Source organism: Vicia villosa, linkage group LG6 (assembly GCF_029867415.1).
Source record: "Vicia villosa cultivar HV-30 ecotype Madison, WI linkage group LG6, Vvil1.0, whole genome shotgun sequence".
Lineage (NCBI taxonomy): Eukaryota > Viridiplantae > Streptophyta > Magnoliopsida > Fabales > Fabaceae > Vicia > Vicia villosa.
The window spans coordinates 83,742,734-83,814,822 of record NC_081185.1 but is presented as its reverse complement, the minus strand read 5'-3'; the positions used below and the strand labels follow the sequence as shown (position 1 = coordinate 83,814,822).

The 72,089-nt window shown below is 33.0% G+C and overlaps 3 protein-coding genes, 1 long non-coding RNA gene and 1 other non-coding gene across 5 annotated transcripts; all 5 read left to right on the top strand.

Annotated features, from left to right (window-relative positions):
* Positions 1-15,865: 15,865 nt before the first annotated feature.
* On the top strand, positions 15,866-16,796 carry LOC131614014 (uncharacterized). Its single transcript, XM_058885644.1, has 3 exons — positions 15,866-15,883; positions 16,097-16,678; positions 16,749-16,796. The coding sequence occupies exons 1-3, from the start codon at positions 15,866-15,868 to the stop codon at positions 16,794-16,796; spliced, it is 648 nt and encodes a 215-aa protein (XP_058741627.1).
* A 15,316-nt stretch (positions 16,797-32,112) lies between these two features.
* Positions 32,113-33,245, top strand: LOC131611783 (uncharacterized). The gene is made up of 3 exons (XR_009287132.1): positions 32,113-32,578; positions 32,790-32,870; positions 33,016-33,245. It is a non-coding gene; the product is annotated as an uncharacterized LOC131611783 (long non-coding RNA).
* Positions 33,246-41,466: 8,221 nt separating this feature from the next.
* On the top strand, positions 41,467-44,495 carry LOC131611782 (uncharacterized protein At3g17950-like). The gene is made up of 4 exons (XM_058883664.1): positions 41,467-41,607; positions 41,844-41,987; positions 42,179-42,331; positions 43,732-44,495. Exons 2-4 carry the CDS (start codon positions 41,976-41,978, stop codon positions 44,092-44,094), a joined length of 528 nt encoding a protein of 175 aa, XP_058739647.1. The 5' UTR covers positions 41,467-41,607; positions 41,844-41,975; the 3' UTR covers positions 44,095-44,495.
* A 7,591-nt stretch (positions 44,496-52,086) lies between these two features.
* LOC131615454 (small nucleolar RNA SNOR75) lies at positions 52,087-52,177 on the top strand. The gene has a single exon (XR_009287863.1). It is a non-coding gene; the product is annotated as a small nucleolar RNA SNOR75 (small nucleolar RNA).
* A 14,025-nt stretch (positions 52,178-66,202) lies between these two features.
* Positions 66,203-67,201, top strand: LOC131614013 (uncharacterized). Its single transcript, XM_058885643.1, has 2 exons — positions 66,203-66,339; positions 66,616-67,201. The coding sequence occupies exons 1-2, from the start codon at positions 66,203-66,205 to the stop codon at positions 67,199-67,201; spliced, it is 723 nt and encodes a 240-aa protein (XP_058741626.1).
* Positions 67,202-72,089: the final 4,888 nt, after the last annotated feature.

The window sequence follows — 72,089 nt, the reverse complement described above, 5'->3', positions numbered from 1 at the left end:
TTAGTTATAAAAAAATTAGTTACAATCATTTAAATTGATTATCATCAATATTACTCTAATTTTTAATTTATATTTTTTAATATTTATTTATATTATATTATTTAAACTATATACATATGATGTTAAAAAATTTAATGCGACGATTTTAAAATATAGGAATTTGCTACACATAAATTTAATACGGGTTAGAGTTTACAATTGTTTTTAATGTTAGCATATAGAATATTCATTCTCACATAAAATATATGATACTTGTGTTTGTGAATGAAATGTATGAGAGTAAGAGTTGTATTTAGTTTATGAGAATGTGAGTAAATCAATTGTGTGTTTTTTTTATAAAATAATTGTGTTTTATCTATTACTTAAAATTGTTTTTTTAATTTGACTCAACAAAAATGGTTTTTTTAATTAAAATTAATTAAAAAAATTTAGTACAAAATTAATAATTTATTAAGTGCATGTTTTTATCTTTTATTTAATTAATTAATAAAACACAAATGTGTGTAATGGTGGAGTGTTTACGGAAAAAGTTTTGATTGAAATGAATTTAAGATGAAATCTTTTATATTTTGTATCTTGAATTATTTTAAAGGTTGGAGACTTTGATATATATATATATATATATATATATATATATATATATATATATATATATAAATCAAGTAGAAGAGAACAAAGGGAAGAAAAAGAATATAGAAAGACATCAATATCTACATTACCTGCGTTCTATTTTTTTAATACATATCAATTTAATGCTCCTTTATTTTCTTTTATGGAGGGTTAATTAAATAGTCAATACATAACATATAAAAGTAATTTATATTCTTGGAGAATTGATTTTAATAGAGAATTGATTTCTATTAAAAGCAATCTTTATAATCTCTTAAAAAATTAGGCATGTTGAAAGGGAGGGAAAGAGAGATATCGTGGAGTCAAAATATTGTTTTAATTATTTATAAATCAATAAAAACTTATTTCTCAACCTATTAAAGGTTTGTATTATTTTCAAGATTGAACTTTATTTTTTTTTAAATATTTTCTAATTTAAAGTATTCTCATATTATATTATTCATATCACCTTTTTTTTCACTTAAATAATTTAATTAAAATCAAAATTATTTATATTTTTACCCTTGACCTATTTATAACAATGGTGTATATCACAAATTTTATAGAAACGCCGATCATGATCTTATTTATATTTACACACGGGTACTTATATGGTACGCGTATATGGTACTGATATTAACACATTTAATTCAAAATTATTCGATTGAATATTAAATATTAACAGAAAAATAATGTTTATTGATCAAAATATTTAATATTAAAACAAAGGAGCCTACCACACTGGTCCCAGTGTGAATGCACATGTATCCCGTTAATATTCAAAATATTGAATATTAACTGGAGCACGGAGTTATTGATTAAAATATTGAATATTAACGGGAGCACGAAGTTACTGATCAAAATTTTGAATATTATTGGAAACATTAAGTTACTGAACCAAATTTTGAATATTAACGGGAACAAATTTTGAACATTAACGGGAACATAGAGTTACTAATCAAAATAATAAATATTAACGGGAATACGGGGTTATTGACAAAATATTGAATATTAATGAGAACACGAAGTTACTGATAATTTTTTTGAATATCAACATAAACATTAACTTACTGATACATTTTTTCAATATTAACGCGAACACGGAGTTACTGATCAAAATAATGAATATTAACGGGAACATGACGTTACTGATAAAAATATTGAATATTAACGGGAACAAATTTGGAATACGTTGAAAGTAAATGTGACTAAGTTTATTGCATTAGACAATCGACATTGTGTATTCTTTATTGATCTTCTTAATTTTTATTGCATATTAATAAAATAACTCTTTATTATTCTATTCTTTATCAATTTTATTTTTAATTTTATTATGTATCTTTCATGAACGAAATGTATCATAATAATAATTACATCAATTTCTTTTTTTTATAAAAAAAAATATAATATTGAACAAAATAAGCAAGAACATGAAGTTAATAATCAAAATATTGAATATTAACGGGAACATGAAGTTACTGAATAAAATATTGAATATTAACGAGAACATGAATTACTGATCAAAATATTGAATATTAACGGGAACATGAAGTTACTGATCGAAATATTGAACATTAACGGGAACATGAAGTTAGTGATTGAAATATTGAATATTGTAACAAATGAGCGTACCAAACTGGTCCCCGTGCGAATGCACGGATATCCCGTTAACATTTAAAATATTGAATATTAACGGGAGCACGGAGTTATTGATTAAAATACTGAATATTAACGGAAGATAAAGTTACTTATCAAAATTTTTAATATAATCGGAAACATTAAGTTACTGATCCAAAATTTGAATATTAACGGGAACACAAAGTTACTGATCAAAATAATAAATATTGACGGGAACACGAAGTTATTGACTAAATATTGAATATTAACGAGAACACGAAGTTAGTGATATTTTTTTTAATATAAACGGAACATGAAGTTACTGATAATTTTTTTCAATATTAACGGGAACAAATTTGGAATATTAACGGGAACACAAAGTAATTGATCAAAATAATGAATATTAAGAGAACACGGAGTTACTGATAAAAATAAAGAATATTAACGGGAACATGAAGTTACTGATAAAAATATTGAATATTAACGGGAACAAGTTTGGAATATTAACGGGAATACGAAGTTACTGATCAAAATAATGAATATTAGCGGGAACATGAAGATACTGATCAAAATATTGAATATTAACAGGAACCTGAAGTTACTGAATAAAATATTAAATATTAACGAGAACATGAATTACTGATAAACATATTAAATATTTACGGGAATATTAAGTTACTGATTGAAATATTGAATATTAACGGGAAAATAATTTTTCTTGATGAAAATATCTCAAACTTTGCCCAAACCTTTAAAAAGAAATTTATATATTTCACATATCTGGTTTTCTGACATTTACCTCTAGAATAATATATATATTGAACAAAATAACACGGCCACAACGGGTACCTGTGCGGACGCACGGGTATCACGCTAGTTATTGTCAACGTGTCTAGCAATATTATTATATTATTGTGTGCTTCATTTTTGTAGATTTACTATTTTTATATGCTCTTTGTTCAATAATTTTGTCTAGTGATAACTGATTGAAATTATTTTATGTGAAAAAAATAACAACCAAACAATCCATGCGTGTTTGTATGCGAGGAGGAAAGAAAAACAACAACCAAGCAAAATATGAATGAGAGAGTGTAAAAAAAATTACATTCAAAATTTATTTTAGAACAATTTTAAGAAATTGAATTGGAAGGACATTATTCTTAATAAATAAATTGGATAGAATTTTTAAAAATAATTATTAATACTTTTTGAGAACTCGTAAACAATTCAAACCAAATTCATGAGAATAAAGAAGTGAACTTAATATAATATTAAGTTTGGGAATACTTAGACAAATATTTAAAAAAATTGTAAAAAGGCTCAATAAAATTTGATTCCATGATATTTAAAGAAATAGTAAAAAAATTCAAGTTTAGATCTCAACAAGCAAGTTTTGATCCCATAATGTTGAGATTGTAGTTGTACAGCATATCCACTCGACCTCTGTGCATTTTTGGTAACATGGTGCTTCATAAATTTATAAATATTAAATTTTATAGGAAATGTTATTTAGTATACCTATTTTAAAAAAATATCATCAAAATTTTGGGGTGGCCATGACCACCCTCTGTCCTAAGGAAGATCCGCCCCTGCATATAACAAACGGAACCTTTTAAAAAAATACTTCTCATATCTTGATGAATTCTTTTAAAATTGCTTTTGTCATGTATTTGTCTAGGGATCTCAATATTTATATTCATAATTAGGGTTGGTCCTGACCTTTTAAAGGCTCTGGGTAAATAACAAAAGTTGACCCTTATATAAAAGTAAATAATTAATTAAAAGATTTAGTTATAAATAATATTAATATTGTTAATTTTTTAATATAGGGTTAAGTATGTTTTTGGTCCCTATAAATATCTCAAATTTCATTTTCAGTCTCTATTAAAAAAATGACATATTCTGGTCTCCATAAAATTATTATGCACGTAGTTTTAGTCTTTACTGTTAAACCGATGTGTATTTTGAATGATTATTTTACAGACATGTTTAGAACGTTGTAAAAAGTTCCTCAAAAAAAAGAAACTCAAAATTTGATTTCTAAGTCGAGATTTGCATTACTTTTATCATGATTTTTTGAAATTTAAAAAATTCATATTTAATTCTTCTCATTATAAAAAAATTTGATAAAGAAATATTTTATAATATTCTAAACACATATGAAAAAAATTATTCAAAAATTTATAAATTTAAGGGTAATTAAACAGTTTTCAAAATTTTAAAAAATAGCAGGGACTAAAACTACATGTATAAAAAAATTTTAAGGACTAAAATATGTCATTTTTTTAATAGGGACTAAAAATAAAATTTGAGATATTTATAAGGACCAAAAACATACTTAACCCAACCCGAGAGGGTTGGTCTAGCGGTGGAGTTTGGGCCTCAAGCGCGTGCTTCCCTTGAGGTTCTGAGTTCAATACTTAACCCTTTAAGTTTGTCTGCCGCTTTCTTCTTTTCTCGGTATTAGGAGAGTGAAAGTTGTTAGTTGTTTTTTGATACTTTGGTAAACCGTCAAAATTTACCACCAATAATATGAAAAAAGTTGAATTGATTAAAGATTTATAAAACCTTATAAATGTTGTGTTAGGTTAGACTAACTTAAATCAAGTTGTTTAAAAATATTTTAAAATTATTAATTTAATTTATTATCTATATATTCATAAGAACTAATTAAAAATAACACTAATATCCAATTTTTTAAATATATTATTATAAAATAAATTTTAACGATATATTTTTTTATAAATCAAAATCAAACCACTAATAATTATATAATTATATTATAATATTTTTTATGATTTAATCATATGATAAAATTTTGAATATTTAATTTGAAAAATTACCATCATCCAAAATTTATATTAAAGAAATAAAATAAGAAAGGTTAATAAAATAAATATAATATGGTTTTTATTTTATTTTGTCGGCCTCCCAATTTTTATAGTTCAGTTGGTTAATATTAGAGTGCAATTCTGGTTCCAAATAGTTTTAACTACTTATCAAAATAACTAAACGATGAGGTCCTGGTTAATAGTAGAGTGCATATGCTCAACTTAGAATATATCCCTCTTTACCGCTGTGCCACAAATACCAGATGTTGTAGTATTTCAAAATAAATTGTATATGTTATTTTTTCTTGTAATTCATAAAGCCCACACTTAACTACTTGATGCCCCTCTTTTTATGAGGTTCTGGGTTGGGTCTGCTTTCCCAGGCCCAGGCCTGCCCTGTTCATAATGTAGTAGGCTTAGGTAAATTGTATGGCTCAAGAACTTGGATAGGGGGTTTTTCTTCTGTGGATCACTCTTCTGTTGCTTCTGTCTCATTTTTATCTTAATGAAATTGCTTTCTCATAAAAAAAAAACAAATGGAACCTTTTATACAATAGGGTTGGACTATTAAAAATGCATTTTTTAAAGATTAAAGAAAAAAATTACATCATGAATTGTAAGCATGTTGCTGAGTTTAAAAGGAGGCGAGGTGTCCACGGTTGGACTATTAAAAATGCATCTTTTAAAGATTAAAGAAAAAATACAATTTAAAAAAAATTACATCATGAATTGTAAGGATGTTGCTGAGTTTAAAAGGAGGCGAGGTGTCCAGTGAAAGTAGAGGGGTGAAAATAGATGAGTTACGTCCGGCCTAGCCTACATAAGCGCGGAGTATGTAAGACTTAATTTTTTTTATAAATTCATTTAGTTAAAAAGGTTGGGTCACATGTCATAACAAAAAAATTTTAAATCTAACAGGTCGGCCTATTTAAATAAATATAAATTTTATTATTATTATATGATCGTTCACCATTTGTACTATGTTTTGATCAATCATTTGGCAAAAAGCGTATCATTTCGGTAACACAATGTTCCATCTTTTATCGTTTTAATTTGTTATTTTAAGTGTTTTGTTAAGTTGTGTGTTTTGCTTTGATTTTGAAGATTCATATAATTTAGGGTGTTTAATTCTTGGTTTGGTACTGTTAACGTTTCAGGCTCATGTGATCAAGTCCATGAGAATAATGCGGGGTCGAGGGAAAGTTCTTCGAAGTCAGAAGTGAAGAAAAATCACTCACAGTAGGCTGACACGGGTGCCAGTGTCACGGGACACGGCCCGTGTCAGGAGAAAAGGAAGAAAAGAAGCCAAGGGAGCAAGTCAGTGGGCTGACACGGGTGCCCCTGTTCCCTAACACGGCCCGTGTCAGCAAGCCTGGGTGAAAAGGCAATCCAGGATGTTGGGAGAAGGCTAACACGGGTGCTAGTGTCACGGGGCACGACCCGTGTTGGCAAGTGCGAGACGAGATTCAAATTTTTATATTTTGAAAGGCTTGAGCTCATTAAGGATATTTCGGACCTTTCGCATGTTTGGGTTGTGAGCTGATACTACTAAAACCTAATTCTGATAAGGATTGAGCATCTTGGATCATTGAGAATAGAAAATTACACAAGGAAGGGGAGTCAACAAGGGTTTTGGGAAGAAGATCTTCAAGAGCAATCGCAATTGGAGATCACACAAATCCAGAATTTTCCTGTAATGTTTACATCTATCTTTGTAGTTTTCTTAAACATTATGAGTAGCTAAACCTTTTTATGTTAGGGGGATGTCCCTGAATCGCTTTTATGTAATGAATCGAATTACCGTTGATTTATGAAATTGAAGTTTTTATGAGTTAAGTTTATATTCAAAGTATCTAATGCTTCGTTTTATTGGAAAATATTATGTTGATCTATGGTTAAGGTTAGGTCAGACAAACCACCTTAACGCTTTTTGAATAATAACGCTACCGGTAAATCACTTAGGAATAAGGATTCGATAATAGTGATCGTTTATTCTTGATTTTATTCATAGAGTTCTTGATACAAAATTGAGTTGTTAAGGAATTAAAACCTAATTTTAGTATCAAAAGGTTTTCCGTTAAGAAATTAGGGAAAATAACTTGCGAGAATCGATACTTAACCATATTAACGAATTTCTCATAAAATAGCGGTTACGTGAATTACAAGGCGATTCATACATCTACCCTAGCATATTTTCTCATACTTTTTACAAAGTCTAGTTTTAAATATTGCTTATTTTAATTATTGTCATCTTAAATCACCCAACCAAACTAATCCCTTGTGCTTTTTGTTCAATTGAATTCTTGTCATACTTATATTGCTACAGCAGTCCTCGAGATCGATACTTGGGGAATCTCCTATTGTATTACTACATCGGTAAAAAATTAGTACACTTGCTAATTTTCCGATCAATATTGTATTTGTATTTTGAATTAAAATACAAAAATAAAGCTTTATTATCTTGAAGAATTTATGAAAATGAGCTGAAAACTAATGAACAATGTCATAAGTTGAATAGGTAAACTTGAATAAGTCAATGCAGATAAGCATTTAGTCTCTTTCATTTTCTAAATTGTTAGTCTATTTAAACATTAGTAGAATTGCTTAATTAAAAATGTTCAAATAAAATAGGTTTTTATGTAGGCTAATAGGCCTTCAAAAAGGCTAGGCTCAGACCCAAAAACAAGTTTAAGATAGGCCACAGGACAAACCTAGGCTTTCAAAGTTTTAGAAGGCAAGGCTCAAGTTTGGCAAAGCCTACCTCGGCCCAACCTATGGTCCAACCTATTCCCAACCCTAATAGAAATTTTGAGATAGTTTTGATCTTGACCATTAAACCAACACCTATATTTCATTCGAGGAGAATGTGGACAATCCTAATCAACCTATTAGCAATTAACATATCCTTGACATCTTTAATTAGCACAAATATTTTTATTGTACTTGTTCGAGGGGGTCTCAATGAGAGAGATACTAAGGAATGAATACATGTAGCAAAGTGGGTCATAAAGATCCATATCTTTGGAGAGATGGAGAGAGAGGCCTTGGAAAATTGGATAAAGTTCCACATGGAGGATATTAAAATAGTTTAGAATGAAGCTAGAAATTCCATGTTGTCCAGCCTCCAAATAATTTTGAATGGATCCATCAAAGCCACTACAGGTTCGCCTACCATTGCAATTTTCATCGACATTAATAATGGTGTAGGAGTAGTTAAGTGAGTTTCATTTTAGGAGACGTTCTTCTTTGTTCTCTAGAAGGGGTTTATTGAAGCAACATTAAGTCAAAGATTTCTATAAACATTGTGGTCTCGAACACAATGGAGAAAAGACTCATCTTAAGGTTGCATGTGGAGCATGAAGAAGAGTTTATCATGTTTATGAAGCAATGGACTATAATGTGTTCCAACAGACAGAGCTTCCAAACATAAAACTAAGATTTTGTTTTGTGAATTATTAAACCTATTTAGTAACTATAATAAAGTTGAAGCCCATATTCGGAAAAAAACACGTCTTATGGTAACTATATTAAAGTTGAAGGAAAAAGCAGGGCATCTCATTTCTAAGCTTGATGTCATGAACAAGTCTATTCGCATGTTGAATTTTGGAACTGAGAGCCTTCATGAAATTATAGGTATGGGAAAATCATCAATAGACATGTGGTGAATTGGATATACAGGCGAATCATCTCATTCAAACAATATGATTCTGACACCTATTCAAAAAAATCACAATGTATGGTTATATGTTGCAATAACCTACCAAACATATTGATCAGCGCTCTAAGTTTCATACAAGACCACTCATATATGTCACTATTGTGGTCTATGTGGTCACATACGACCTTACTGCTATAAATTGTATGGTATATAACCACATATCAATCTGTTTCATCATCAAAGGAAGGCTAATCATGATTTGAATCCTCGACAATGTTGGCGTGTCAAGCCTAACATTTCGGGTCATATTTTTTATACCTCTTAAAAGTTTCATGTCACGAAGATTGGAACTTTCATAGAGGTAGCTCTAGACACTTAATTGGAGAAAGAAACTATCAAAAAGACATCAAACTTTATTCTAGTAGTTATGTCACGCTCAGTGTTGGTGATAAAGGAAAAAGTTATTAGAGAATGGAAGTTAGAGAATCCCGTTGTTCCTTGCATTAATGATATGTTACAAGTTTGTGGCCTCATTTCTAATCTTATTAGCTTCAGTCAACTATGTGATAAAAATTTATGTGTCAACTTCATTACCACTAAATGCATTGTCACATTCAAAAAACATGATTAAGTAATGAAGGGACCTAGATCTACAAACAACTAATACATGTGGTCACCTTCTGATAAGTATCAGCCTCAATTTTGTTTAATTTCCAAAACGGTAGATATTGAAATGTAGCATACAAAGCTTGGACACTTAAATATCATAAGTATGAGGAATATTATTCTCAAGTAGGATATTGTTGGCCTACTTAACCTAAAGATAAAAGAAGGTAAAATATGTGATGATTGTCATTTAGGAAAGCAGTTCAAAATGTCACATAAGAAGGTTCAACATCTTACCTCTACACGTGTGCTTGAGCGACTCCATAGTGATCTCATGGGACCCATGAACTTGAGAGTCTTTGAGGAAATAAATATGTTTTTGTATATGTTGATGATTACTTTAGATGCACTTGGGTTGATTTCATTCGTTAGAAGTATGATATCTTCATTGTTTTTAGGGTTTGTGTCATTGCTTACATCATGAAAAAGGAGAAGAAATTGGCAATATCATTCAAGTTAGAAGTGACATCATGGAAGAGAATTTGAAAACTTAAACTTCTCTACCTTCTGTGATACTGATGGAATTGTTAATGAGTTTTTTCTCCCATCACAGCGCATCCAAATGGTGTTTTTTAGAGGATGAACTATATCCCTCAAGAAATGGCTAAAGTTGTGATTCATGCCAAAAATATCACGTACTATTTTTGGTCTAAAGCATTGAATACTTGTTGTCATATTCATAATCGAGTAACAATTCGACCAAATACCAAGGCTACTCATTATGAACTATGAAGGGAGAGGAAGTCCAACTTTAAATACTTTCACGTGTTTGACAGTATTTGTTATATTCTTGTAAATAGAGAACAAAGATGGAAATTTTATCCTAAAAGAGATGAAGGCCAATCTGCTGGTTGCTCTATGCAAAAATATTTCTTTAAAACATGAAGAAAATAAAAACGGACATACAAAAAATGATAATTAAATATTTTCCTTAAATATTTTTTTGTTAATTTCTTACCCGAAGCTAGGATAAACACAGTGTATGTTACCATTGTTTCTTTTCAAAGATTTTATCTCTGAACTCTATTTTCTTTTGTTCTGGAAATATGTAGAGAAAACTTCAAATTCTTTATAAAGTACTTGTTTGATAAAATAAAAAACTGAGAATTGTTCCATATAACAATCACGTGTAACAATCAGAAATAGTAAAATCAAATAAACCAAGTTTTGATGTGGAGAGTCTGAGTTCAATACAATGTAGTGGAGGTGGATATATAAGATTATCATTTCAATTTCAACGTTCAAATTAATAAATGAGTGAGTGTTTGAGTTAAACGAGTTGTTCATACTTCACTCTGTGAAGTTCAAAGTTCAGCAAGGAAGAAGATGAAGATAAGCTAGCATAAGGAAGATGATGAAGCTAAGCTTTCTTTGTGATTCATTCATTACCAATCAATGTACACATAACTTGGTTCATATACCAAGGCTAGTAAAACGGCTACACATGCTAACAAACTAATAACCGTATGCCAGCTGGAAAATACACATGTGACTAAAAGTAAATATTATAACTCACACAAGAGCTTAGCTTAAGGGAAAAATATGTAACTATAATACCCCCCTCAAACTGAAGGTAGGTGAGTGTCACAAACCACCTTGAGTTTGGATCTCAGATCCTGGAATGGTGCTGTAGCAAGAGGTTTGGTCAGAGTATCTGCTATTTGTGCAGTAGCTGGAACATGTTCTATAGCAATTTTTTTAGCTACAACCCTTTCACGAACAAAGTGAATATCAAGCTCAATATGTTTCGTTCAAGCATGTAAAACCGAATTGTGGGATAGCAATACATCACTCAGATTATCACATAGAAGTGTAGGTGTGTGGAATGACACATTAAGTTCTGAAAGGAGTGATTCTAACCATAATAATTATGCTGTAGAGTGAGCAAGAGCACGGTATTCTGATTCAGTGCTTGAACATGTGACCAAGGATTGCTTTTTGGAGCTCCATGACACAAGGTTAGGTCCAAAGTAAAGACAGGAACCAGATGTGGAACGCCTATCATTAGGGTCACTTGCCCAGTCTGAATCATTATAAACTCGAAATTAGAACTTGGGTGCAGATGCAGATGATGACAGAATAAGTCCATGAGTGCTTGTACCACTGAGGTACCTTAAAAGTCTCTTCACAACTGATCAGTGTGTCTCAAGGGGTGAGGCCATGAACGGACAGGCCTTGTTGACACTGAAGGCTATATCAGGCCTAGTCAGAGTGACATATTGCAGAGCTCCTACAATGGATCTGTATAAAGATGCATCAGAGAACAAGTTGGAACCATGCTTACTTAACTTGCAATTGCTAAGCATGGGAGTTGGGACTCCATTGGCATTTGGCATATTTTCTCGAGCAAGTAAGTCCTTGATATATTTGGACTCTGTAAGATGCAAATAGCCATTTGCACAAAACTTGACTTCAATGCCTAAGAAATAGCTAGGTCTCAAAAGTTTCTTAAGGGCAAATGTGTTGTGCAGTTTATTAATCAGATCATGAACCAAAGTAGAGTTAGATCTAGTAATCAGAATATCATCAACATAGACTAGAGCATACATAGACACACCTTGTGTACAGTAGATGAAAAGATAATGGTTACACTTGGAAGGATAAAACCCAAAATGAATAAGAGCTTGAGTAAGTTTCTCATACCAGGCCCTGGGAGCCTGTTTAAGGCCATATATGGCTTTGTTTAGCTTGCATACCAGGCTCTTGTCTTTGCTCTCAAACCCATGAGGTTGTACCGTATAAACTTCATCATGAAGAGTACCATTTAAGGATGCATTATTTATGTAAATCTGTTGTATTTCCCACTTGTAGGTGATGGCCAGAGTTAAAATGACCCTAATGGTGATGGGTTTCACAACATGAGAGAAAGTTTTTGTATAATCAAAGCCATGTTCTTGATGAAAGCCTTTGGCTACTAACCTGGCTTTGTGTTTGAGCAGACTGCCATCAGATTTGTATTTAAGTTTGAATACCCATCTATATCCTACTGCTTTTCTGTAAGAGGGCGGGTTAGTAAGAGTCTAGGTCTTGTTGGCTTGTAAAGCACTCAGCTTTCATAGCTTGTATCCAGGTTGGAGAAACTAGAGCTTGCTTGACACTGGTGGGTTCAGTTTTAGTATGGGATATGAAAAATTTGGGTTTGGAATTCCCTGTTTTTGCTCTTGTGAGCATGGGATGATTGTTAACAAGAAGGTCGTTGGGAGAATGACTTGAATGTATTGAAGGAGAGTTGGAAGAAGTAGATAGGTCTATGTGGTTGGAAATCTGATTTAAGGGTAAGCTGTTAGGTATAAGTGTAGGTGAGTTGTCAACTGACAGACTATCACTTGTCCTATTATCCTCAGGATAATTAACAGCAGGTTGGTTAGGACTAGGGGAATGTGTTGGATTTGAGATGTGGATCTGGTTATTATCCTCAAGATAATTCATAATAGGGGACTCTTGACTGGATGTGTTACTATCAATCTGATTAGCACCAGACATATTGGAGTTTCCATTACTAGGATTCAAATTTGTGTTGTGAGCAGAGTTGGTATTGTTGGATAACTGGATTGTTGAAGAGTCAGTGGGCCTAAGGGAGTTTTGTTCATGACCAAGAGAGAGTGAGTGACTGGGTATACCTGTGTGTGGTACAGATCTGACTGAAGCAGGAGTCTCCAAAGTTGGATGCGATGAAGGATTAATAGGTTGTGGAGGAGGTATAGACACAGAAGTAAGTACACTATATGTTCCAATAGTGGGTACTCTAATATTATTGATGCTTGACACAATGACTGGGCTTTGTTGTTTAGGAAACAAGGATGGATAGGGAAAATGGTATTCATTGAATTTTACATCTTTAGAGACATAAATTCTACCATCCTTGCTTAGGCATTTGAATCCCTTGTGTTGAGGTGAGACCCCAAGGTATATGCATTCCTGGCTTCTCATTTGCAGTTTGTGTTTGTTAAAGGGCCTTAGTAAAGGAAAGCAGGAGCATCCAAAGACTCTTAATGATTTATAATCTAGTTGTTTAGCATATAGGCCATGAAAAGGATAGCAGGCTTTGGGAAGATCTGTTGTAGGTAACCTATTTATCAAGTATGTAGCTGTAGAAAAGCTATGATCCCAGTACTCTATAGGAAGAGAGGCATGAGCTAACAGGGTGAGTCCCATTTCAACTATTTGTCTGTGTTTCCTTTCTACTGTGCCATTCTGATGTGATGTGTGTGGACATGTGAGCCTATGAGAGATACCAAGCTCTGCAAGGTACTTTGTAAAGGGGCAAATTTCCCCACCAAAATCAAATTGTACAGCCTTGATAGTGGTGTTGAATTGAGTTTGGACAAACTTAAAAAACAACCTAAAGGCAGACAAGGCTTCAGACTTTTGTTTGAGAAAGTACAACCATGTGTACTTAGAGTGACCATCAACAAAAACAATATAGTATCTATAACCAGAACTGGATGGATTGGGGGAGGGACCCCATAAATCAGTATAGACAACATCAAAAGGACTCTGATAAATAGTAGTGGTAAGAGGAGCATAAATTCTATGTGCTTTTCCAAGATTGCAAGAGTTGCAAAATTGAACACTACTATTATTCATACCAGAGATATTACAAGTTTTCAGTACATGAGCAACAGATTTTAAATTTGTGTGGCCTAGCTTATGATGCCAAAGTGTGCTAGTGTTACAAGAATGTTTATTAGTATTGACTGACTTAGGAACACAATTATCAGAAGCAATAATGCTATGAACACCATGAGGTTGCTCAAGTTTGGAATTGACTTTATGATGCTTGGTAGGCTCCACTAACAGCTGAGGAAAGCAGTATAGATCACACTCATCCAGGACTCCTTCAACAATCACTTGTTTAGAAGTCTGAGAAACAATGTAACATTTGTTAGGAAAGAATTGAAACATGACCTTGTTATCACTAGCAAATTTGGAGACTGACAGTAAGTTTTTGGTAATAGAGGGAACATGTAACACATTTGTGAGCATTAATGTAAGATCAGGATTCGATTGAGGTGTAAGCTGAATAGATCCTATAGATTGAATGTTAAGATTTTGGCCATTGTCAACACAAACTTTGTGAGACCCTGCATATTTGTGTGTTGTGTGTAAAATGTGTGCATTTCAATAAAATGAGTGACCCATTTGGAATAAAAAGATGTCCCAAAATGAATGACTCATTTCAATTTTTAATACACTTTTTCCAATTCTACCCTCTAGTTAGTAAAAATTTCATCATTTCCAACACAAATTAAGGGTACTATAGTAAAAATACTATTCTCTTTCATACTTTTAACAATTTTTCTTATTCTGTGTGAAATGGTGGGCTGTCTCACTCATTATGGGACGGAGGGAGTATAATTTAATAACCATGTATCAAGAAAAATAATCAATTATTTATTTCAAAATTAATTTGAAAAAGTAGTATAACTCCTATTACTACACGACTACTCACAATATTAATTTGAAATTTTCATATCATGTAGAACCAAAAATTGGTGAAAGAAACTGGAGGGGGAAAAAGGGCAAATTGTAGCTTAACATATCTAGAAGAAGTATTATTATCTATTAATGTATGATATCATAACTTATCCGATTTATTTAACATATGGAAAAGCGACAGTAGCATTCCTACAAATGTGTAGTTTTTTCTTTTCTTGTTAAACGTCTCAATTATCATCAATAAAAAAAGGTGACAGTGACACTTAACATATATTTAATTTTTTTTTTTAGAAGAAAAAAATTAATTGCTGCAGAAAAGTTTTTGACAAAAATGTCACACTCACACACCATAATTTTTATGTACAAACATTAGTACTCTTTGCCTAAAATGAAAAAGATAACTAATTGATGTAGGGTTCTTTCATAATTAATTAGTAGGTTATAGCTATTTTATCTCTCTATAGTGTGTTAGCTTATTTTATTTTATTTATTTGACGGGGTGAAAATTCATATGGACTTTTTATTTCTTTTTTATTTTTTTATTTAACGTGTATTGTCAACTAAAGTTGTCAAAATGGACTACCTAGCTCTAAACTAGTCGGCTCTGACGGGCCCTGGATTTTTTTGGGTTGAGCCAAAAAAGGTTATGTATTATATGGGCTCAAAAATTATTACCCGAGTCCGACCTTAGATGGGTTTCGGGCTACCCAGCCCTAAATAGATTTTTTTATTTAAAAAAATTAAAATAAAAACTCCATAATATTTATTATAAATTAAATTAAAAATTATATTATTTTAAACATAATACATTTTTAAGTATTGTATTACCTCTTATAAATACTATAATGTGTTTTTAAATACAATATATATATATATATATATATATATATATATATATATATAAATTGTATAAAATAATACTTGAATAGTTAACATAAGAGAACAACTAATATAATACGATGAAAGAATGTTAATTATATTAATGTATAATATTTACAAGAGAAAGATTGAATGGAATAAAGATAAAATTAGTGAGGTGAGAAAAATGAATGTGTTATTTGGAGTAAGACAATATAAATATTAATATATATTTTTTAAATTTTCAAATTATGCGAGCCTGATGGGCTACCCACAGCCCATATGGGCTAACCCTAATGGGTAGTGGACTTTTTAGGACTGGGCTAAAAAGACCCTAAAAAAATATGGGCTATAATTTTAAAGCCCGAGCTCTATGATTTTTCGGGGCTGGCTCATATGGACTAGCTCATTTTGACAGCTCTACTGCCAACTGAAGAGACCTGTGGGATATGATGTTTATCGTGATCCTTCAGGATATGAGTATGTTGATCAATCACATTTGAGTTCTCAAAAATCTTCAAAGAGGTTATATTCACAACTATCCCAAACCTCAAAAAATAGAGAATTTGATAAATACATTGTACAATTTCCAGATTACATCAGACCATTTATTGATGACATTGTTGATGTAAGAGATGATGGAAATTGTGGTTTTAGAGCCATTGCATCTTTGTATGGTTATGGCACAGATGGATGGTCAATGGTTCGTCGGGATTTGGAGAAAGAAATTATAGGTCCTAGAAGCAAGTTGTATGAGGATTTATTTGGTCAACGCCTTCCAACAGTGAGATCATCGTTGGTGATAGAAACTTTAGGTCAACAACCACCAAATAAATGGATGACGTTACCTGAGTTGGGCTATGTAATAGCTAATCGGTATAACGTTGTTCTCGTCTCTTTAGGTCACCTTAGTTTGAGTTACTTTCCTATGACGAGTGCACATTCACCTAATGCATCCATTTACTGTATCGGCTTTGTCAATGGAAATCATTGGGTTCAGGTAATTAGAAACACATTTTTGGTAAATTCAATTCCTATTCGTGTTTTTCTGATATTTATTTTGTGTGCAGGTAAACATGAATGAAGGATTCCCGTTGCCACCTGTCACAACTGATTAGACGAAATATCGCACAAAAGATGCAACTTCTTGGATGGTAGGATTTGCCGGGCGGTTACAACATTGGCAACGGCTAATGCCTATACTACCAAAATATGTCAGCTTAGATTGATTTTATGATATTACAACATTAGTACTATTGGATTTTAATATGTTGCCAAATGGATTATAAATAATTAATCTCAAACTATAAGTCTTATAATAATACAGACGTCTACAAGTCTCATAACAATACATAAGTCTCAAACTAAAACATAAATATAAACATAAAATGTGACATCAATCAGACTCATTGTCATAAGTAATTGGACCTTCCCTAGGTAATGGTCCGCCCTGTGCAAGTCTGAGTGCTCTAAATATCTATAGAAACTGTTCGTCTTCAGGAACAGCCTGATGACGCTGTAAGTAATGATGAAGCTCATGAGATATATATGATAATCTCGGGTCTGACGGTCCTTCGTCATAGACAGGCACTGGTACCTCCATCGGCTGATCACCTCTTGGTGCTCTCAATATAGGATGTGACACCGTATAATACCACGCCAAATAATCATCGTCTGTCTCATATGGTATGGTGGCAAACGCAGCTGGGGGATCATCGTGGGATCGGGTCACCTGCAACACACTCTGCCTATATGTAGCCCACTCAACATCCACATCAAGTGTGTCTACATTAGGAGGAGCAGTCGGTATGTACTGTCTGTATCCAAACTGACGCAAGCATCTGTCAGGTAAATATAGAACTACAGTACCAAACCACTTCAAACCACCCCGATACAAACAGAGAGGCATAACCGCCAAGCTGCTTGCATGAATAAAATGAGGCATCCCCTAAGTATCTGTACAGAGTAACCAGTGCAGCTGCCCCCCAGCAATAGCTTCCACAAGTATCCAAATCTCTCAAAAGTGGAAGATATTTTGCCTCGACAAGAGTAAAAGTCTTGTTGGCAAGAATGATACAACCTAATAGCAACATCATGTATGCTCTCATAGCGCGTGTAAAGTTATTCGCAGCTCTTTGTTGCTCAAAAACTTGCTTCAACCAATCCAATTTATAGTAAGGACCCCTTACAGCAGAAGCCTCTGTAGTTGCATCACTCAGCGAAACACCAAACAACTCAACAGCTAGATAGATAGCATCATAATCGGTGACAACAACATCGGGGTCAACCAGCTGGCCCCTAATCGGTACATGAAGAAGACAAGAAACATCGTCTAGCGTGATGGTCATCTCACCGAACGGCATATGAAATGACGATGTTTCAGGATGCCATCTCTCAACAAAAGCAGATAATAGATGCGTATCTACCCTCGACAAACTAGTATGCTGCAAAGATGAAAGGCCAGATGCAACTAACCAATTTTCCATCTCCCTTGGGAGCATTGCCGGAACCCATCCTATTAATTTGCTGCCATGTGCAGCAACCTTTAAGGTCGGCTTTGGTCGTCTCTCCTGAAAATAATTTGTAATATATGTTAATATATAAGTACATGTAATTTAAAAAAACATTTAAGAAAATATTTACGTACCTCGCCCAACCATAAATGACATGCAACGTGCCTCTGATATCTAACCAATAATGATGTATCAGTAGGTCCTCCGGGAAATGCTGGATGCTGCGGACCAACCTCAAGAGCAGCTCCCTGCTGTCCCTCACCATCAGCCTCTCGACGTTGTCTTCCTCTTTGACGCATTCCGTCGATTGCACCTCCTATTCTTCGAACCACTAAAAAATAAAAAATAAAATAGTTAACAATTAAATAAAATGTTATTAAAAATAATATATGATATTAAAAACAAAAAAAAACTAAAAAAAAAAAATAGGAACCGGATACCCAAAGGCTGGGTTATCCGGCTGAGGTCTAGAAGAACCGGAAACCCCCTTGTTGGGTTATCCGGCTGAGACAAAATGAACCGGAAACCCCATCATTGGGTTATCCGGCTATATACGTAAGAAAACAAACAGAACCGGAAACCCCATAGCCGGGTTATCCGGCTGAGAATTTTTAAAAAAAAACTTACTTTTTCAATGAATGCTGAACCGGAACTCACGAGGCTGGGTTATCCGGTTTTTGGTCAAAAAATTTCCCTCTTCAGAACCACTGTGCAAACGTGAAAATGAGTAAAAAAGTGAAAAATTTGGTAATTTTCACTATTTATACAGGGGTAAATTTGTCCGAAATTTTTTTTGGTAGGGGTATTGAGATAAAAGTTGGGGTACAGGGTATAATTTTCTAATTTGTTTCTTAGGTTTGATTCTCACCTCAACAATATATACTACATAGTTAATTAAAATTAAATTTCAAAATTAATATTACATGAGATTTATGATACATGAGTAGCATTTATTATTTATTACATTAATACTATTTATTCTTTATTACATGAATATTATTTTACATGTGTATAATTTATTCCAAAATAAGTACGTTAATATTAGATAGTATAAATTTCAAAAATTAAAATGTTATTTACTTATTTTACATAGTATATTATAATTAAATTGAAATTAAAAATTAAACAATTATTAAACAAACATTATTTTAATATTTATTATTTAAAATCTGAAAATAATAAAATAATAATAAACTAAAAAATATAAATAAAATTGATATTATTAAATAAAATATTTAATAAAATTATTAAAATTATTAATTATCAAATTATTGAATAAAATGATAGTACTAAATATGAAAAACATGTTTCTTGATTTCATTAATAATAAGTATTTTAATCTAGTAATAAATTAAAATTATAAAAATTAAAATTACAAAAATATTATTTAGTAACAAATTAATTTTTAATTTTAATTATTTATTAATTTCAGTTTAATTTTAAGTTAAAATATTTCAGTTTAATATTTATTATTTATTAATTTAATATTTATTAATTTCAGTTAAAACCGCTAAAATATTTATTATATTTTAAGTTAAACTTATTTAAAACGCTAATTTCAGTTTAAAAAATCTAAATATAATTTATTTACTTCAATAATATTATATTTATTTTATTTTAAATACGTTTATTTATTTTCAATAATTATTTTTTAATAATTATTACTTTTAGTTTTACATCTATTATTTTCATGTTAATTTTATCATTAATTATATTTTAATTTTTACTTTCAAGTTAATAAATTTTTTATATAATTTTATATTATAAACCAATAAAATTTAAATTAACCCAAGAATAAGAATTAATGCAAAACTGTGTTATAAATATATTTGGGTAAGAAATATTTCAAATAAAAACATGTAGCGTGGTGGTAGAATATAAGAATGTTTTAATTCTCTTTGGGACCATTTTGGATGTTTTAACATGATTTTTGAATTTAAAGCCAAGAAAATAGTGTCATGTGGCATTTAAAATAAAAAAAGTCAATAAAAAAATCTACGTCATTAAAAATGAATTAAAAATTCATAGAAAAGCTAACACAATAGCGCCATGTCACTGTTTTTTGTTGACTTTATCCATTGAGGGGCCAAAATGAAGAAATCTTGAAATTTAAAGGACGAAATTTGTATTTTTTTTATAGGTTTTTTAGGATTCGCCCTATATGGCAGAGACAAAATAGCTATTAACCCTTTATTATGAGTTTTTAATTTATCTTGTTACTAGACGGCTACTCTCATAGAGTCATAGATATCTCACTCTCGGAGAGTTGGTGGTCTTTCTTAATTTGATCTTTAATTAGATATTTATTTTCTTTTTTGTCATTTTTTAAACTCTCGGTTAAGGCGTGGAAGAAAATAGTCAATATTTCAAGAAGATTTCTTTTTGATAGGGTGGAAGAGATTATAAGATTTATCAAATAAAATGGTCGGAAGTTAATAAGCCTAAGAGAAGAGACATGTTGGATATTTGGGACCTTCATTTGGTATATTTGTTTACATTAGGTAAATAGAGGTGGAGGTTGATGTCATATGCTATTGGCATGTGGCATAATATTCTTTCTACTAGATATTGGATATCAAGTGGTTTCTTCTGTTATAACATAGTTTGGTTTTAATCATATCTTAGTGTTTTGATGATAACAAGTAAATAAATTTTATATAAGTAAATATGGTACTCTAATTGTATGTTTCTCATTTCAGAAGATGTTCTAATACAAGTACCATTAGAACATGAACATTATGTAAAGCTGAACAAAAGCTGAAAGAAAAAGCCGCTGAAGTTCTAATGAAGTAACTTCTAAATGCATCAACCGCTGTAGATAAATTCTATTAGAAGTTATATTCACAATTCAGAACAGAAGTTATGAATAGATGCAAAGTTCTGAATCAAGATAAGATGCCGTTAAAAACATAATGATTAAAAGATGGTTGAAACACTCAAATGGAATAATTCCCAAGGTTGATTGAAGAAGCAACACACATGCAGTTCGTTGAGAGAAACAAAAACAAAAAGCAAACACGCAAGCATTTAATGCTCTCTCCAAAGATCTAGATAACAGACAAATACTTGAAGCTATAAATATAAGATCACTTGAAAAAGAAAGAAGTGGAGTAACGACGAACATTATCAAAGCTAACGTGAACTCTTACGCTGAAGAAAAATATTTTTATTTCAACATACTGAGTACATATTTGAAGCAATCTGACAGTTGTGATTAAAGCTTATTAGAAGCAATCTGAAACATTATTATTTGAATTTATTTTGTAAATGTTCCTTGAGAGACCAGTTGAGTCAGATTTTTCAAGAGCGCTAGGACTAGTTAGTCTTAGAGGTGTTAGTCACTAGCAGTTGGCTTGTGCATTGTATTGTTAGTCACTTGCAGTTGGCTTGTGTATTGTATTGTTAGTCACGACAGTTGGTTGTGCATTTATAATCAGTTTTGACTATAGTGGATTAAGTCCTCGATTGAGAGAGGCGAAATTACCTTGGCGGGTGGACTGGAGTAGTTTGAGTTGCAAACGAACTAGGATAAAAATAACTGTGTTTTGTCTATTGTTGTTGCGAACGAAAAAAGAAAAACTAATTCAACCCCCCCTTCTAAGTATTTTCTAAACCTTCAATTGGCATCAGAGCTCTTGGTTCTAGGTGCAAACACTTAACCGTGTCAGAAAAAGATCCAGAAGGAAAACACTATGGCAACTGATCAAAGCAACAACCGTTAAAACATAGTTTGGTTCTAATCATATCTTAATATTTTGATAATAACAAGTAAATAAATTTTGTATAAGTAAATGTGGTACTCAAATTATATGTTTCTCATTTCAGAAGATGCTCTAATACAAGTGCCATCAGAACATGAACAAACATTGAAAAGAAAAGCCGCTGAAGTTCTAATGAAGTTACTTTTGAATGCACCAATTGCTGAAAACAAACTCTATTAGAAGTTATACTCAATACATAACAGAAGTTATGAATAGATGCAAAGTTCTGAACAAGGATGAGATGCCGTTAAAAACAAAATAATTAAAAGACGGCTGAAACACTCAAATGGAACAATTCCCAAGGTTGATTGAAGAAGCAACTCACATGCAGCTCGTTGGAGAAACAAAAACAAAAAGTAAACACGCAAGCATTTAATGCTCTCTCCAAAGATCATGATAATTGACAGATCCTTGTAGCTATATATATAGAAGAATCTCTGAAAAGAAAAGTGTGAGCTGATATATAAAAGAAAAACGAAGAACATATAAATTTGCTCATATACAAACGAAGAACTCTTACGCTGAAGAACATTATCTTTTTGAGTTCATATCTCTTGTACTAAAATCTTAGTGAAATATCACAGTTGTGATTAAACCTTTTTGAAGCAATTTGAAACACTACTGTTAACTTGTAATCGTTCCTTGAGAGACCAGTTTGGTCAGATTTCTCATGAGGGCTAGGACTAGTTTAGTCTTAGAGGTTGTTAGTCACAAGCAGTTGGTTTGTGCAAGGTTGTTAGTCGCGATAGTTGGTTTTGCATTGTATTGTTAGTCATGACAGTTGGTTGTGCATTTGTAATCATTTTTTATTATAGTGAATTAAGTCCTCGATCGAGAGAGGCAAAATCACCTTGGCGGATGGATAGGAGTAGTTTGAGTTGCAAACGAACCAGGATAAAAATACCTGTGTTTTGTGTGTTGCTGTGAACGAAAAACAAACCACTTATTCAAATCCCCCCCTTTCTAAGTGTTTTCATAACCTTCAATTGACATCAGAGCTCTTGGTTCTGGGTGCAAACACTTAACCGTGTCAGAAAAAGATCCAGAAGGAAAACACTATGGTAAATGAATTAAACAACAATGGTTATACAAGACCTCCTGTGTTTGATGGAGAAAATTTGGAGTATTGGAAAGATAGAGTAGAAAGTTTCTTTCTAGGACAAGATCCTAACCTATGGAATATTTTGGTATATGGATACAATCATCCTGAAGATGCGGGTAAAAAGATAGATAGGAAAAACATGACTGATAAACAAAAGAAAGAATTCAAAAGTCATCACAAAGCCAGAACTATCCTGCTAAGTGATATCTCACATGAAGAATATGAGAAAATCACAAACAGAGATACAACACATGATATGTTTGAGTCATTCAAAATGACTCGTGAAGGTAATGCTCAAGTCAAAGAAACAAAAGCTATGGCCCTCATCCAGAAGTATGAAGCCTTCAAAATGGAAGATGACAAGTCCATTGAAGTCATGTTCTCAAGATTTCAGACTCTGACTGCTGGCTTGAGAGTTCCGAACAAAGGATACACAAAAGCATATCATGTTAAGAAAATAATCAGAAGTCTACCAAGAAGATGGGGACCAATGGTTACAGCGTTCAAAGTTGCAAAGAATCTTGATGTTATATCCCTTGAAGAACTCATCAGTGCATTAAGAATTCGTGAGATCGAACTAGATGGAAATGAACCTCAAAAGAAAGGTAAGACTGTCGCTCTTAAGTCTATTAGAAAATTTGAAACTAACGCTTTTCAGGCTGAAGAAGAATGCTCGAGTGAATTCGGATCGGAAGAAGAAGATGAGCTATCTCTTCTCTCATGAAGAGTCAACCAACTCTAGAAGCATAAGCAAAGGAAGTTCAGAAACCTCAGAAGACCAGATTATAAAGGAGAATCGTCCGGATATAAGAAGACTAGCAGAAAAGGTGTTGTATGCTATGAATGTAAAGTACCAGGACACTTCAAGAATGAATGTCCCAAGCTACAAAGAGAAAGGCCAGAGAAAATATTTGAAAAGAAGAAAAGTTTGATGGCCACGTGGAATGATTCGGAATCTTCTGAAGAAGAATCTAACTCTGAAGATGAACATGCAAACCTAGCATTCATGGCTACTACAGAAGATGACTCAGGCTCAGATTCAGAAATGGACAAGGTATTTTCTGAACTCACTAGAGATGAGCTTGCAGAAAGCTTGTCAGAACTCCTGGAAAACCATAGTAAATTAAAAATCAAATACAAGAAACTTAAAAACAATCTTGTAGTTGAAACACAGAAACTTAAAGCTGAGAATTATGATCTTAAAGAAAATAATCTGAAACTTATAGAGGAATTGAAAATTCAAAAGATTTCTAAGTCAGATATTGTTTCAAGTTCTAAAGATATTTTGGAAGAATATGACTCTGTTTTTCAAAGATTTCTTACTAAAAGTATAAACAGAAGCAAGATGACCTCTATGATATATGGTGTAAGTAGAAACAATAGAACATGAATTGGTTATGAGACACCTAAAGGAAAAGAACCATATCAACCCAAACCGGTTGATGAAATGAACATTACATATAAACCCTTGCACACACAGTTTAGCTTTGGTCACACACATGATATCAAATATACATCTTACGCTAAAAATGTTCATGCTAAACCAAAGTTCAAACAGATCTTTAGGTACACTAACACCAAAGGACCCAAAAAGATATGGGTACCTAAGGAGAAAATTATCTATGTTGCAGATGTCCTTAGCAGTGAAGTCGAAACACCAGTCATGGTACCTGGACTCTGGATGCTCGCGTCACATGACGGGAAAAAAGTCTATGTTCCAAAGTCTGGAGTTTAAATTTGGGGGAGATGTTAGATTTGGAGGTAACTATTAGTAATGGTAACTCTCCCTCCACAACTAATGTTTATTAGTAGAAGTATTAGCACATAACTTGTTGTCTATAAGTCAATTAAGCGACATCGGCTATGATATTATCTTTAGAAAAAGTTTGATTATAAGGCACAAAAGTGTCTTATGCTTGGATACTCTGAACGATCAAAAGATATAAACATTGAAGATTCAGAAGCAAAAGATAATTCAGAAGATCATCAAAATGCAACATCTATGGATAATCTAAGTAACTCTAAGGATCACTCAATCAAAAGACCTTCTAGACTAAATTCAGCTCATCCAGAAGATGTCATACCTGAAAGAAAGTTTTGAGATATGACGAATCCAACATCATTAGAAGTAAAATTAGTCAGAAACATCTGATTTACATGTTTCAGAAGTTCATTTCTTATACGGTTCATAAGTTTACCACATAAAAACGTTGTAACACACTAACCCTAGGATTTGAACAGGTGTTCAAATTCTAGAAGGTCACGCGTGCAAGTTATGGTGACGAAACCCCTAGGTAACTGTTCCAATCACTTCACGTTCCCTCCCTTAATTGTCAGATTCATTAAATGTTTGCCATGATTATGATTTTAATATTTGATGAAAATCTTTTATTATCTATTTAAAACCCTTTATTAATTATGTGCTAACTGCAAGTGTCCTCTCTATAAATAGTTTTTGAAACCGTTCATTTCACTTTTTCTCTTTCGATTTTTCAAACCCTATATATCATTTGCCTCCTTTTCTCTCTTCACAAGAAACCTCAACCATTCATCAATGGCGTCTGCTTCATCCTCTCAACAAAATCTTGGTGCTACAACGAGCAATCCTCAAACTGAGAGTTACGTTGAACCACGAAAGACTATGCTTCTTCTCGTGAATGAGTTGGAAGTGATCTGCGAATACATGGTTGATCTGGAAAACATCAAAGAAAATGGGCATGATTTATTCCCTCCTAGTTGAATTTCAAGGCTGGGGAAACTTCTTTAACAGGTTGATTGGACCAGTCTTCCCTCACCTGGTTAAAGAATTCTGGATTCATGCGGTCACTTCGCTAAAAGCGATTATGTCATTCGTCATGGGTAAGCAGATTGTTATCACCGAAAACCTAATAAGACAGTTAATAGGTTTTGAAGGTGAAGGATTTATTGGCATTGTTGATGGAAAGCCAGATATATCACCGGTTTATGCTGAAATCTTCAAAAATAGAGAAGCTTCTTCAAAATTCAAATATTTGAAGGAGTATTACCAGGTTTGGGCAAAAATCTTCCTGGGTTGTATCTTCCACCGAAAAGCAATAAGTTCTTCAGATTATATCAATACCGACCAACAATACCTATTATACTGCCTCGGTAAAAATATCAAGATCAATTTACCATATATCGTTTTCAAACATCTATGGACTCGTGTCAAGGAAACCAGAGAAGAAGAAAGAAATCGAAAGGTTAAAGGCAAGAAAAATTAGATCCCTCTTTCAAGACTAATATCAAACATTCTGACAGAGAATGGCCTGATAGCGCATTTAGAAGATGACAACTTGCTGAAAGAGTTAGACCCAACATGTGGAAAAGCCCTAAATGGGAAGAATTTAAAGAAGATGAACATCATTGAAAAAAGTATTAGTCAACCCACTCCTTACACGGCAAGCTTCATCACAACAAGAAGAGTTCAGATTGATAACTTTCCTGTATTCAACACTGGAGACACTCCTGACATCATACTACACTTCCTTGAGTCGTGCAAGAGGGATGGAACACCAATTGACCCAGCATGGTTTCAAGGGAGAAACAACCCTCTACAAATATTTTACAAAAAGAAGAAATCCAAGAAGAGGAAAGCTGTTGAAGAAGGCACTTCCACGAGAGCTCCCAAAGTTTAGAAGACAAAGAAGAAAAAGTCTTCAGGTAATCCTTCAACCTCTATCTTTATCGTCAATTCTAAAAATATAAAAACATCTGAACAACCCCAAACATCAGAACATCAAACAACTCAAACATCTGAATCGCTTGTATCTCAAACAATTGAATCCCTTGTACATCAAACTTCTGACCCTCTCCCATCTCCAACAACTTAACTGCCCTCACTTCAAATAATTTCACCATCTGTATCTCATACATCCGAACCACCTTCATCATCGGAACCAATGTCACAACAAACTTCTGATAAACAAAATCTCGATGCTTCAAATCCTGAAATAGACCCCACAAATCCTCCAGTAAATCTAGAACAAAACCAAAACATTGTACAAATGTTGTATGATATTGATAACTTTGAACTTCCACCAGAACAAACTGAGCCCTCACAATCACCAGAAACCACAACAATCACTCAGCCTGAAAACCAACAACAAACTCTGATTCCTGCTTCCCAACAAACTGATCCAAACACTTCACAAATCCCATCTGAAACAGAACTTCCAACCCCCATACAAAGAGAATCTTCACCTACATCACAAACAGAACCTCCACCATCCTCACAAGCAGAACCTCAACTTCTCATTGAAAATGAGCCTTAACCTCAACCACAAATCTCAACCCAAACTTCACAACCTTATAAGTGGTTCACAGGCTCATGGGACATTCCTGGCTACACAAGCCCGTTAGCTACAACCATTCCTAAGACCCCAACTCACAACATCCTTACAATACCTGAGTCTTCCAAACAACCTCCCACTCCCTCTCCAGAACACATTTCCATCCCATCCTCACCGGAAGTCCATATCATCTCACCCTCACCTTCACCACATGACTCACCAATGTCCACCTCTGGACCTCAACCAATCCAACATTCTGACATAAATGTATCTGATGATCCCACAACAATTCCAAACCTCATCCCATCAGATGTTCAAACATTATTTCAGAATTTTGAAACAGAGATGCATGATTGGATTCAAAAGCTACAGACTGATTATGCAAACAGTGCAAGTCCAATTGCTTTAGAAGCTCTTTGGGATGCATTCAGACGGAGATTTAACTCTGAATCTCTCAAACTCAAAGACGTGTGTCGTACTTATGCTACTGAGAAATTGTTTGAGTGTCTGAATCTAGTCTTAACTGTAGTAAATGATATCTTGGCTTTAAGGCTACCTTTTGACCCTATGGATACGAAAAATTCTTGTTCTCTAGTTTTATTGAAGCCCCTTCCTGCCTATGTGCCCAAGGCTGCTCCTCCTAGAAAAATACCTACCTTAATGGTAGATGTTGACTCCTTAGTGTCCAACATGGTAACTGCTCCTCTAATGATTGGAGCTTCTGATGTTGCTTTAACTTCTGCTTCAAATTCTCTAGTGCTTGAAACGCTGAAAGAACTAAAGAAAGAGAATGCAAGTGTCAAAGAACGTCTAGACAAGCAAGATGAGACGAACATGTAAATCAAGTCCTGGATGGCTAAGCAAGAAGAAGACACGAATGAGATTAAAAATCTTCTGATGTCACTTGTCCCCCGTCAACCCTAGTTTCTCGTGTTTTGTTCTTATGACATTTTCTTGTGTGTTTATATTTGTAATCTTTATTTCTGTTGTTGTTGAATTCTTGTTGTTTGTGTTGCACTTATCTCATCTATGAATATTGTTTTGCTTTATTTATGAGTGTTATTGTTTTTACGCTTTTTGATTATGACAAAAAGGGGGATAAATAGTAGTGAAATTTTGACTTGATATGGTTTAACAATTAAAAATAAAATCTAAAAATGGTTACTCACAAATATACAAAGAATTGTTGTACCGTATTTTGTTTTCTGTTTCTGAAAGCTGCAGGAAAATCATATGAAAAAAAGAATCATACAAATCTTCTAAAGAAGTGCTCTAAAAAGAAATACAAGCAAATCTTCTGAAGAGATACGCTGAAGAGAAAAATATACTCAGGGAAGTTATCTTCTAAGTTTTTCTAAATATTTATTTCAGGGGGAGACTATACATTTCAGGGGGAGATTATACATCTCAGGGGGAGATTGTTTCTCTTATATACAAAATTTCTGATCAGAACATAAATGTTTTGTCATCATCAAAAAGGGGGAGATTGTTACAACATGGTTTGGTTTTAATCATATCTTAATGTTTTGATGATAACAAGTTAATAAATTTTGTATAAGTAAAGGTGGTACTCTAATTATATGTTTCTCATTTCAGAAGATGCTCTAATACAAGTGCCATCAAAACATGAACAAACATTGAAAAGAAAAGCTGCTGAAGTTCTAATGAAGTAACTTCTGAATGCAACAATTGCTGAAAAAAACTCTATTAAAAGTTATACTCAAGACATAACAGAAGTTATGAATAGATGCAAAGTTCTGGACGAAGTTAAGATACCGTTAAAAACAAAATGATTAAAAGACGGCTAAAACACTCAAATGGAACAATTCCCAAGGTTGATTAAAGAAGCAACTCACATGCAGCTCGTTGGAGAAAAAACAAAAAGTAAACACGCAAGCATTTAATTCTCTCTCCAAAGATCAAGATAACGGACAGATCCTTGTAGCTATATATATAGGATAATCTCTATAAAGAAAAGTGCGAGCTGATATATAAAAGAAAAACGAAGAACATATAAAGTTTGCTCATATACAAACGAAGAACTCTTAAGCTGAAGAACATTATCTTTTCTATTCTGAGTTCATATCTCTTGTACTAAAATCTTAGTGAAATATCACAGTTGTGATTAAACCTTTTTGAAGCAATTTGAAACACTACTGTTAACTTGTAATCGTTCCTTGAGAGACCAGTTTGGTCAGATTTCTCATGAGGGCTAGGACTAGCTTAGTCTTAGAGGTTGTTAGTCACAAGCAGTTGGTTTGTGCAAGGTTGTTAGTCGCGACAGTTGGTTGTGCATTGTATTGTTAGTCACGACAGTTGGTTGTGCATTTGTAATTATTTTTTATTATAGTGAATTAAGTCCTCGATCGAGAGAGGCGAAATCACCTTGGCAGATGGACAGGAGTAGTCTGAGTTGCAAACGAACCAGGATAAAAATACCCGTGTTTTGTGTGTTGTTATGAATGAAAAAGAAACCACTTATTCAACCCCCCCTTCTAAGTGTTTTCATAACCTTCAACAGCAACTATACAAAACCTCCTGTCTTTGATGGAGAATATTTTGAATACTGGAAAGATAGATTTGAAAGTTTCTTTCTTGGTCAAGATGCTGACTTATGGGATGTGGTCTTAAATGGCTACACACATCCAGTAGATGAAGAAGGAAATAAGATTGATAGAAAGATCATGACCAAACAACAAAAGCAGATTTCAAATATCACCACAAAGCTAGAAATATTCTGCTCAATGCTATCTTAAAACAAGAGTATGAAAAAAAATCACAAATAGAGATACTACACATGATATGTTTGAGTCTCTCAAAATGACTCATGAAGGCAATGCTCAAGTAAAAGAGACAAAAGCTCTGGCTCTCATTCACAAATACAAAGCTTTCAAAATGGAAGAAAATGAGTCCATTGAAACAATGTTCTTAAGATTTCAAACGCTGACTGTTGGCCTAAGAGTTGTGAACAAAGGATACACCAAAGCAGACCATGTCAAGAAAATCATCAGAAGTTTACTCAGAAGATGGGCATCAATGGTCACTATGTTCAAAGTTTCAAAAAATTTGAATAGTATATCCTTAGAAGAACTCATCAGTGCACTAAGAAGTCACGAGATAGAACTTGATGAACATGAGCCCCAAAAGACAGGTAAGTCTGTTGCTCTTAAATCTACTAAAAATTATGAAACTAACGCTTTTCAGGCTAAAGAAGAAAGCTTTGAAGACTCTACTTCAGAAGAAGAAGATGAGTTATCTCTTCTCTCAAGAAGAATCAATCGGATGTGGAAGTACAGACAAAAGAAGTTCTGAAACTACAAAAGATCAGAAGATAAAGTAGAATCCTCTGGACGCAAGAAGTCAAGCAAAAGAAGTGTCGTCTGCTATGAATGTAATGAACCAGGACACTACATAAATGAATGTCCTAAGCTACTAAAAGAAAGGTCAAAGAAAAAGTTTAAAAAGAAGAAAAGTTTAATGGCTACCTGGGATGATTCAGAATCTTCTTATTCTTTCTGTCTCCTACAAAAAGGGTATTGTTTCGCCTCGTTCTCCTCAACCTACTGTAACACCCCATTTCTACCCGGCAATTATAATGCGGAAAATATCAGAGTATTTAAAAATTTCTCGACAAGCAAATGAGGCGTCACATATTCATTTAACAATAAATCACATCATTGCATTTAGCGAATACATATCACATTCTTTAATCAATCAAACAAATACTCAACATAATATACTTTTCAAAACAGAATAACTTCTTTCATTAGGACATGGCGGAATCATAATTCTCAATCTTTGAGTCAATAAAATCTTATGCAGCTAAGATAAAACGACAAACAACAGTATCATAAACAGCATAAGTCGTCCCCCCCGAGTGCTACGTATCAGAGCGACAACCGACTCGATTAACGGCAACTAATATCTTCATACTTGAATACCTGCACGTTACCAATATAAAGGCAACGGCGAACAAGAGAGAAGGGTGAGATATCAAATCATATAAGTGAGCGCATGATAAATTGTATATTAGGATTCAGGCATATATAGTTATCACATCGCAAGTATTAATATTGCCATACTCCTCATACCTTCACTAACTCACAAATCTCCCATACTTTTCATCTTAATACAAGTCACAACACGTCATATTCACATCAATTATAAATATATCTCATTTACTTTGCAAGCCAAGTCACAATTCATCATAAGTATAAATCACAATTCTAATTCTAAAACATCACCGCATATAAGTTATACATCTAGTCACAAAAACATCACATATAAGTCACCCAGACATATTCAGTTAATTGCACTCAGAGGTATTGATATTATCATACTATTCATAAAATCATAAATTCACATTTTCACATACTTCCATCCACTACGCCAAAAACAATTTTTGGCAGCGCCACTTAGACAGCGCTTATTTCCAAAAGTGCTGCTATACATTAAAAATAAAATAAAACACGGGATGTATACACAAAACTGGGTAAAAGCGCTGTTAAAAGGTACACTTTAAAAAGCGCTTTATGAAAGCGCTGTCATAGACTCACATTAGAAAGCGCTTGTTTGAAAGCGCTAGAATAGGCCCCCGTTACAAAGCGTTTTTTATAAACGCTGCCATAGGTCCAGTGTTTGTTTTCCTAAAAAGCGCTGCTACAGTAAATAGTAATAAAAAAATAAAACAAAATAAAAACTAATGAAATTAGATTTAGAGTTTTTCACCGTTTCTTTCTCTCTCTCACCGTAACAGTACCCTCTCACCATTCTTTCTCTCTCACCCTAACATTACCTCACTTCTCTCTCACCGCTGCCGTTACAAAATCGATTCACACCGCCGCCGTAAGAAACTCCTTCCATCTCAGTTAAAGAAGAAGCTCTCAAACCCCATCGATTTGGATTTCATACCTCTCTCACACGAAGAAACCCCATCGGTGAAACAATCTCTCCGACGAAGAAGCCCCTCACTCTCATTTCAGGATACGAGCTAAGTATTATACAAAAGTAAAATTGTTCTTCTCTTCATTTTTTCTGCAAACACTCTCTCCGACGAAGAAGCCTCTCCCTTGGAAGTTTCTTTTTCTCCGACGAAGAAGCTCCAGTCGCAATCTTCCTATCATTTTCACTTTGTTGAAGCTCAAGAGGAAGAATCATAAGGGTTTCTTGCATTATTCAGAGGCATTGAGTGAGTTTATTTCTCACTCTCAAGAGGTAAGTTCAAATCTGAGTTCTTTCATCTCTAGCATGTTTCAGATGATTTGAAGCTTCTATATATGTTGTTAGCTGGCCAGATAATAGATATGATGTATAATTGTGGTTGGTCTTGAGCTCCATCGTGTTTTTTAGTTTCTGAAAATTTTGAAGAAATAGTTGAATCCGTGAGTTGGAGCTTGATTTTCTGTGATTTTGCATTTTGCACTAGGGGTCTTCCTTGGCCTAACGACTACAAGAAAAAAAAGACGAAGACATTTTGGATTGGCTTGGGTCGATGTTCGGATTTCAGGTAAACAAAATCTGGAAATGCGAAGTTACTTATTTCTTTAAATAATCTTCAATTTTGTTTTTCAAAACTACTTCACCACTAATTAATTGAATTGGATTTGTTTGTTTATTCTTTTGGTTTTAATATATTTTTATACGTAATTCAGAAGCACAATGTTACAAATCAGAGAGAGCATTTGATCTTATTGCTTGCTAATGTTCACATAAGATAATTTCCAAAGCCTGATCAGCAGCCCAAGGTCAGTTTTTGATTTCAAGCATTAGTACAGTACATATTTTCAATTTAACTTTTGTAGAAAACTGTTTTAATTTATTTAATTTTTCAAGAAAATGTAAAGCAAAGGTAAAAAAACAAATGAAGAATGAAGAGCGTGTTTAGTTGACCGATCCTATTTTCCTATGGTAGAACTATAAGCTACTGTGTTGAATTTTCTTCTCTTCTTGTACCTCATTGTTTCTACTGCTATGATATTTTTTGAAGCATACGAGGGTTTTACTGTTATGTTTACAGTTTAATCTCAAAGTCTGATTTTGTTGTTGCTATATGTTAAGAGGCTTAGAAGCTTGAATTCTGCTCGGTATTTTTGCTGTCACGTGGAATCTTGTATGAGCTTGGGTTACCTTGTAGATGGTTTCCAAGCTTGCCACCTAGTTTGGAAGGGCCAAAAAGGGATTCCTAACCTTTGCCTTAAACTATCTATCCTCAATCAGAAAAAACTAAAAGGAATAATATTTTTGAAGTTGTCAAAACAATGGTTGATGTTATGATAAATACATGGTGATTTGATTAGCATAATGAAGAAAATAAACTCGAATTGAATGGACAAAATCATGGTTTGTATTTCAATGCATTGAATCGATTAATTTTTTTATATTTTATATACCTTCCCAAGATTGAAGCTAGTAAATCATAATGAGAAAAATGGAAGAGGAATTAGCCAAACACATTCCACAATCAGAAAAATGGGTTGCTCCACTTTATCTCTTCATCACCTTCTTTTTTCATCTCTTTTTATTTTCAGTTTGTTGTTCAATCAGGTTCATGCCATCAAAAAGGTAATCCAATTTTGCTTCTTAAGACCATGGATTCATTAATTTGATATGCTATTGGTTTTTTACTATTATCCTAATAATTTACAGTGTTACATTGTATACTTGGGAGCACATTCTCATGGTCCAACTCCTTCCTCTGCTGACCTTCAAATTGCTACAACTTCTCATTATGATTTACTAGCTTCAATCATGGGAAGGTATATAAAGTAACAAAACTAACCATTGCAATATTCTACTTAATTAAGCTCTTTCTTGTATTGAAATTGATTGATAAAGTCATATATATTGATTATTGACTGTGACTGTGAGGAGAATGCAAAAGAAGCAATTATTTATTCATACAATAAACAAATCAATGGGTTTGCAGCTATGCTTCAAGAGGAAGAAGCTGCACAAATTGCAAGAATGTTTTTATTATATTTTCAACTTAATAATAATGATAAATTTGTTTTCAAAACACACATATATTTATTTATGTGCAGAAAATGAAAAGGTGGTATCGGTGTTTTTGATTAAAGAGCATAAACTTCACACTACGCGTTCATGGCATTGCGTAAAAACAGCGCGTGACTTTGTAGGTCACGGGACTCATACATTATCAAGACTTGCAACCTGTAAAGTGTGCTGGTCTTTAACTGATGCTACTAGTTGTTTTGGTGCGGATGTATTAGCTGCCATTGATCAAGCAATTAATGACGGTGTTGATTTGATTTCTGCTGGTGAAAGTACTGGTACAAATTCTGAAGAAGTTTTTACTGATGTGGTTTCAATAGGTGCATTTCATGCACTTGCTAGAAATATATTGCTAGTTGCTTCTTCCGGAAATGACGGACCTACCACTGGAAGTGTTGTTAATGTTGCCCCTTGGGTTTTCACTGCTGCTAGTTCTAAAACAGTTAGAGAAGGGAAAATAAAATCAATTTCCGAGCCTCATGTTTTGTCTACTGTCAGCTACGACAAACATCCTGAGACCCATTCAAATGTCATGGGCTGGCCGTTTGGTAAGTGTAGACATGTATGTGTGGCTATGTATTTGTATGAACTTTGGTAGAGTTGTTGTTTGTATTCTTTTTTTTACAGTTTCGGCGCTAAGTTAGTCGGTGTTGCATCGGTAGAATATACTATGTTAGGAAGAATGTAAATAGGTTAACAGTTGATTGTATATTATCAAAGAATGTAAATAAGTTAACTGGTGATTGTATGTTATCATTTCATCATTAATTTTTTTACTGAATTTTCATTTGTATATTTCCAAACAATGATATTATTATTATGATTATTATGATTATGATTATGATTATGATTATTATTATGATTATGATTATGATTATGATTATGATTATTATTATTATTATTATTATTATTATTATTATTATTATTATTATTATTATTATTATTATTATTATTATTATTTTGTGTAAAAAACAGGTGCATATAAAATATATAATTCAAACAGCGCAATTTTAAGTAAATTATATAAAAAAAATTGTATAGCTTAGATAGCGCTTTACACTAAAAGCGCTGCCTAAAGTAGCTTTTCTTTTTTAATTTTTGGTTTACTAAAAGCGCTGCCGTAGGGGGGCCTTTAGCAGCGCTTTTAAATAAAAGCGCTAGCTTAGGTGGGCCTTTAGCAGCGCTTTTAAACTAAAAGTGCTGGCTTAGTGGGGCTTTTAGCAGCGCTTTTAAACTAAAAGCGCTGGCTTAGGGGGGCCTTTAGCAGCGCTTGCCTTTTAAAAAAAGCGCTGTCTTTACCTACAGCAGCGCTGGAATAGACAGCGCTTTAAAGCGCTGTCTAAAGCCAAAAAAAGCGCTGTCTAAGGTCTTGTTTGGCGTAGTGATCATTTAACGAGTCACCAAATACAATCACAATATATTCACAAAACGTCACAACTATGAATCACATAAGACACATGGGACATGACTCATGTATATGCATGTGGTACCAATCGAAGCTTCAGCCCCCGTCACCAATCGCCTGAATCTGAGGCACAAGGCATAAGCCTTCGTCACTAATTTTCCAATCCAGGCCGTCACATAGTATGCATATACAATGTGACTCGACAGACAAGACAACACAACTTACTCATCACAATCACATATCGTCACGAGGCATAAGCCTATATCACAATCAATTACCATTATACGAGGTAATTCCCGTCACTATAATATTTCATCTTCACTTAGTCACAAAATTATCATCACAAATATATACAACATCACGTATTACCAATCATCACAAACATCATCATGTTTCGACACATCATCACAAATCATATAACTTCACATATTAACAAAATCATCACAACATCATCATGTTTCGGCGTAACACCACAAATATATAATTTCATATACCGACAAAATCATCACAACAAATCGACACATTAAGCCAAGTCAAATTAGTCTTATAATTCTCTATAAATTAGTCGATTTACTAACTCGCTAATCCACTATCAACTGACCAAAATTATTCACCTAGTAATCTCTAAGTAATCAAATATATCCCGCGTCACTACCGGTTATCTAATTTCCGATTAAATTCTTAATATTCACGACTTTATGAGTTTTCGGGTTATACTTCTAAGTTACCAAAAACACAACTCAACTGGTTCATTCAGATACAATTCTATTCTTTACCGGTTAATTGGACACAATTCAATTACTTCACCGATTATCCAATTTATTTGGTTACATACTCAAGATATCGTAATTTACCGATAAACCGAATAGTTAATCTAAGTTCAAATTTATTCCAATTAAATAGGCTTATTGGACATTAATTCAACCAGTAATTAATCGACCGATTAATATCACAATTACGAACAAATAACACCACCATGTTAATGTACTAATTAAACTTAGCTACCCCGTATATTTCCATCAAATTGCGGAAAACTAATTTTACCCCTTAATTCAGCTATTTCGTTCAAACGGAACTGTTTTGTATTTTATTAGTTTTATATCTAATACTGTTATACACTTCCTATCCTATTATTTCTAATTATCATTCATTTCATAATCTATATTTCATTTCCATTTATAATATACCATTGCCTATATTAAGTAATAGTATTTAGAAACATAAGCAAACCAATACATATATGAGAAAGCAGAGAACCAACAAAATAACATCACACAGTGCACAAACAAAAACAGTGACTTCACTGAGATGTTTCTTCTCCATTCTATACCATTAATATATAAGTATCCTACTTAATATTATATGGGAAACATGGAGGAATAGAAACAACATATCTTACATGTATTAAGCACACATGAAATGAAATTCAAAATAATCTTCACCAAATAAATTTCAGAATATTCCTTCAAATACATGCTAGTATATTAAATATAACTTTATGTAAGTTAGATAAATGTGGCTTTGGTGATTCTGAAGATCCTCTTAAAATTATATGAAGACCAGTTGGCGAGACAATAATTTAATGTAAATCATTCACAGCAGCATAAAGGTGTACATCAGCAACAACATTACTTCTCAATTTCAATTTCTATGAACATCATCAATCAACATAAATCAATCAACACAAGATAATGCAATAAATCTACACACCTAATTCCCAACATACAATTGCTCATAGGCCCCATTATAGGAAGAGAACCCCACCCTTACCTTATCAATTGAAGCAATTCAATGGGTCTCTAATTGCACCTTCAATTGACACCATGGGTAGAAATCTCCAAGCTTCTTCTTCTTCTCCAAGACTTGCCTCTTTCTCTTCTATTCTTGTTTCTTCATTATGACAACTCTCCTCTTTCTAAATCTCTAAAACCCTAATATAAAACTAATTGGGCTTAGATTTTAAACTTTCTCTTCATTTAATATCCTACAAAATCAATTTAGACCCAATAAAATATATAACTCAAATAATCAATTATATCACCTTTAATTAATATTCCAACAATATAATAAATTCCGACTTGTAAATAATATTATTCTTAATATTATTCTTCGACCGTCCAACTAAAATCCGACTTTTAACTTAATAAATTCAAATACGCTTTTTAAAATAACACCGACAATCCAAATTCGACCAATATATCATATTTCCGGTCTAATCTTAATTACTCAGAAAATTCCCAAAACTTCAAATATTATTCTAATAATATTTCTAATACTGAAAATATCAAAACTCTTGATTAAATATCAATCCGCTATCCCGGACTAATACCGACTAAATCGTCTCAAAATACGAAAACTTCACTAAACACTCTGAACGTCTAGATTAAGCGAATAATCGAATTTTCGGGCGTTACACCTACTGCCTCGAGGAAACTTTCATAAAACCTTACATTCAAGAGATCGTTTTCTCATTCACCGCCTTGAAAAAGGACGACCATTGAACCTTCCTGCAATCATCTTCGGTCATTTGAGAGAATCTCTCTTGGGTTTCAAATGCAGTCAGAACTTCTACATTCCCTACGGTCGCATCCTCTCAACTCTATTCGAGTCTGCAAAAGTTGTGGAAATCCTTCGCAATGCAGACTTTCCAAACAACGATGAAGTCCTGTTTGCTGAGCCTTGTGAAGACTTTTCCTTCACTTGTGAAGATTTTGACATTAACTATTAGAAGTTTCTATGTGTTTTTGTTATTAGTGAATGTACTCTTTTCTTTTATCATTAATGAAAATTTTCCTTGTTTCTGCATTTTGTTTATTGATACAAGGGACGAACATTAATTATTTTGATACCATAACACCTTACCTGAACTCAACTCCTCAAACATTTTTACTCATTATGCACAAGATTACTTCTTATTTACTTTATTTACGCTTTTTGAGTTATGACAAAAAGGGGGAGAAATAGTAGTGAAATTTTGACTTGATATTGAAAATTAAAAGACTAAAATTTTAAATAGTTACTGACAAGTGTACAAACAAGTGTACCTTTTTTATTTTTCTGAAAGTTGCAGAAAAATCATGTGAAAATAATGTTCTGAAAAAGAATCATATAGATCTTCTAAGGAAGTGCTCTGAAAAGAAATACAAGCAAAACTTCTGAAAAAGTTAACCTTCTGAAGAGATACGCTGAAGAGAAAAATATACTCAGGGAAGTTATCTTCTAAATTTTTTCTTCTAAGTATTTATTTCAAGGGGAGATTATACATCTCAGGGGGAGATTGTCTTCTTATATACAAAATTTCTGATCAGAACTTAAATATTTTGTCATCATCAAAAAGGGGAAGATTGTTAGAACATAATTTGGTTCAAATCATATCTTAGTGTTTTGATGATAACAAGTAAATAAATTTTATATAAGTAAATGTGGTACTCAAATTGTATGTTTCTCATTTCAAAAGATGTTCTAATACAAGTACCATCAGAACATGAACATTATGTAAAGCTGAACAAAAGCTGAAAGGAAAAGCCGCTGAAGTTCTAATAAAGTAACTTCTAAATGCACCAACCGCTGTAGACAAATTTTATAAGAAGTTATATTCACATGTCAGAACACAAGTTATGAATAGATGCAAAGTTATGAATCAAGATAAGATGTCGTTAAAAACATAATGATTAAAAGATGGTTGAAGCACTCAAATGGAACAATTCCCAAGGTTGATTAAAGAAGCAACGCACATGCAGTTCGTTGAGAGAAACAAAAACAAAAAACAAACACGCAAGCATTTAATGCTCTCTCCAAAGATCAAGATAACGACAAATACTTGAAGCTATAAATATAAGATCACTTGAAAAAGAAAGAAGTGGAGTAACGACGAACATTATCAAAGCTAACGTGAACTCTTACGCTGAAGAAAAATATTTTTATTTTAACATACTGAGTTGATACTCCTTGTACTAAAAACTTGGTGAAAAATCACAGTTGTGATTAAAGCTTATTAGATGCAATCTGAAACACAATTATTTGAAGTTATTTTGTAATTGTTCCTTGAGAGACCAATTGGGTCAGATTTCTCAAGAGGGCTAGGACTAGTTAATCTTAGAGGTGTTAGTCACTAGCAGTTGGCTTATGCATTGTATTGTTAGTCACTTGCAGTTGGCTTGTGCATTGTATTGTTAGTCACGATAGTTGGTTGTGCATTTGTAATCAGTTTTGATTATAGTGGATTAAGTCCTCGATTGTGAGAGGCGAAATCACCTTGGCGGGTGGACTGGAGTAGTTTGAGTTACAAACGAACCAGGATAAAAATAACTGTGTTTTGTCTATTGTTGTTGCGAACGAAAAAAGAAAAACTTATTCAACCCCCCTCTAAGTGTTTTCTAAAATTTCATCTTCTTTCAAAAGGTAGGTCTTTTAGTTATTGATCTTATTTTACCTGGTGAAAAGAGTTTTTATTCTCGATTCTGATCTCATGATTTTCTCTAATTGGTTTGTGGATAGCATGCAAAAGAAGGTGGAAAATGATCTTCTCACCTTCTTTTGGGATGACCCTTGGGTGAGAAAATCCCTCTTAAATTTAGATTTTCTAAACTCTATCTTATTTTTAGAGTCAAGGAAATTGAGAGAGATTGCTTTTTGAGAGGATGGAACATTAGTTTGGGACCTCTAGTGGCAGAGAATCCTTTTATTTGAGAACAAGTGTTGGCTACTAATCTTCTTCTAAATATTTAAGAGGCTTTATTTTCCTTAGATTGAGTGTTGGTGGTGACACTATGAGAAATAAGGTTTTAGTTGTTGATGTCCTAGAAACCATCCTCACGATACAAGATGAAAAGGAGACTGTTTCTAACCCTTCATTAAAAGATAAGAATAGAAAGAAAAAAAGAGACAACTAAGAGCATTTCCAATGAGGAGAACTTATTCATTCCTTATTTCTTAAGTTCCGTTGTTTATTTTTTTAACCATTGGAGTGTGCTGATGTGGCAACATTGGTTGCTTAAATTAAAGAGATGGAGCTTCATGAAGTAATCTTAAAAGTCGGGAACTTAACATTAAATATTATTATTTTTGAACCAATTCAATCGAAAAGTTGTCATTAAATTGTAGTACAAATAAAATAATATAAATTGGTGGGGTCAAATATATGGTGCTTATTTATAATTACCATTGGAGTAAAAGTAGTTGAAATTGCATAAAGATTGCTTATATGTAATGTGACAATTTGGACCCACAAAATATAACACAAGCAACCAAGATAAGTTCTCCCATTGGAGATGCTCTAAGACAATTTCAAATTAGATACTTAATGTCGTGTCTCCGACTTAGAATGAAGAATCGACCATCGTAAAGAAAGATGATTAGAATATTGAGAATTCTCAAAAGTTTCTAATCCAAAAAAAAAGCAAGAAGAATAGTAATTGTATCCAAAATATATACTAATAAAAGAATAATGATAAATATATTATTATTAAAAATCGGTCATTTGAATAAATAATATTAAAATACTTGTTATAGAATAATAATAAATAAATAAAGATTTTATAGTGAATCTTTTTTAATTTTTACAAAAGTTACTATATAATTTCTAAAATTATTATCAAATTTGATTCCTCAAATATAATATACTAGACATTTGTTAGTATTTTATTTATAAATTATTAAAATAATAAATCTCACTTGCTCTGTCCTTTCTTATTCAAGTTGCCATCTTTTTGACCCTCTCTCTCAACTTTGAAACTTGGACCAAAATATTCCAAACTCTCTTTTGCTTCCATCATCATCTTTTGTACATTGCCTCCAAATCAAAAACCAGAGATTCTTCACTCCCTTGGTAAGATGTCACACTCATCTTATCACTTTCTCTCTATTTCATTTGCAACTTTCATATCAAACCCAATGTGAATGAATGCACTTTAACTGCTTCTGTCTTTTTTCTGTTTGATTAAATGTCAAGCTCAAGTTTGACCCAAATGAAGAAAATATGTCAAACTTGTAACATTATTGTTTTATGTTAAATGTTGTTACTTTTTGTTAAACTTAACCTTTTAAAGTGTTGTTTTTTGGTAGAAGGTGTATGATATTGAAGATGAAACTTCTCTGTCTGAAGTGAGTTTGCTGAGTCAAATTTGTTAGTATTTCATTTCACATTCATACTTCAGCTCATAAAAGTAGCACCATTTTGTTCAGAAAAAAACAGTTATGGCTCAACAGGTACCATTTCTCTCTCTCACACACACTCACACACACAATGCATAGATGTTGATTTTATTTGAAGTTGTTTCATAAAGTTTGTATCTTTTGATTGATTCATTTTGAGGGTTTTGTTTATTTCAGAATATTTATCAGATTCTGGTTTTTGTTTTTTATTTCTATTTTGGTGGCTTTTTTGGGGGTTGATTCAGGAAGAAGGGTGGCCATTGGGATTGAGATTATTGAATTCTAGAATTGGTTTGGTGAGGAATGGTGATTTTTCTGGTTCAGTTTCATTTAGCACTGTGCTTTCAGCTGATTCTCCCGCACCTTCAACTTATTCTTCATCAGATCTTGACACTCAGGTTAGTACTTTCCTTTAATCTTAAAAATTTGACCAATCAATCGATAATCAACTCAACAACGGTCGAGTCGTCTTTCGTGTTTTCGATACTTATTTAATCATCGTCCGATTCAACTGCGGTTGAGTCGATTAAACCAATTCCGGCCCGGTTTTCAAAAATTAAATATTTTGAGCTATGTAGATATCTTGACACAATAACTATTTTGGTACAAAAAATAATGGCTACTCAAGTATGACTCTGACACTGAGGCACTTCTCTTTCAACACAATGATATACACTTTTTTGTTTTAATTTGAGATACTTTACTCTTTCTATCATTCAGCCTGGTTTGTGGTTATAATGATAACCATGGCTTTTAACTATGTACTTTGTTTTCATTATTATTTCTCTGATGAAGATATTGCTTCTAGCTTTAGAATAAGTCCAAAACCAACATTGAATAGGAAAAGGAAACTTCATATTCCTGTCGTTTTCTTTTAGTTCCTTCTCTTCTTTGGCATGTAAACAACAAAAAATATACATAATTGCTTGGTTCCAATGGGGTCCAAAGCATGGACTAGCACATCATTGTTTTACAGAATGTGACTTTGAATTTTACTTTAATATATATTTTTTTTTTGGTATTTGGTTTGTTAGATTAATGAATTCAAAACATGCTTTTTTGAAAGTTAAAGTCTTCTATAGATTATGCATATGTTTTAAAGAAAAACATTCTTAATGTGTAGAAAACATCCTTTTGAGAAGTGTGAGAAAGAAGCAATGATATTTTAAAACACCAAAATTCACAAACAGAGAAGATCATATGAATACTTTTTTCAACTGATTATCTTTTCAAAGTTTTCATCAGGCTCCTTATCTTTTATTTTTATTCTTAATACCTTATTTTGTAAGGGTTGCACCTACGCGCAAGGTTTTAAATAACAGACGCGGTTGCATTGCAGTCGCGTAAAAGCTTTCGTGATTTTGGTCGGTAAAGGTGTTGTAACATTGGTTGGGCCGTTGCGGTTTGAATTAATTACCATTTGTTCTTTATCTTAAAAATGATTAATAACGGTATAGGTATTGGTATCGGCACTTTCCGATTCATTTTGTCGCAGCCATTATCACGCTAACTGCCCGTTTTTTAAAACCCCGCCTATGCGGTCCCTTATTGTACAAAAATTATATTAATACAATTTAAACGTCCCCGATTGTAACAACTCAATGGTTGGCCGTGAGAATATTTTATGTGAAATCGTGAGTTCAAACTCGTGTGCTAAAATATAAGCCGTTAATCTACTTACTATACCATCTAATGACATGTTCACAAATATTAATTAAAATTTGGAAATCTATTCCACTTTCTTATAGCATCATTCATATGTTATTTTTCCAAACTCACTTAACATGGCTTTGTACAGTCCACAGGATCATTCTTCCACGACAAGAGCATTACACTAGGCAGCCTCATTCGAATCTCGAGCTTCCTCGAACTCTCAAGAAGGTCAAGCAGGGGAAGAGTGATGGATAACTCAAAGGACAACAAGAAGAATCACAAGCAGAAGCCTTGGTTGTTTTCGCTTTGTTCAAAGCTATGTACTGATGCAGTGATTGGTAATGATGCTCACTCTCTTGGTCATTACCTTGAAGCCGAGAGAAAAGCTGCAAATTCTTACAGAAGGAATCAATGTCTTACAAGTTATAATAATATACCAAATGGGTTTTCACCTATTCAAGACTCAAACTCACTCATTGTTGGAAGCCGAGTCGGTCACCAAGATTGAAGGATAGAATCAGAACACCAATAGTTTTCTCTAGTTAGTGTGGATAATAACTCAATAAATGATGATCTCTTGTTACTCATTTTAGTATATTTCACTTAGAATTGTGGTATTAAATTGTACTTGCAGTCGTGGTTGTTGTTAGGATGCGAATCTTTATATTTATACTGTCATAAAATTCAGCCGATGCGATCAAAATTGGAGTTGCCGCATGTTGCAGAAGCCTTAAAATCCTATATATTGTGGTTGTCGATTGCAATAGGAACAAAGATTTGGTTGGGGAGATTATTCTGTTTGGTAGCTAAATTTCAAGGCATTATTAGGATGTTATATTTTCTATTCCATTCTGTCCCAAATTGTCTTTAGTTCCATATGATATGAATAAAAAAATTGCTTCCATAAAATCTGGAAATTCTTTATTTTCACATTTAAATAGATGAATATATGACATAAATTATGAATTTGAAGCTTCCCAATTTACAGCAGTTACATGTCATTCTAGAGTAAAAGTTGTTATATGCAATGCAAATGATTTGTTGGCTTGTATCTATAATTCTTAGAGTTTGTAGTTTTTTTTTTTATTGCTAATGTGCTTGCTAGTTTGCAAGATCTTTATGTATGTGAGATAAAAGTCAAGTTCTTTTTTATCTAGAAATTGAAAAGACAATTCGGGGAAACAATAACGATGGCAACAACAATTGCAATAACAACAACCACTACAACAATGGTGTGATGGGATGTCATGTTTCAATGGCCCAAGAAGATCAACACATTTGGGTAGACCTCCAAGGAACACTAGACAGATGGAGATGAACATCGGCCTCCTCCAAATTATATATGCTAACCCTTTTGCATATTTAGACCACGAAGACCCATATACTCTTCTGAAAAAGTTCTACAAAATTTCGGGTACTTTAAGAGCTCAAGAAGAAGAGGAAGAAATCATGTTTTTGATATTATTTCCCCATTCTTTGATTGGCAAAGAAAAAGACTGATATTGGAAGTAGACAGCACAAACCCTGACAAATTGGACTGCATCAAAAAAAATTCTCGATATATTCTTCTCTCAAAACAAGTTTATGAAGGTGAAAGCAACAATTGCAGTCTTTTCGCCAGGATCAACAGAAACCTTACGTGAAGATTGAAAGAGATATAAGTCAATGCTTAGAAGATGTCCAAATCATGGATTTGATTATCTTACCTAGATCCACATATTTATAAACAAACTTTTGTAACAACCAAAGTTGTTACTTGACGTTATTGCATACACTTCCCTAATGTCTAAGCTAAGAGTGTTGATATTAATAACTAGAGAAACAATGATCCTCACTGACCACCGTGACCAATATAACAGAGGTCTAGTTCAAAAAAGTTAGGAGCAATGATGACATGCTTGTCCAACAAGCTACTCACACGGACTCTGGATGAACTCTCAAAGCAACTAGAAAATCTTCCCAAACAATTGATCGAAATGCAATAAATCTTTGGTAAGAATAAATAGATTTTATTTTTTTAGCAACGCACCAGTAACCACATAAATGGCAGCGGTGTCAAAATAGACTCGGTCGGTCGAGCATGCCCGTTTTGTCCTTTTTTTTTGTGAGCCAAGTAAAGGTAATAGGCAGATAGCCTCTAAAATGACTGCCCCTCTAGCCCTATTTTTGTAGGATTTTGCAAACACTGACTTTAATGGGGAAAATATGAATTTATGCAACCTTTAGGCTAAAAGGGTGTATGGTCCCCCCTAACACACCCTTATTTTTTTACAGGGTGAATTAAGGTTTTAAATTCGCCCTCTCTACCACGTTTGTCCCATTTTTTACAGACTTTTACGATATAGATTTAAACGGAGCAGACATACCTATTTTCCACCTATACCAATGTGTATTATCTTCCTAGTGATAAGGAAGTGAATTATTTGATTAGTCAAAAAAAAAACTATACCAAGTAGGTAAAAACAATTTCGAATAAGGAAACAACTTCCAAAGTGGAATCCAATTTGGAAAAGATGAAGGGAAGTTATCAGTCCTTCCAATAGACAACAATAACATAGTTACAATCAAAACCAACATCATGCATATAAGAAGCTAGAAGATATTCTTAACCAATTCAAGCAAATGTTTATTGACAACCAAAACCAGTCACATATCTGAATCATAAATTTGGAAATCATCAAGGGACAAATTTCAAAACATTTGATAGCCAAGCAAGGAAGTGAATTCAAAACTAACACCCAAATAAATCTAAAAGAGCACCATAATAATATCATTAATATCATAAGTCGTAATGAATATCCTTCTAAATCAGATATAATTATTTTTTTATGATATTCTTGTCATTGATTCAAATGAACAAGTTGTTGAATCAAAAGAAGAATTTGATGAGTAATGGACAAAGAATAGCCGAGAGATTCTTGGATTTCTTCACACATGAGAATAAATATCTTGAGCCAAGAATTGTCACAATGCTTCATGCTATATTATTATTTTTTTTATTTTGTATTTTTTCTATTATAATATTTATGTATACCAATCAATTTTTTTCTATAATTTTATATTCAATCTAAAACTTTTAACATAATTTTTTTCGATAAGGATGATATATATCCGCCCTGTTTACATTCTTTACATAAAGGCCAGCAAAAATTTGAGGATGTGGCCTAAAACTTTGGTTTGACATGTAAAAAGTGAGAATATGCAAGACTAGCTCGCGAGTATTGAATCTTTTAAACTTTAAAATTATATGTAAAAGTTTGCGTCCGCAAAAGTATGAAAAAAACAGGGTGCGACAGACACATTAAAAGGTGCGGACTTAAAATCTTAACCTATTCCATAAAAAATATTGACAAATCAAACATGAGTGATGAGTCAGACCTATTTTGTCGCCCTAATTTAACGTACGTCCAAGTCCAAGTTATCGTATATATTTTTTAATGTTAAATTAATATTATGTTGTGATATTTTTATACTATTAAGATTTTATAATTAGAATTTTATTCTCAAAAATAAGTTTTTAATCTATGAAATAAACACTCCCTAAAATTTTAAGTTTTCCTAAACACATATAAAATATGAGAATTTTCGAGTTTTTAATTCATAAAAAACGCCAGGGACCAAACTGCAATTTCGAGGATTTTGTTTGGTGTTAAACTTCCAATTATTCATAAAATGGTGTTTAGGCCCAAAGAGTGTTGAACGAGGCCCATTAAAACCCTAAATCCCCTCTCACAACTTCATTTGCCTATATAAAATCGAAACTGCGTTTCCTTTTCTTCAACTGCTAAGAAGTATAGCCACCGTTTTCTTTCTATTGTTCTTTATTTCTTCCCTTCATTAATTTCTCAATTCTCCAATTTTGTTTGTATTTACCGTTTTACAAATCAATAGAATTTTGTTGAACCTGAAAAAAAGATGATAGAGTTAGTAGTTAATTGTTGTCAGTTTGTTTAATAAAGTCCTAGTATTTAGGAGGACCTATTATTTAGGAGTTTAGTTAGGTTTTTGATTCTTTCCACTGCATAATAGGGATGTTAGATGCAGTTGCTATTTACTCTCAGTCACGTTGTATTGGATACTTATATAGCCTCAGTTTGCTATCATTCAATAATATCTCTTTTCAATTGCTATAACAGTTTCTGAGTTTAACAATTGGCATCAGAGCTCTGTAAAGGGCCTGGCTGTGTGAAAGAGTGTGAGTGAAACAGAAAGAGAGAGAGAGAGAGCAGAATGTCAACATCAGAGAGATTTCTGCAACCCTCCATCCCAAAATTCGACGGCCATTACGATTTTTGGGCGATGACGATGGAGAACTTTCTGAGAAGTAAGGAGATGTGGAGTCTGGTGGATGAAGGAATACCGGCACCGGCAATTGGGACGTCATCAGCAAATGAGGCACAGAGGAAGATGGTGGAGGAAGCCAAACTCAAAGATTTGAAGGTCAAAAACTATCTATTCCAGGCAATAGATAGACAAATTCTAGAGACAATTCTCGACAAAGGGACGTCGAAGGCAATCTGGAATTCAATGAAGCAGAAGTATCAAGGATCCACTAAGGTGAAAAGGGCTCAACTTCAGGCACTGAGAAGAGAGTTTGAACTTCTCGGCATGAAAGAAGGAGAAAAGGTAGACAGTTACCTGGGTCGAACCTTGTGTATAGTAAACAAAATGAAGTCGAATGGAGAGACAATAGAGCAGAGTACAGTGGTCAGTAAGGTACTTAGATCTTTGACTCCCAAATTCAATTATGTTGTTTGTTCAATAGAGGAGTCAAATGATTTAAGTACGCTAAGCATCGATGAATTGCACGGGAGTCTGTTGGTTCAAGAACAGAGGATGCAGGGCTACCATGAGGAGGAACATTTGTTGAAAGTGGCTTATGAAGACAGAGCAGGCAGGGGAAGAGGTCGAGGTGCATTCAGAGGAGGACGTGGTCGAGGTAGAGGAAGACAACCTTTAAGCAAAGCAACCATTGAGTGTTTCAAATGTCATAAGTTGGGACACTTTCAATATGAATGTCCCGATTGGGAAAAGAAAGCAAATTATGCTGAGTTAGAAGAAGAGGAAGAGCTTTTGTTGATGTCATATGTAGAGCATCATGAAACAAAGAGGGACAAGGTGTGGTTCCTCGACTCAGGATGCAGTAATCACATGACCGGGAATAAAGAATGGTTCTTTGATCTGGAAGAAGAGTTTAGTCGAACAGTAAAACTCGGAAATGACACAACAATGGCCGTGGTTGCAAAAGGAAGCATAAGAGTGGAAGTGAATGGCATAACCCAGGTGATTTCTGATGTTTACTATATTCCTGAGCTTAAAAACAATTTATTAAGCTTGGGACAACTTCAAGAGAAGGGATTATCAATCTTGATTCAAAATGGGACTTGCAAAGTGTTTCATCCTAAGAGAGGTTTGATTATGCAAAGTGATATGAGTGGGAACAGAATGTTCTTTGTGTTAGCCTCCATGGAAACAAAGAGCTCTATGTGCTTAAAGATTGAAGGAGTTGCTGAAAAAGAAGCTCACATGTGGCACTGCCGGTTCGGGCACTTGAATCACAAGGGACTGAGAATGTTGTATATCAACAAGATGGTAATTGGTTTACCTTTGCTGAAAAATTCAGAGAAGATATGCACCAGGTGTTTGTCTGGCAAGCAACATAGAGAACCCATACCCAAGAAAAGCTTATGGAGGGCATCGAAACCGCTTCAGCTAATCCATTCAGACATATGTGGTCCTATCACGCCAACTTCCAGCAGCAACAAGAGGTACATTTTAAGTTTTATCGATGACTTTACTCGTAAAACTTGGGTCTATTTCTTGCATGAAAAATCAGAAGCTTTTGTCACATTCAAAAACTTCAAGGCTGGTGTTGAAAAGGAGATAGGGGCATACATAAAATGTTTAAGGACAGACAGGGGTGGTGAGTTCAATTCAAATGAGTTCAAAGAATTTTGTCAATCACAAGGCATCAGTAGGCAATTGACAGCAGCCTATACCCCCCAGCAGAACGGTGTTGCCGAGAGGAAGAACAGGACAATTATGAATGCTGTCCGATCCATGCTAAGTGAGAAACAAGTTCCCAAAACTTTCTGGCCGGATGCTGTGCGGTGGTGTGTACATATTCAAAATCGATGTCCAACAGCAGCAGTTCAAAATACAACACCGGAGGAGGCATGGAGTGGTAAGAAACCAGCGGTGGAGTATTTTCGAATCTTCGGTTGTGTAGCACATGTCCATGTGCCGGATCAAAAAAGGAACAAGCTGGATGATAAGAGTAAGAAATGTATTTTTTTAGGAGTCAGTGAAGAATCGAAAGCTTGGAGATTATGTGATCCAGTTTCGAAGAAAATTATCATCAGTAGAGATGTAATTTTTGAAGAAGAAGAAAGCTGGGATTGGGGCAGAACACACAAGGAGATCAAGGGGGATATATTAGAATATGGTGATGGTATCATTGAAGATGAAAGTGATGATCATATTGAAGAAGAAAGTGGTGAAATAAGAAATTCAAACAGCAACTCAAATGAGGAAAGTCCAAGGGCACCTGAAGTGCTTGACGCAACTGGAGAATTAGTTGAAGGGAGGGGATCACGAGCAAGAAGAGTACCAGGTTGGATGGCAGCTTATGAAACAGGGGAAGGACTTTCAGAGGAAGAGAATCTCAATGTAATGTTGGCAGTCACTGACCCTGTTACATTTGGAGAAGCAAATAAAAGCAAGAAGTGGAGGGAAGCAATGTCAGCAGAAATTGAGGCCATAGAAAAGAATCATACCTGGGAGCTTACAATATTGCCTAAAGGAGTAAAGCCTATCGGAGTTAAGTGGGTGTTCAAGACTAAGCGTAATGAAGTTGGAGAAATAGAGAAATTCAAAGCAAGATTGGTTGCAAAAGGGTATGCACAACGCCATGGAATAGATTACACTGAAGTATTTGCTCCGGTGGCGAGGCTTGACACCATTCGTGTGATACTTTCCATGGCTGCTCAGTTCAGTTGGGAGGTCTTTCAACTCGATGTAAAGAGTGCTTTTCTTAATGGTGAACTCAAGGAAGAAGTGTTTGTGCAGCAGCCAGAGGGATTCATTAAAAAGGGAGAAGAAGAGAAAGTCTACAAGTTGAAGAGAGCACTTTACGGACTAAAACAGGCACCGCGAGCGTGGTATAGCAGAATTGAAGTCTACTTTGTGCATGAAGGGTTTGAAAGATGTCCCAATGAGCACACCTTGTTCACCAAGACAAAAGGAGGTAAAATTTTGATAGTTAGCCTTTACGTTGATGATTTGATTTTTACCGGGAATGATAGAAGTATGTGTGACGAGTTTAAAGCTTCAATGATGTCAGAATTTGATATGTCTGATTTGGGAAAAATGAAATATTTTTTGGGGATAGAAGTCAAACAGTGTTCGAATGGAATATTCATATGTCAGAGAAGGTATGCATGGGAAGTATTAGCAAGGTTTGGCATGGAAAATAGCAATGCAGTCAAGAACCCAATAGTGCCGGGTACAAAGCTGTACAAAGATGAGGATGGAGTTGTTGATGAAACTCTATACAAGCAGTTGGTTGGAAGTCTCATGTATTTGACTGCAACTAGGCCTGACTTAATGTATGGTGTTAGCTTAATAAGCAGGTTCATGACAAGTCCTACTATGTCACATTGGCTCGCGGCAAAGAGAATTCTGCGGTATTTAAAAGGTACAGCAGATCATGGAATTTTCTACAAAAAGGGGGATAACAGCTTGAAACTTTTGGCATTTACGGATAGTGATTATGCTGGTGACTTGGATGATCGAAAAAGTACATCTGGATTCGTATTTATGTTGGGAACTGGAGCTGTTTCGTGGTCATCAAAGAAACAACCGGTGGTTGCTCTGTCTACTACGGAGGCAGAATATATAGCTGCCACGATGTGCGGCTGTCAGTGTGTTTGGCTCAGGAGGATATTGGAAAAACTTGGAATTGAAGAGAAGACTAGTACGGTGATCATGTGTGATAACAGCTCTACCATACAGTTATCGAAGAATCCGGTGTTTCATGGCAAGAGTAAGCACATTGATGTAAGATTTCACTTCCTTAGAGACTTGGTGAATGATGGAGTCATTAAACTGAGCTACTGCAACACTCAAGAACAAATTGCCGACATAATGACAAAGCCACTAAAATTAGAGCAGTTTGAAAAGCTTCGCGGCATGCTTGGAGTAACTGAAGTTATAATGTCGGAAGCTTAGATGCATTAGTTTAAGGGAGGGAATGATAGAGTTAGTAGTTAATTGTTGTCAGTTTGTTTAATAAAGTCCTAGTATTTAGGAGGACCTATTATTTAGGAGTTTAGTTAGGTTTTTGATTCTTTCCACTGCATAATAGGGCTGTTAGATGCAGTTGCTATTTACTCTCAGTCACGTTGTATTGGATACTTATATAGCCTCAGTTTGCTATCATTCAATAATATCTCTTTTCAATTGCTATAACAGTTTCTGAGTTTAACAAAAGATGTTGAATTCTCAGTGATGATGAAAACGATGACGAGTCCGATTGAAATTTCCATTCTAAAACAATCATGATGACAAAACGAGGCATTTGTCTGAGAGAATTTCAGTTTCCCTTTCAATTTCATTTATTTTTTGTTTTGAATTTTCTTTGGTTATAAATTATGGTACAATAATGAATGATTTTATTGTTATTCGAGTATTTTTCTCTTTTTTTTTAAAGATCTGGTTTCAACTTCTGTGTCATTTTCTTTGTTTGTTCTGGCATACTGTAATTGAATAATTGCAACTCGATTATGTGTTTATAGGTTTAAAAATTATTTGGTTGATTTTTAAATAACTATGTTTTGTGATCGTGTTTTTCCGTTTTTTTAATAATTTGATAAAATGTTCTTTAAATTGTTGTTTTCAAATGGCTAAAGATCACTATTTATAATTAAATAAACATTGAGCAATGAAATATCATTAAGCAATGAATTACAAAATTATACTTTTTAACATTTTTTTGTAAGAATACTTTTCAACATAAATACTTTACCTAATGGTTTGGTTTTTTTAACAATTACTCTCCAATATTAAGACTGATAATAAATAATACAATTAATATACTTTTCAACATTAACACTGATAAATACTTAATGGTTTTGTAACAATTATTCTCCAACATTAACACTGATAATAAATAATAAAATTAATATACTTTTTAACATTAACACTAATAAATACTTAATGGTTTTTTTAACCATTACCATCCAACATTAACACTTATAATAAATAATAAAATTAATATATTTTTATGGTCAATAAATTTTATTATATAATATTTAGATTAGTAAGTTTTTCCGTTTATAAATTTTTTTTTTTTAATATTTTAATATATTTTAATTAAAATAAAGAATTTTGTTATAAAATATTATTAAGATTATAGAAGTTAAACTATTTTTAATAAAATATTATTAAGATCATATAAGTTAAACATTTGATAAAATATTATTAAGATCATATAAGTTAAACTATTTTTAATAAAATATTATAAAGATATAAGTTAAATTATTTGTTTGTGATAACATGATTTAAATTATTTTTTCGTCAATATTCATTAAAAATATAAGTTAAACTATTTTTAATAAAATATTATAAAGATATAAGTTAAACATGATTTATTTCGTTGGGGCTCTATGAAATAGATGCTGGTTCTTGGTTGCTGTTCTTGAGTTTGCTATTTAAAAAAAAACTTAAAATATTGTAAAAAATACTTGAACTAATTAATGGTCTCTTTGTGTTTCATTTCTAACCCATTGTCTCTTCAATCCCAAAATAGTTTCACAATGTTGAAACAATGTGGGGGAGTTTCTAAGTGTAGTCCTTGATGACTCAGTCTCTAAAGAGAAGACCGATGTTACAAACAATGTTGGAACATCTCATGTGCATACTAATGAAGAAGTGGGAGATGAAATCTGTGATCTCACAATCACAAAATCAGTAAATTCACAGCTCAGCAAGTGTATCTTTACTAAAGAAAAGTCAGAACAATCCAAAAAAATTAATCTAATACACCCTAATAAAAGGGACATCATTAAATTTAATGCGCGAGTATCTAATTCTGATGGATGTTTTGCCTTAAGAAACAGTTTGTTTTTCTGGATCAATAAGAAGCAATCATATGCTTCCTGGTTAAGTACTACGGCTGAACTTAGGGAGCCAAGAGGAGGTTTCTCTGAACTGATAAAATAGATGTTAAATAATGACAATCATAATGTCTTGACATTACAATTTTGTTGAAGGAAAGATTGTTACTCTGGAACATTTTGACAACTAGGAACAACTTACTGTAGTGCTTAAAACAAATCAAAACATAAGCAGTGGAGTTTATAGCAATTACAGACATGGAGGAATGCAACTGTTACGGCATTTTTCCTCTATTCTCTGAGGGTGATGAAGCCTACTCAAATTTCTATGGACAAGTGATGGAACATAAGGAATTGGCAAGACAGCCACAAGAAATGCATAAGGCTTTTTTACAGGGGTCAAATTATCTTCTCTTACCTAGGTTGTCTGATTTTCAAATGAAAACCAAAAGATATACTCTTACAATAGATAACACATCAAATTAGAACCAAACTTATTACTAGAAAACTATTATATCCTTTATGTGATGAACTTTGTTAATTAAATACACCATACTGGGTATGCTAGTATATTATTTCACACATATTTGTGGCAAAAAAAAGTGCTAGCTCAATTAGATACGCAGTTCATATAATGGGGATATTATAATTATAAAGATTTGTATTATGTCTTGGAAAATGGTATACAAATCATATGATGAAGAAAGGTTAGGTCTTAGATCAAGTGAACAACTAAATGAAGCCTTAAATATCCATCTAAGCTGGAAAATGTTAGCATTGCATGAGGATTGGGCCAAAATTTTCAAGGCAGTGTACATTAGAAACAATAAACCTAGAACCTATTGTATATAATCTTTCATTTGGCCTAGAATAAAAATGCATTACGAAAGAATACTACCTCCATTTTTATTATAAGTCGTTTTGAATTTTTCACACATATTAAGAAAAATATTGATTGTTGTATGAAAACGGGAAATTATGAAGGTTTTTATAAAACTGTGCTTCATTAATAACATGTGGAAGATAAATTTACATAATTGAAAGGAGAGAGAATAATAAATATTTAAGGACATAATAGGAAAAATATCATGAATTATTCATTAGAATTGCAAAGCGACTTATATTGTGGTACAATTTTTTTTCAAAATGACTTATAATAAAGAACGGAGTGAGTAATAAATAATCTTATGTGGGTAATTGGCACATGAAAAAGTTAATTATTTAAATGAAAATTAGTTGGGTGAACCCCAAAGTGACATTCTCAACATATCGATCCAAATGAAAATGAGGCTTATCTTCAATCAATTTCGAGAGATATCATTATAAATACATCTTATACAAATACCTAAGGGTCCATTAGAACATCTCCAATGGTGGAAATTTATTGAGTCCTTAACCCTTAAGTTATGTTTCTTATTTTTTTAACCATTATAGTATGCTAATGTGGCAACATTGGTTGTTTAAATTTAAGAGATGGAGCTTCCTGAAGCAATCTTAAAAGTGGAGAATTTAACATTAAATATTATTATTTTATAACCAATTCAAATGAAAAGTGGTTATTAAATTGCAGTACAAATAAAATAATAAAAATTGATGGGGTCAAATATATGTTGCTAATTTATAATTACATTGTAGTAAGAGTAGTTGAAATTGATATCAATCGTTAGTTGGTCCAGTGGTGATTAGCGTTGGATTAGGTAGGGAGGACCACAGTTCGATCTCCTGCAACTACGATCGGGAGGGGGCTGGACCCACTTGATGTCAGAACTGATCCCCGAACCGGACTATACCGGTGGTGATAAGTGTGACGCCCAATTATTTAATTAATTATTTTATGTGTTTGTGAAGTATTTGGTATAATTATGGGATTATTTAGTATTATACTATGTTATTAATTAATTATTAGTAATAATACAATGAGGTTATTAGTATTTAGGCCTAACATAGAGTTAGTAGTAGCATTAGTGGGGGTGTGAGATTAAGCCCATTAGTAGCATTAGAAGTTAGTAAGAATAATAAAACAAAAGAAGATTTGGAAAAAAGAGAATAGAATTGGCAATTGTGAAAGAACGTAGAAACAAAAGAGAAGAGAGAGTTAGGGCACTCCCATTGGAAGCTTAGAGAAACCTTCAATCTAAGGTAAGGGTGGGGTTCTTATATTATAAGGGTTTGTATGATGATAGACTATAGTGGGGATTAGATTACATGCTTTAATATCCATGTTTGCATAAAAAGTTGAATTTTTGATGTGTTGATGAATGTTATGAATGATGTGTGATTTTCGGTGCAATTGCTGGAATTGGTGTGTGTGTTTCAATAATTACACGATACTTGTGTTAGACTTGAAAAATTAGGACCTATAATGATTTTTTGGTATGTGAAAGTTAGGTTTTTGGGGTTTTGAGGGATAAAAATCGTAGCAAAAAATAAGGATTTTGACTCTGGTTCAGTGATGTAATCGGTTACATGATTTAAGGTAACCGATTACATCCTATAAAATTGGGGTTTTTGGGTTACTGTAAGTGATGTAACCGATTACATGATTTGAGGTAACCTGTTACATAGTAATAAAACTGGCATTTTTGGCTACTGTAATTGATTTTACCGGTTACATGAATTGAGGTAACCGGTTACATAGTTAAAAATTTGCATAACAGAGGCAAAGTAGGTGATGTAATCGGTGTTGTACCCCAATTTTTGACCACTGAGATCCCACCCTATTTCAAATAGGATGATCATCATCATTATCATTATCATCATGCATATGTTATTTGCTAACCAAAATACCAAAAAATATTATTGCTTGTTGACTGTGTGTTGCTTGTTCCAAAACAGGAGACTAATCAAAGGGCCTAAGCAAATTAGGGTTTTGAAGATAAAAATAAGCTCAAGTCATTCTCATGTGATCAAATGATCATCCTCTCAATTTTCAAGTCTAAGTGTTACTCAATCCAAGATCAACACCTTCCAAGTTCATCTGGTGCACAAACTAGGGTTTTTGACCTAATTTATCTAGGAAGTTGACTTTTAATCAGGACATGGCTCCATGGCTCAAACTATGATTCAAGGATCTTCAGTTCAACATGGTGATCCACTCACATCATTTATTTGAAGAGGAGAGCTTAATTCAATTGGAATCCACAAGATTGCAGTTCATTTGGAAAAGTCAACTGTGTAGGTTAACCTTTGACTTTTGAGAAATTTGGTCAACCATGGACTTTTGAAGACCAAATTCATCAACATATGATTATTGAAGTCATTTGATCAAGGAAAATCAAGAAAATCAATCAAGAATCAAAAAGTCAACAAAAGTCAAAGTTGGCAAAATTCAAGACTTAGAAAAATTCTAAGTATTTTCAAGTGTTTTAGTCATAACTTCATGGGCAAGTAACTTCAAATTTCAAGTATGCAACTAAATAAAACTTCCAACTTAAAAGTTGTAGATCTTGATCCAATGAAAAACTTTGTCACATATAAAATTTTCCCAAAAAATGAATCATTTAAGAGTTATGGGATTATGAAGTTTCCAACAAAAAACTTAGAAATTTTCTAAGTGTTTTAACCTAGTTTTCTTCCAACTTTGTGACCAATTTTCACCAAGATCCAAAATAAGTTTGTAAAAACTTCAAACAAGTGGATTGAAGTATGTAGCAATGGATTTCCAAAGAGACCATTAGGATGAAGTTTCAACACTTGAGCCATGAGATATGATTTTATGAACACAGCACCATAACATTAATTTTCCATGCCATGACCATAGAAAGTTATGAAGCAAAACCAATTCAAAATGGGAGAATCTTGAAGTACATATCTGTAATACGGTGAACTGACTTTAAAGAAATGTCGCGGTAAGCAAGAGTCGCCACCGACTTTTATTTTATCCAATCAGAAAGGCTAAAAGAACAGAAAAAGACATTTTAAAAGATTTTGAGTTCGGGGGGTAAGTTATACAAAGGGAAGGTTTAAAGCACCCTTTGTATCCATGGTTATCCATGGGCTCTTAATTGCTTAGCTCACTTTGTTTTTCAAAATGTTTGAATTGTTTGAAAAGTAGTGTGTGAATAGAAATTTGAATAAGAACTTTAGCTTGTAAATAAGCGTAGTCTTTTTGAATTTGATTTTGAAAAGAAGTGGGAAAAAAGATTTTGAATTTGAAAAGAGCAAGCATTTAAGAGCACCTACCCTAAATTAAAAAAAAAATGTTCTTTTAGCTTTTAATGGGAAAGGGCTATCCATACCATAAAGAGGGCAGGTAGTCCTTTCATTGGATTTTGAAGGGTCATCGAGAATTATCGTTCGCCATAAAACTATCCCTGCCATAAAGAGGGCAGGTAGTCTAAGGGAAGGATATAATAGTCATTCTTAGGCAGCAGGCGAGGATCCCTTAGCAATGGGGACAAATCATTATTTACCGAGGCAACATCGAGGGACAGAATTGATGATGAATGAACTGAGGGCAACATTTGCTTTAGGTATCCTCGGAATCGAGGGTCTTGACTATTTTAAAGGCATAATTAGTAATAAGGCAACAAGACAACAGTATAAGGCAACAGGCAACAAGAGGGGTTACCCTAAAGGTGTGTGTGTGGCACAATCACGTGGTTGAATTCAGTTACTTTATCTTGTAATTAGTGATGCTAATTCAGTTCAAGGCTTGCACTCCCTAAGATTACTAACCACGTAGTATAATAAAGCATAATTAAAAGTTCCTACGCTATTACAATAAACACCTGTGAATGCAGAAAAGTAAAAGGCAGAAAAGAAAAACCCTAAATCTATTACATGGCTTTGGGGCAGATACATAATAAAACACCTTAGCAGAAAAATTATAAATCCTAATTTAAAATTATTACAACTTGTGAACAGTTACAATGATAATTAAAAAAGTACGAATAAATGATGAAGGCAAGAAATTATAGAGGTAATAAAAGGCAAGAAAATTATAAAACCCTACAAACCCTAATCATAAACCTACAAGGTTTATTTAAGAAAACTTACGGTGACCTAAAAAGGTTTGTGAAGTTTGAAAATTGTGTTAATGGGCAACACCTACCTGAGGTTACCTAATACTTTTTAGGGTTAAAGGTTATCCATAGTTTTTGAAGTCAGGGTGAAACCTAATTATAAACCCGAAATTAAATTAAATTAGTAAATCTAATTAATTAATCTAATTATTAAATAAAAATTAATTAAATTATTAACCTAATTAATTAATCTAATTATTAAATAAAACCTAATTAAATTACTAAGTCTAATTAATCAAATAAACTAATCCTAAAAATAAATAGATAAAAAGAAAAGGTTTTCTTGTTTTTCTAAAGAAATAAAAGAAAAGAAATAAAACTAAATAAATAATAATAAGAATAAAAAAAATATAAAAATAAAAGAACCTGGCGCAGTCATCCAGTGTGGTGCGTTGATGAGGGACCACGATACACCTGCGTGTCTAGAAGCGCTGGATTTGGAAAGCGTGGGATCTGATGGTCGGAATGTGATGATGCACCATGAGTATGCGTTGGCCACATGCGCAGGATCTGAAAACAAATGCAATCAAACAAATGTTAAAAATTATTTGACGTTAGCGGGATTCCAACCCATGATTCCAAGGCTATAACTCTCCCCCTCTAACCACATGAATCAAACGCGCTTTGTTGGTCATTAATGTCGTCCATATGAATAAATATCAAAACAAGCTGTACTTGGAAAAGTCAAAGAATACAGGTCAGTCGGTCCCACTATCCATTGCGTGGACGAATTGTGTGTGGGGAGAGAATCAACAAATATTGACCAACCAATCATCAACGTGCGCGTGTGGTCCACCATCCATGACACTATTCATCATCATCTTCCTCAAATCAGTTACGAACCTGCTTCACTTTTTCCATGATTTTAGCTACGAATTATGGTAGCCATTTTCTGCAAGAATCAAAACTAAAAAAACGCGTTAGACAAGGATCAAGTCCACCCAGATCTAATAAACGGATCCTCACGGACTCAATGGTGGCACTGGATTTTTCTGAAAACGCATGTACGTGTGGATACGAAGAGCATAAGCTCTATGCCCTAACAATGGCATCTCCTTGTTCCAGCCTTAAAGCTTGCAAACGATGACTCTAATGTACTCTAAACATCATAACAAACACAACAGTATGCATAGAAATTATTTATATTGCGTTAATTAAAGGTTTGAACTTTGAAAAGGAAAACGCAAACCATGGTGACCACAAGGATGCTGATCGTGCTTTGGGCTTCACAAATGGTATGGTTATGTTCCTGAGACCTTCAGAATGATGATTGACCACTTGAATTTGATTGGAGATCGCTGGAAATAGTTTGTGGTCGTGCCCTAGTTTTTTTGAAGTTTTTGAAGCTTGGAACTCGTCTTTTTGGTCCAATTTTCGTCCTCCCTTGCTTGCAGAAGGTTTGTAGATTTATATGGGAAGGAATTAGGTTAGAACATGGGCTTGGATCTTTGCATTATTTGGAGAAATATTTGATTGAAGATTATATGATTTTCTTCTGTTTTTTTATTAATATTGATTCAATCCTTTCCACCCTCACTTACCACAAATATGTGTTAAACATTCATCCCTTGAATGATTGGAAATCATTGAAAATCAAATCTTTTATATTTTCTTTAATTATTTTTTATTTAAACCATATTTTAATGAATAAAAATTCAATAAAAATATAATAAACCTCAAATAATCGTGGCTTTGGTCATGGAGCTTCTAGATAACTTGGTAACCAAGATTGGATCTTAAAAACTTAGGCCCATTTGCAAGAAAATCCATTTTGCCCATTATTTACTTCATATTTTCCTCTCAAAATTGTCCAACTTTGACAAGGCATATCTCTCTCAATTTTTAAGATATGGAAGAGTTCTAAGACTTTTTGGAAACCTCAAGATGTCCTTTACAAGCCACTTTGGGAGCTTATTTCCATTTGAGGATTTTATCTTGATGATATGGGCTTTGAAAAAAAACTGCTTTTGGTTGACTTTAAAAAAGGACCTATAATATTTTGATCCATACCTCTCAAATGAAGTATTTTTAGACTTGGCATGTGAGAGACAAAGTTGTAGAGAATTCAATTTCCTTCAAATTGAGCTTTGGATGGGAAATTTCTAATGTTCCATGTGAAAGTTATGGCTGGTCAAAGTTCAGTTGACTTTAGGTCAAAAAACCCTAATTTAGAAACTTTGAGTTTTGATGATTTTAGAGCTTTCCTTGATGAATCATGATCAACTTTCGATCAAATGATGAATGGTACTTCAAAATGAGGATGTTGACCAAAAATCAGGAATTTTGACTGTGGTTTGAACATAGTTGACTTTTAGGTCAAATCAGTCGACTGTTGACTATTTGAGCTGTTTTGTGAATCAAAGCTTGAAATATGGTGGGCAAATTTTGGGGTATAACAATCTCCTATAACTTGTTTGAGGCACCAAATTCAGAAGATTACACTTGTTTTTGGCTATGATCCAAGTGTTCTAAGCATTATCCAAGTTTCATGTCATTTGTGTATAAAAGCCACCACTTCCATTTTAGAAAAGCAAAGCTTTATGCACAAAGTCCACTCCTTGAGCCTCTAACTTGTTCCATCTACACCAAAAGCAATCCAAACACCACAAGCAAGATCTTATGATGCAGAGAAAAGTCATTGCAAGCATGCTTGGACTTGTACACCATGGGAAACATAACTTTCTCATTTCTTCACAAACAAGCAAAGTGGGTAACTTGAACATGTGATCTCCAAATTTTGTAATTACTTCATTCACAAACCCTAATTTTTGGCCTATAAATAGAGAGCATTTCCTATGAAATCAAACACACCAGAATCCTCCAAGTCATCCCTCCACTTGAAATTCTCATTTTTAGTCATTTGCATTTTGAGAGCCATTTTGAGTTCTAGAGTTTCTGAGTGTCAAACAACCATTCAAATAGCTTCTATACATCATTTATAAGTTGTTCAATATCTCCACCACCCTAAAAAACACCCCAAACCAGAAATCGCCATTAAAACTCCATTAAAGAGCACCCTTAAACCATAAACTGAAATCTTTTAATTTGCTCGAGCATTATCCAGACTACCATTACAGATACCTTCCATATAACATATAGAAGTTATTCAAGCCATTGTATCACATCTGTAACACCTGGAACCAAGTGTTCTATTCATAAGTTTTCTATTTTGTAGGTGTTATCGGGTTCTTAGTTTCAGGCTTGCTCAAGCTCAAGTAAGCATTCCAAAAGCTTCCCTAGGCCCCATAGAAGTTATCCAGGTCCTTGAAGCAGTTATGTAACACCTCCATTGTAGGGTTTGATCTCCCGCGTCAGAGGTCACTTTTTAAACTTTGAACTCATAGATAGAGGTACCATTTTCAATAAAACTTGATACCAATTTGTTCAGCATAATGTGGTGAATGATAGCCCTAAGGTTTTAGGGATTGATTGTACATATTCATCATTTAATTTTTGTTTAAATTTATAGGGTTCATAACTTATTTCTCGAAATTCATGAGTTACAACTTGAATTAATTTGCAAATGATACATGGTTAGAATCGTGATTAAATTCTGAACATGTTAGTAGTTTACATTTTTGAAAATGGTTGAGTATTAATGATGATTAATTTTCTGAAAATGGAGGTCGTGAGGTTGAAGATGAAGTGGGAAATTGATTTTTGAAACTTAGTTTATTTTATGTTTATTTATTTCCATTTTCTAAATGACTTCATCGTGTAGCTCAGTTGGCAAGCATGTGTGTGTTAAGGCTTTGGTGTTCAGGGGCGTGGGTTCGATCCACCCCTTTTACACTTTTAATTTGTGAGTTATTTTACTATTTTATTTTATGGTTGGGCTTTATGATCACCAATTGGCGCTTGGCCTAGTGGGCAAGTTTTAAGCTGTTGAAAGTGAGGGCGTGGGTTCAAGCCTTGCTAGGAACAAAACCAATTACTTGTTTATTTCACTTTTTTAACAACTTTGATAATTTATTTAAAATAGTAAATTAAATCATTTTGACTTGAAATTTTGCACACTTCTCATTTATCTTGTCTATTTTTAGAATATGATTAAAAAATTCAAAAATGTTATTTATTTATTCATTTGAAATTAAAAACAAAAACAAGTCTTTTTGTATTCTAAAACCTTTTAAAAAAAATCACTTTCTTTTATTATTTTCACCAAGTAAACTCTTGTATATTTTAGTGTGAATTATTTTAGGGTTAGGTTAAAGTCTCATTGATGATACATGTACTCTTAGACCTACTCTCGTTTAGAGTATGGTACTTCAATCATTTAAAATCAACTAGGTCTAGGTGTGGTTCTAAAACCCTAATCTTCTAAAATCCTAATTTCAAACCTTTGATCCGTAGCTTCACCTTGTTAATATAACTTTGTTGCTTTGATCTCTACTTGCTTGTGTACTTGTACATACTTATTGATATTTTATCATTGTGCACTTGTACTTTATTCATGGTATTGTCATTGTATATATACTTTGTTCACTAACCATATGCATGAGGTATTTATCCATCCATCATCCATCATATTCATTCACACATGAAATGATCCCAAGGTATAAACATCCTTTTACTTATTATAATTTGAATTTGCATTGATTTCTTTGTTGTACTCACTTGTTTACTTTTGTGACACATGCTATCACACACACACTTGAGGTATCCTTGATTGATTGCTTAAGTTGTTGTTGAAATATCCAAAGGAATGGGAATGATATTGACGAAAATTGTCAAGGTACTCAATCTCTCTTCTAAACTCTTTTACTTTGTGCTTAGTATTGTTACAGCTTTGCACCCCACTTGTTTTGAAAATGGTTATATATTGTTAAAACTCAACCTTTTTAAAACCAACCCTTGGTTTTGTATTGTTAAAGCTCAACCAAATTCTTTTAAATCCTAGCCTTGTATTGTTAAAGCTTGACTCCTTTGAATTAAACTTGTTAGGTATTGTTAAAGCTTAACATTTTAAAAACTCGTTGAGTACTGTTAAAGCTCAACACCTAAACAGATTTTGGCCACTTGCCTCTTTTATTTTCCTTTTAAGAGGAACTACAGAAGCTCTGACTTCCTTACTGCACTTAAGGGGTGTGTATGCCTAAGATGAGATATCTTATCGAGCTCACTTTTAAAATCTTATTTTCTCATCCCCCCACTCTATTTAAACAAAAACACATAAAAACAAAGGAATTTTATAAACAACAACAATGATAAAAATATTTTCAAAGAGGTTCCTATGGATTACCATAGATGTGAGGGGTGATTAAAACCTTCCCCTTTCATAACAAACCCCATTACTCAAATCTCTGATAAATTTATTAGTTTTGATTTAAAAAACTTTTATGGGTTTTATTCGCTCTTTATCCCATTTCCTTTGGAAACAACAAAGCGTGGTGGCGACTCTATTAAAACATATGTGCTAAGTAAATCAATGCCTTTAGTCTCACAAATTTCACCACTACAATCGGTTACATCATTTGAGCTAACCGGTTACATTACTGAAGCTGACAAATTTCTAAACTTTGAAAATTTGTAACTTTTGACTCGGGTGTCCATTTGACGCGCCGTTTGAACTTCTGAAAAGATAAAATTATTTCCTATTTAATGAAGTTAATTAATTTCATTAAATAGAAAATAGTTTTATCTTTTCAGAAGTTCAAACGGCGCGTCAAACGAACACCCGAGTCAAAAATTATAATTGGAATAGTTTTTGAGAACATATTTTAAAAGTCATATTTTTCCGGTATCATGTGATAATGCAAAGTTGAACATTTTTGTGTGTTGGTGTATCAAGACGATGTGATTTACAGGTTGCAGATTACTATAATAGCAAAGATGTTGTTGCTGCCACAGATTATGAGCGTTTGAGATGGAGGTTATTCCTCTTTGATATTTTGTTGATGTCGTTGCATTTTTTGAATGTTGCATCATTGAGTTGCATTTCATCGCATTATTAAGTTGGCATGGATTGGCAAACACGTTGGCCTAGATTAGCAAAGTAAAGAAGAAGGCTTATGTCTTGTTAACGCCTCTATTAATTGGCAAATATTAAGTTGGGAACTTATGTTTCATTGGTACCACATGCATTTGCACAGTGTCAGTTGCATTGCATTTTATGATGATACGATGTTAAGTTGTTTGTGAATGATTGACGATATGCTGATGGTTAATTAAAAGTTGTATTGTGTTGAGAAATGGTGAATTGTGTGTGATCTTATTTTTATTATAATTATTATCATACGTTCCTTTATATTGTTCGATATCTCACCCCTTCTGTTTGAATGTTACCCCTATGTTGGTAACGTGCAGGTAATCAAGAATGAAGGCTAAATATCTTTGGTAGTTCGATTCGGTGTTATTGCTCTGATACGTAACACTCGGGGGGGATGAACGCTAATCGTTTTGCTCTTTTTCTTATTGTTGGATTTTTAAATTGTCGTTGAAGTATTTTCACGGCTTGATGCCAATTATGTTGGATTAAGATGTTATGATGTTTTAAAAGTTGAATCATGATGAATTTCGTTGTTTAACTAAAGTTGTTTTTGGAAAATTAATTATTTCGTATTCGGTTCATCCAAGTTAATAGTGTTATGTATCCATTTGTTCAAATATGTGAGCACTTATATGATGTTGTTTTGAATGTAGCATCCCATTTGATGTTGTTTGAAATTTAATTACTCTGATTGTTTGTTTAAATATAACGATGGGAAATGGGGTGTTACAATTGGTATCAAAGCAGTTCGGTTCGTCCGGCCAAGTTGTTGAGTCGTAGTTTTGTTTAACAATCGAGTATTATTAATTAGTTTCTAATCATTGTTTATGTTGTAGTGACAAGTTGAGATGACTGGAGGAAACGATGCTGCAATTGTTGCTGCTTTGGAAGCAATGGCTCAGGCTTTGCAAAATTAGCGGAACACCGACGAGAATGCTGGATCTCGTAGCTTGGCGACTTTCCAGAAGGAGAACCCGCCTACCTTCAAGGGCACGTATGATCCTGATGGAGTGTTGACATGGTTGAAGGAGATTGAGAGAATCTTTTGTGTGATGGACTGCACTCCAACGCATAAGGTTCGGTATGGAACTCATATGCTAGCAGTCGAGGCTGATGACCGGTAGCTAGAGACTCGTCAGAGATTGGAAACTACATGTGAAGATATCACTTGGGTCGTGTTTCGTAGGGAATTCATGAGGAAATGTTATCCTGAAGATGTTCGGGGAAAGAAAGAAATTGAGTTTCTCAAACTGAAGCAGGGAAATAAGTCGGTTACTGAGTATACTACGAAGTTTGTTAAGCTGGCCAAATTTTATCCGCACTATAGCGAGGGGACTGCTGAATTTTCAAAGTTCATCAAGTTTGAGAATGGGTTGCGCTTAGAGATCGAGAAAGAAGTTGGATACCAGATGATCCGTGTCTTTGCTGATTTGGTTGATAGTTGTTGGATTTATGAGGAGGATAACAACGCTCATTACAAGATCAATAATGAGAAAAGGAGAAAGCACCAAGAAAGTTGTTGATAATAAGAGAACTAGTGGGGGAGATGCTCTTGCTGATATTGTATGTTTCAAATGTGGGAAACCTGGTCATAAGAGTAATGTGTGTACTGCTGAAGTCAAAAGGTGTTTCCGTTATGGTAAGCTCGGGCATTCAATATCTGAGTGCAAGCACAAGGAGATGATTTGCTTCAACTGTGGTTAAGAGGGACACATTGGTAGCCAGTGTTAGAAATCAAAGAAGGAACAAGCTGGAGGAAAGGTGTTTGCTTTGGCTGGGACTTAGACCGCTAATGAGGACAGACTCATCAGAGGTACATGTTTCATTAATAGTACTCCTTTAATTACTATTATTGATGTTGGTGCTACTCATTGCTTTATTGCTGTTGATTGTGTTGAAAGATTGGGTCTTATGTTGTCTTCTATGAATGGAGAGATGGTCGTCGATACTATAGCTAAGGGATCAGTGACTACGTCTCTGTGTTTGTCGTTGAGTGGGTCGGATGTAATCTTAGGTATGAACTGGTTAGAATATAACCATGTTCATATTAATTGCTATAACAAGTCTGTGAGGTTCTCCACTCCTGAAGAGGAGGGAGCTAGTTTATTATCTGCTAGGCAGTTGCGGCAGTTGATGCAAGAAGAAGCGCAGGTTTTCTCGTTAATGGCGCCGTTATCTATTGAGAATCAAGCGATAATTGATGAGTTGCAGGTGGGGCATGAATTTCCCAAAGTTTTCCCTGATGAAATTCCTGATGTACCGCCAGAAAGAGAAGTTGAATTTGCTATTGATCTTGTATCTGGTACCAGACCTGTTTCTATGGCACCATACAGGATGTCTGCGTCAGAATTGTCAGAATTAAAGAAGCAATTAGAATATTTGCTTGAAAAGAAGTTTGCAAGACCGAGTGTATCATCGTGGGGAGCTCCAGTGTTGCTAGTAAAGAAGAAACATGGAAATACGAGGCTTTGTGTTGATTATAGATAACTGAATAAAGTAACAGTTAAGAACAAGTATTCACTTTCACGAATATACGACTTGATGGACCAATTGGTGGGTTCTTGTGTGTTTAGTAAGATTGATTTGACTTCAGGTTACCATCAGATTAAAGTAAAAGATGAAGATATCCAAAAGACGGCTTTCAGAATGCGATATGGACATTATGAGTATCCGGTGATGCCTTTCAATGTTACTAATGCGCCGAGAGTATTCATGGAATACATGAACCGTATCTTTCATGCTTATTTGGATCAGTTTGTGGTAGTGTTTATTGATGATATTTTGATTTACTCTAAATTGGAAGAAGAGCATGCAGAACACTTGAGATTATTGATGATTTTTTTTTTAATATTCAAGTATATTAATTAAAAAAGTACTAGATACAAGCACGACGATCAAATGATCCATTCTAAAAAAAACCATGATATCAAACACACCGAAATCAAAGAACCTCACTAACAACTACATCATCAGCCTCGCAATGCGGGGTTTGATCTTATTACTATACCATCCCCTATATGTTATCGTATTAATAATTTTACTTCGTATAGTGTTTATATCTTTTTCTTCTCCAAAAAAATCAAGTTCCTATAATTCCATAAGCCGTAAATTGTTTCTGTTGCAGCTAGCCGCAGCATAGCTGACTTCTAACCTTTGTCAGACCCGTGTTGGATTAACCAATTCAGTTCTCGATCCCACACTTCCCGTTCATGTTAAAAATCAATTCAAGCTAGCACTTTTTTCCACACACTCCTCATAGTATTACAGCCAAAGAATAAGTGGGAATTAGATTCTTATGCCTCGCAGAAACAACAAGCGATATTTAAAACCATAACATACCTCATAAGTCGGTCTTTTGTAGCAAGTCTTTGAAGGCACGTGAGCCAAAGTGTAATAATTTCTCGCGGTTTTGCTGTATTGCAATACATCAGATTCTTCCAGTGCATTATCTATGTGTCACCCTTTTTTAGCTCAAGATAAATTTCTGTCATATGAAATCTCTCCGTCATCAACATAACATCCCACTTCTCCTGGATGTGAGTCACAATGTCTCTATTTTTCAATATTGTTTTTATTATCGAAGTGCATTATCTCTGAATTTTTTTAATTAATTATATAACATAGTTAAATATAATTAAAATTATGGTCCATTCCCTTGTGTTTATTTTGACTGTATATAAATAAGGGTTAAGTATGTTTTTGGTCCCTATAAATATTTTAAATTTTATTTTTAGTCCCTATTAAAAAAAATGACATATTTCTGTCCCTATAAAAATTTTATGCATGCAGTTTTAGTTCTTACTATTTTTTAAAATTTAGAAAACTGTATAATTACCTTTAAAATTTTAAATTTTTGAATAATTTTTTACATGTGAGTTTAGAATATTATAAAATACTTCTTTACCAAATTATAGAATTTTTTAAAATGAGAAGAATTAAATAAGAATTTTTTAAAATTTCAAAAGATAATGATAAAAGTAATGTAAATCTCGACTTAGAAATTAAATTTTGAGTTCCTTTTTTTTTTAGGAACTTTTGATAACATTCTAAACATGTTTGTAAAATGATCATTCAAAAATACACATTGATTTAACAGTAGAAAATAAAACTACGTGCATAATAATTTTGTGGAGACCAAAATATGTCATTTTTTAATAGGGACTAAAAATGAAATTTGAGATATTTATAAGGACAAAAAATATACTTAACTCTATAAATAAATAAATAAATATAAGATATTGGAAAACAAAAAAAATTAAAAAAAATAAATAAATTTCAACTACCCCACCATTTTTATATACTCCTATATGCAAATGGTTAAAAGCATATATTATTTTCAAAAATGATAATAAATCGGTGCATATAATTCTTTTCATATATAATAAAATTTGAATTAACAATATATTATTTTTTTATTTAAATACTATTTTTAGTTTGCTATTATTTATAAAAATGATTGAAACAAATAGTAAATTTATTCCTATTATTATTCAATTTTTTTATCAATAACTTCATTTTCTCCATTTCATACAATTTTAGGCATTTGTTTTCAAAATGCAATAAAAATGAAATTGAAAATTCTGGTATGACAGACTCAGGATGTCATTCACGATGTCAAGACATCTGATCTGTTATTAATGTAGCATAGGCAGAACAGAAAGATCCCGCAACTTTTAATTACCCCTAAGAAGGAGTCAATGAGACCTGGGATCACATATGTTCAGTCAACATAACCAGATGGTAAAGTTTATATGGTTCTGTAAAGGAACAGCTAACACTTCTGAACCTGATGTTATGCACGATGTCATAACATCCATGACTGAATAAACAAAACAATGCAGAAGATAAATAACACAGTTAATTGTTAACCCAGTTCGGTCTAACTACCTACTCTATGGGCTACCAATCCAGGAAGAAGATTTCACTATCTGTAGTACTATTTTATGTAAACAACCTCAGGTTTACAGATAAACAACCTCTGGTTTACCTAGTCATTACCCAATGCAACCTTTATCTCAGACATCCATCCAAGACAAGAGAACCTCTGCTCACTCCCTAGTGATACCTAACTGTTAGACCCCTGCAACAGCTATTTACACAATTAACAATGAACAATAACTTGATCTTGCTTCACAGCTTCAATCAAGAATACAATACTCAACTCTTACCTACAGGTTTCGAGTGAGAACAATCACTTCTCTTACCTACAGGTTTCGAGAAGGACATGGCAGCCATCCCACAACCTGGGTGGTCTACCTATAGAAACCCTAATGACTACATCTTTTCTAAACGAGGTTTTCTATATAAAACTAGGTTACAAAGATTTCTATTTATAACCTGATCCCAGTTGGACTTGGGCTTACAAATCGCAACATTCCTTGCTGTTACAAATCTGCAGAAATCTTCTGCTACAATCAAGGTCTTTTTAATCATAAGTTTCCTAATTTATCTCCTAAATTAAAAACTGCTGAATCTTCCATCTTCTGATTTGATTCTTTAATATTCTGACTTGATTCTTTTGACCTTTAAATTTGTGCCACATAGTATTACAAAATATTCCACGAATATCCTGTATCTGTTGAGTAACAAACTGAATCTTCCTTCCAGTTCTGCAGGCGCGATGTCATGAGTTGATGTCATGACATTCCATATAACATCTTGCATGTACCTGTTTTGTTCTTTTTATATTTTCAAGATAACACTTGTATTATGTTTTACTGCTATTATGATTTAGCCAAACATAGATGTCAATCAGCCAATAAAAGCACTAACAGAAATAAAAGAAACAAAAAAATTGTTTAATCAAAAAAATTTATTAATTTTAAAATTGATAATAACAAAATCCTGTCCCATTTTTACTTTCAGTAATTCACTTTTTCTTGTAAATATATATTTTCTCTTACAATCTCGTAATTTTTGTAAGTATTATTACAAGTATCTCTTTCGTGGGAATATCAACGATCATAATTAAGTAATAAAATTTTAAGTAAATAACAATTTTTGAAATTAAATTTGAAATTTTAAGTATTGATATTTTACTCATTTCTAGAGTAAATTGTTAAATTTATCAATATTTTTCATTATTAAATATGTAAACTTTCCCTCATTATTATTATTATTATTATTATTATTATTATAATTATTATTATTATCATTATTATTATTATTTATTAATATTATTATTATTATTATTTTTATTTGATGAGAACTCTCCCTCATTATATTGGTATCTCAAGTATTGATATTTGACTCAAATATTGTAATAAATAGGTAAGCTCTCCCTCATTATTAACATTTGTATCCGTAGTATTTTCAAATATTTATTTTAAGAAAAGTGGTCAATAAATAAAAAAATTTATTTAGGGTTAAATATACTTTACTCTGTAATATAGGCGAAATATTTTTTTCTGTAATTTTTTTTTCGAACACCTCTTTAAAATATAAAAATAATATGTTTTTTGTCCCATAAGTGTAAAGTTTAACCCCTGTAATATTTCTTTTATTTCCTCTAGATTTGGTATTTAATTTGCACACTTATGAGTAATCCAAAAAAAAATAACATAGGGAAAATTAAAAAAATATTACGAGAATAAAGCGATTTTAACCTATATTACATAAGATAAAGATAAAGTGGTATTAATCCTTTTATTTATTGATATTTAAGAAGTATGTGAATATCTTGATATATTTAACTTTAATATTTTATATTTCAAATAAATTAATCATATGAGTAAGAGATCTTATTACCAATGTTTTAAAACCCGGATCGGTGATCGATCTAGTAAAAGTACTGGGTCACTAGGTTATTGGTCGGACCAGTAGGTCACTGGTCAGACTGCAGGCTTTTGACCCAGTTTCTATAAAAATAAATAAGAATTATTCATTTTGCATTACATAAAATTTATATCTATAAACTTTAAAAAAATCTTCTAACGCAACATTATAAAACCAATAATTTATAAATTATAATAATGTAGAAAGATTATAAATTCAAATAAGTTTTAAAAACTTTATAATCCATAAGAACATAAATTATAATCCAAACTCACAAAATTCCAAACTCACAACTAGTAGTATAGTTTCAACCAGTATTGTGATATAACTTACAAAAAATCTGAACTCATAAATTATAACAAATATAATAATCCATTAGAACATAAACTAAAACAAGTTATAACAATCTAGAATTTTTTATGCCCATGAAGTCAAATTGTCGTAATCGTGATACGCATATCCATCTTCAGCTTCTTGGTCTTCTCCAAGAGGTTCATCTTCTCCAACATTACTTCTCTCTTGATTCACATTATCCACAATATTGTCTTGTGCGTTACCCACATCTCTATCTTCATCCTCATCTAAATCTAATTGATCTATA

Coding starts and splice junctions, on each gene's coding strand:
- LOC131614013 (XM_058885643.1), top strand. CDS start 66,203: ATGAGAAAAGGAGAAAGCACCAAGAAAGTTGTTGATAATAAGAGAACT. Junction 66,340..66,615: donor TGTACTGCTGAAGTCAAAAG/GTGTTTCCGTTA, acceptor TTGTGTTGAAAG/ATTGGGTCTTATGTTGTCTT.
- LOC131614014 (XM_058885644.1), top strand. Junction 16,679..16,748: donor ATGGAAATCATTGGGTTCAG/GTAATTAGAAAC, acceptor TTTTGTGTGCAG/GTAAACATGAATGAAGGATT.
- LOC131611782 (XM_058883664.1), top strand. Junction 42,332..43,731: donor CATCAGATCTTGACACTCAG/GTTAGTACTTTC, acceptor GGCTTTGTACAG/TCCACAGGATCATTCTTCCA.